At 42.5% G+C, this 70,952-nt stretch overlaps 3 protein-coding genes across 3 annotated transcripts; 2 read left to right on the top strand and 1 right to left on the bottom strand.

Moving 5' to 3' along the window:
* Window positions 1–13,957: 13,957 nt before the first annotated feature.
* KIF18B (kinesin family member 18B) lies at window positions 13,958–32,601 on the top strand. Its single transcript, XM_044674321.1, has 15 exons — window positions 13,958–14,279; window positions 18,865–19,022; window positions 19,803–19,907; window positions 20,179–20,289; window positions 20,380–20,577; window positions 21,044–21,220; window positions 21,526–21,600; window positions 21,764–21,876; window positions 22,334–22,523; window positions 23,899–23,987; window positions 26,655–26,869; window positions 27,975–28,503; window positions 31,477–31,566; window positions 32,037–32,191; window positions 32,352–32,601. The coding sequence occupies exons 1-15, from the start codon at window positions 13,958–13,960 to the stop codon at window positions 32,465–32,467; spliced, it is 2,643 nt and encodes an 880-aa protein (XP_044530256.1). The 3' UTR covers window positions 32,468–32,601.
* Window positions 32,602–53,521: 20,920 nt separating this feature from the next.
* LOC123244655 (glial fibrillary acidic protein) lies at window positions 53,522–65,016 on the top strand. The gene is made up of 9 exons (XM_044673179.1): window positions 53,522–53,973; window positions 56,154–56,214; window positions 56,568–56,663; window positions 57,340–57,501; window positions 58,168–58,293; window positions 58,499–58,719; window positions 60,101–60,144; window positions 63,662–63,747; window positions 64,978–65,016. Exons 1-9 carry the CDS (start codon window positions 53,522–53,524, stop codon window positions 65,014–65,016), a joined length of 1,287 nt encoding a protein of 428 aa, XP_044529114.1.
* Window positions 65,017–69,262: 4,246 nt separating this feature from the next.
* FAM187A (family with sequence similarity 187 member A) lies at window positions 69,263–70,504 on the bottom strand. The gene has a single exon (XM_044673435.1). It carries the CDS (start codon window positions 70,502–70,504, stop codon window positions 69,263–69,265), a length of 1,242 nt encoding a protein of 413 aa, XP_044529370.1.
* Between the last annotated feature and the right edge of the window lie 448 nt (window positions 70,505–70,952).

The raw sequence follows: 70,952 nt of genomic DNA, 5'->3' as shown, positions 1-70,952 counted from the left end.
TCATATTTCTCAGTACAAATGATTGCCTACATAGCTCTACATTTAAAATTTGTGCTTGTAGACCCTTTTGTTCTGACATTTTACAGTTCAGTACAATTCTCCTACATTATAAATTTTTCATTAAAATTCAATTCAATTGAAAATTCATATTGATAAGGCAGTAACATCAATAGGCTTGCAGAGTGATCAATCTCTGTTAGGATCAATTTCAACAATATAGCTCATATGTAGCCAAATGAGCACTTTTATTAACTAGAATCATTGCTTTATCTACTTCAACACAAAATAGGAAGATTTTAGTTTCTCAAATAATTGATTCAAATATATGACCAATTCTGCTTCCCACCATATTATCTGAAAGTGAAACAAACTCCTTTACATGTTTGTTTACACATGGCCTTGTTTAGACCATCTTGATAACTGTAAGTCATATCATTGTTTTTTCTATCAAATGAGACTTTAAGCTTAGCAATTCTTTAAGTAATATTATGCCATGCAAATGATTCTTTTGATGCCATAGACACAGTTTGGAAAAATAATGGTTTTACTTAGTATCTAATTTCCTTTAGAAAGTCTCTTGTGGGGCTATAAAAGACTATCTATCTGCCCTTTGATCCAGCTATATCACTGCTAGGTTTATACCCCAAAGAGATCACAGGGAAAAAGACTTGTACAAAAATATTTATACCTGCACTCTTTGTGGTGTCAAAAAATTGGAAAATGAGGGGATGCCCTTCTATTGGGGAATGGCTTAACAAACTGTGGTATCTGTTGGTGATGGAATACTATTGTGTTAAAAGGAATAACAAACTGGAGGAATTCTATTGAACTGGAATGACCTCCAGGAATTGATGCAGAGTGAAAGGAGCAGAACCAGAAGAACATTGTACACAGAGACTGATACATTATGGCACAATCAAATGTAATGGACTTCTGTACTAGCAGCAATGCAATAATCCAGGACAACTCTGAGGGACTTATGAGAAAGAGCACTATCCACATCCAGAGATAGAATAGTGGGAGGAGAAACACAGAAGAAAAACAACTGCTTGAACACATGGGTTGATGGGGATATGATTTGGAATGTAGACTCTAAAAGACCATCCCAGTGCAACTATCAATAATATGGAAATAGGTCTTGATCAATGATACATGTAAAACCCAATAGAATTGCATGTTGGCTATGTGGAGGGTTGGAAGAGGGAAAGAACATGAATCAGGTAATCATGGAAAAATATTTTAAAAAAAAGAAAGTCTCTTGTGCAATGTATCCCATATGTATACTTCATGACCTGTGTTTCTGCTATTTGAACTCTAATATCTCTAATATCTTTGTATATATTAGCTTCCAAGATCTATTGGAGATTTTTTCTTTAAAGTAGATATATTTTTATCTATTATGAAAAAATATTTTATTTTTTTAAAGATTAGAGACAATAAAAGGAAATCTAATTTGGGGTATGTGTTGCTCATGTAAGATTTGTATTTAGCCAAATGGGATGTCTTAACGTATAGAGAAGGGAGAGATATCTTTGGTATCTTGCCCACTTTTTTTTAAACCCTTACCTTCAGTCTTAGAATCAATACTTTATATTGGTTCCAAGGCAAAAGAGTGATAAGGGCTAAGCAATGGGGGTTAAGTGACTTGTCCAGGGTCACACTGTCTAAGGTCAAATTTGAACCTAGGACCTCCCATCTCTAGGCCTGGCTCTCAATCCACTGAGTTATCCAGTTGCCTCTTGACTACTTTTTTCCAAGAAAGAATGTGATTCCTGCCTTGACCTGAGAAGGAAAGAGGCTATGAGGCTGGTTGGCTTCTCTATTCTCTTCTGAGAAAGAGGTACCAAACTAGAATTATAACTTTTTACCTTTCTTAATATTTTTGGTCGGGGCATAATTTTTAGATTCAAAAAGCTACGTTCTTGATTGTTTAAGTGGGAGGATACCTCCCGCTTAAACACACTCTCCCACCAAATGCTCATAACATAAAAGACATTTACAACTAGTGAATTAGTCTGTTTCTTATGCTAGCATATAGCAAGTAGAAATCAGAGAAGTGATATAGAGTAGAACATATCAGAAAATACACACAAGTGAACGAGCTCTTTAGATGATAGTAAGATCTTGTTCAACCAAGAAAGAGAGACCTCACTCTCACCTAAGTGGAAATTCCTGTCTCCAGGGAGGAAAGCTAGAAATTGGAGATGTGTTGAGGAGCCAACTTTGCCTACATGTCTACCTTTCAAAGTCTTCTTCTTTTTTTTTTTTTTTAAGCTCATTCTTTTTCTTGGAGTTGTTCCTAAAGAGTGTGTGGAACTACAAATGCCCTCTCTTGAAGCAATACTGAAAAATGTCTCTCCTCTTCAAACCCACCCCTTCACCCGGGTGTACAGCATCAAGTTATCATTTTCTTCACCAGTTAAAAGAGTCATGCAAAATGCTACAAGACTTGATTGGAAACCAGAATAATATTCAGGCAATTAAATTCAAATTTAATTGTTGAAATTTTCAAATGTAGTAGAAGGAAAAGAGAGGATCATGATTTCTATTTTCCGCTTGCCCACTTGATGATGTTTGCAAAGCACTTTACAAATATTATCTCATTTGATCCTTACCACAGCCATTTTGGGGTAAGTGCTATTAGTATTCCCATTTTACAGATGAGGGAACTGAACTAAAAAGAGGTTGGTCAACTAGTCCAGGGTCACACAGCTAGTAAGCAGCTGGAGTCAAATTTGAATTCAGGTCTTCCTGCTCTGGGGATAATGCTAGGTTACCTAGATGACTTATAAAATCCTAATATGATTGTAAAGATATTTGTCCTTCTGACTTAATGGAACTAGAAGGAAGCCAGATATCAACTGGCCAAAGATCTGACACTCTTTTAAAAATAGGGATACCGCTCTCTATGGAGTTGGAAAGACTCCAGGTAGGAGACACCCTTGAATGTGATTCCTGGAAGCAGAAAAGAGAGCCACCTATGGATTCAAGAGAGAATTATTGGGGCAGCTGGGTAGCTCAGTGGATTGAGAGCCAGGCCTAGAGACAGGAGGTCCTAGGTTCAAATCTGGCCTCAGACACTTCCCAGCTGTGTGACCCTGGGCAAGTCACTTGACCCCCATTGCCTACCCTTACCACTCTTCCACCTATAAGTCAATACACAGAAGTTAAGGGTTTAAAAATTAAAAAAAAAAAAAAAAAAAAAAAAAAAGAGAGAGAGAATTATCCTGGCAGTCTGGAGTTGAGCTAAGGGAGAAGGGCATCCCCTGAAAGCCCAGTAGACCAGAGAGTCCAGCAGAAATGCTTTATCTAGTCAGTAGAAAATTGAGTAACCTTCAAGCAGAGAAAGGACATAAGGGCCCTACCAGTGTGTCCCTCAGTATTTTCTTATGAGTTCCAGGTTTATTGAGGGGGGGACAGGATATTTTGAAGCTATTATTCATAGTGTGTCATCTCAGTAAATACCTTTTGACTAACTGTCTACCGGCTATTTAAAAAGAACCACTCTAGTGAATGGGAGGCTCCTAAACTGTGGTTTTAGAAGTTTGGATCCATTGAGTACCCTGAATCCAAGGTAGGCAACCACCTGAGCACCTAACTGGCATTATCAGACAAGTAGGAAAAGGGATGTTGGGGAGCCACACAAACAATATCTTTTAAGTGTCGATGTGGAATCTAGAGACCCTAAACTTGTGGCTTAGTGAGATCTGATGAACCCCAAGTTTCAGGAATAGCTTGTAGGCTGGAGACCCCCAAAGCTTGTGTTTCCTTGTTCCCATGAGAATCCACCCTGAAGGGAATCTCAGGCTAGCCATTGCAGACTGAATTATGGACCCTGGGTAAATGCTAAATACCCTTTTGTCTTAGGTAGTCTTCCCCCTGTATCAGAGACCCTTCCCAGGAAGACACACCTGGGCAGGGACCATCCTTTAGGATCCATTGTGTAAGCAGCCCCTTCCCCTACACCCTAGCTTCTAGCTATGATTCCTTTCCCAAGCTTGATTGTAAATCCCATCCTTACCAGTAAAATGTCAATCATCTTTCCCAGCCCCTGGATCTTCCCAAATGGTATATAAGTTCCCCAATTTCCTTTGTTCCTTGGAGTCGTCATCTAGCACGGTGTCACTCCCAGGGGGTCAGGGAGCAGAGCGAAGCAGTGTTCAATTCTTGGACTCTGCACAAGGCGCAGCTCTGCCTAAGAGGCCAAGTAGCCCTGTTCCCCCTTTCCCTTGATTAAAGAGTCGTTTTATGACTAATAGTTCTGTGTTTTTTATAAGTTAAGAAATGGAGGTTCCCCAGTGAGATCTGAAGTTCCTGCAGCCTGAGCCGCCCTGCTAACAAGGACTCCAAGACGTGAGGTACCCACACAGCCCGTTTGGGGTTGAGTCAGGAGTCCGCTTAGCAGAGGGGCCAGGCAAGTGGCTCTAGGAGCGAAGTGACTCGGTCACGTGTATTTGGGGGCGACTCACTCTTTAATTAAGGGGGCGACGGTCCGTGGACCCACGGAGAGTCGCAGAACCAGAACCAGCCCGGGGGTGAAAAATGGGGGACAGTAAATCTGTGGACCCAGGAGGTGGAAAATTCCTAAGAAATTTCTAGGAATGCCCTACATTTTACCACCCCAGTTCTGGAGTGTGGGTGAAGTGATTAAAACTTATTAAGGTCAAGTTTGTTATATGGCTTGTTAAAGGGATTTTATTCACAACCCCTGGAGCACTTTTATCTCAAGACTAGGAACCAACTAGGTACTTGGGAGCCAAAAGTATGGACAAGACTCAGAATCCGAACCTGAAAGATTCTCTGAAGAAGACACCTATGAGAAATCCCAAGGAGCCCCAAGATGTCACTGGAACCGATAAGTATCATCTTTCTTAATTGCTCTCTTTTGGCCTTTCAAATTTCTGTAGCAGTCAAAAACTTTGCCATTTTATTTACCCTAAGAATAATACTTACCCTGAGCAAAGACTCTTTAAGTAGAGAACCTAGAGAGAAGAGTTATGCCCCAAATTTAACTAAAGCAGGTAAAGTTTAAAATAGTAGCATTTTTGCTTTGTTAAGAGGCTTGAAAGTAATATCTGTTAGATTTGAGAATTCATAGCAGAGATTCCATAGTGCTAGTTCAGTATTACAGAACATGTTGGTTTCAAAGTATTATCAGAAGAATTTAGGAAAGAAATGATGGAGCCTAGAAATAATTGTCAATAAGCAAAGAAAGTTTATTTTAAACCCTGAGCATGGTTAGAGAGAATCGCCATCCAAGGGCGAATTGTATGGGAATTGGGAAAAGAAATGCTATGGAGGAAAATTGGTTATGGATGCAGTCACAAGGCGAATGGAAGGGCTGAGAAATGGCTAAGCTAAGTTTCTCTCAAGTTCTACAGGTGACTGCCAATCATTACCAACTTATGCATGGCATTAATATTCCAAATTATGGGAGCCTCTCCCTCATTTTAAGTTACTTCCCACCTTTCTCCTGTTTTAGCAAATTTCTGTAATCATATGATGAAGGAAGCCTTAGAAAGGCCAGTCCTAGAATATGGAAATTGTGAAGGCAAATACACAGTCCTAGCCATTGTGAATGAGGTTAGCAGATTAGAAGTCCCTTTTCCTAAAAGGAGGAAGAATTTAGGTCATAAGGAAAACCTGGCAAAATATTAGTGTCAAAAAGGAGGGAAGCAATACACATAAATAGTAGATTCTAAGCAGTATTTTTAATAACCAGGGTTCAGATAGAACACTGACTTTCTCCCCAGTACCTGTAAAGTTTATACATCTTAAAGTCTAAAGGCAGGAAAAAAATGAGATAAGGAAACTTTTGTGACTAGGGAATGCTACTGAAGTCACCTACTGACTAGGTCTAAGTTCAGTGGTAAAGGAGCCCTTATTGCCAATGAATAGATACTCAGGAAATTTAAAAGTGTACCCAAAACTAATTTGGTTAAGGAGGATCAGCAAGTTAACTGCCTAAGCAAGAGAATCATTTTTTATCTACAGACTTTACATTAGCTGATGTAGTTGTAACATTTTTTCCTACAAAGTAATAGGCATGATAGTTAAGTAGTTAAAAAGGTGAATGAAACATATAACTGTATTTAATAAACCAAAATAGGTAAATTAATATAGGTAGAATTGTCATCTATAGTGCAGAGTGTCTATACTGCACTAAAGCAAATGTTTCATCCTCGGCATGCGGCCCCATACTTCTCTGTATGCAGCTGCATCGGGCTGCATGTCATCAAAAATGGCCATGTGTGTCAGGTTTGCCATCACTGTTCTACACAAAGATTTAATTTCAAGTTTATACACTCCTTATTCCAATGCAGCAAGCAAGTGGACACCATTCCTCTGTGCCCTGAAGTGCCAGGGACAGTGGCCCATCTCCTCTGCTTTGAGATTCTACCCAGGCTCCAATCTGAACTCAGACGGGTCCTCTGTTGTGCGTGATGTACTAAATAATTGCCATGTGGTATTCACTGTCATTCCAGCCCTGTTTTACTTTTGTTGAGTTTGATTTGAACTTCGTTTTCTTTTTCCTTTTTTTCTTTTTTAAGTGGCTGCATTTATGCAGGAGCTACACTGGAGAACATTCAGCATTTCTGGTTTTTGCTTCATGCATCCAGAGACTTTCCTCACAGTTTAAAAAATTCTGCATCATTCTCCTCTACACTTTACACTTGTCTTTATCATCTTTCAGAAACTACATCTCCCAACAAATATTTTTTTAAAAAAAAGGCAAGTTTTGCGCATGTGCACAGGAAGAGCGGAACGGATAGGGAAGGGGAAAAGTGACTGTGGCTTTAAGGACTCTTCTCCCATTGGTCTGAAACTACCCAATCAGAGTCCTGAGAGGCAGCCAATGAGAAGGGCGAAAGCTCTGAACCGGGTTGGTTTGAAAGCGCTGGCTGGGAGAGGAAGTGACTGTTGGCGCCAGGGGCGGGGTGGGGGACAGGAAGTTAGGGCTTGGGCACTAGTTGTAGGGTTGGTGGGGGGCAGGGAGGGCAAAGGAGAAGTTTCGCTGTCCAAGGACGAGAGGGCCTGGGGCGACGGAGTTAACCACGGCGTGGGACAGACCAAGGGTAAGCAAATCCTGACCTGCCTCGTAGGCCCCGAGCCCACCCGTGAGTCTCTCGGATTCGGCCTTGGAGATCTGACGGATCCGGCCATTCCCCACCCCTGCCCTGCAACCTAGTGGGAGGAGGAGGTGGGGGTGGGGACTGGTACTCTGGGCACTTCTGGATAAGGGAGCATCCCCACCTCCCGCCATGGTTCTGGAATTAGAACATGTGGGTTCAGATCCTGCTGTGTGTCCTTGGGAAAGTCACCATAACCTCCCTGAACCTCAGTTTCATCTGTAAAATGATGGCTTATTGGCCTCCCAGTCCCTTGTTTAATCAGTCACGATTTAGATGAAGGTGATTGGAACTACATCTTACTACTAGAACTCTTGATGTGAAGGTGAAACTGGCCTTCCCAAGAGGAAAAAAATGTATATGGTCACATTTGGTTTGGGAGAGGGATATGATCCCAAAATCAGTCAGCATTTATTAAACATCTAATGTGTTTCAGGGCTTGGGAGTACAGAGACAAAAAGGAAACAATCCCTGCTCCAAGGAAGCTTTGCATTCCTGTGTGACAATAGGAACTTATAAAAGAGTATACAAAATAAAAATCGACAGGAAGCCTTTCTCAGTCCCCTTAATGCTAGTGTCATCACTGCATCCATTTTTTCCAATTTATTGTATAAATAAACTTCTTGATACAAAGTTGTTTACTTGTTGTCTCCTCTATTAGACTGAGTTCCCTAAGGGCTAGGAACTGTCTTTTGCTTGTCTTTGAATAGTAGCCTCTTAGTAAATCTTTGTTTCTTTTAAATACTTATTTTCTGTCTTTGTATCAATCCTAAGACAGAAGAGTAATAAGGGCTAGGCCAGTGATGAACCTTTTAGAGACCCAGTGCCCAAACTGCAACCCTCCCTTGTATATGAGCTGCCCTGTAACCAGACAGGGGAGGGAGGAATCACTCCCATTGGGCTGCTGGGCAGATGTGGTGGGTGATGGGAAAAATTCCCTCAGACATGGTGGAGAGGGGAGGAGAGCAGTCCTCTCCAACATAAGTGCCATAGGTTCGACAACATGAGACTAGGTAATTGAGATAAAGTGACTTGCCCAGGGTCACATAGCCAGGATGTGTCAGAGGTTGGATTTGAACCCAAGTCCTCCCTACTCCAGGTCTGGTGCTCTGTCCACTGTTCACTAGCTGCCTCAGTAAATGTTTATTGCCTGATTAATGGAGAGAGAAGGAATCAATTAACAAGCATTTATCAACTCCTATGTATAACCATTGTGCTAAACACTGAGAATGAAAGAATCTACAAAGAATGAAAACTACTCCCAAGTAGCTTATATCCTGATAAGAGAAATAGTAAGTGTGAATATAAATATGTCCAGAATATATGAAGTAATTAAAGAAAAGGTAGGAGGGAAGGCATTATTAGTTGAGGGGAATCAAGAAAGACTTCATATAGAAGATGGAGCTTGAGCTGAACTTTGAAGGAATTTTAAGAAGAGACAGGGAGGGAGTATGTCTTAACTTTAAGGGACAGCTAGTACAAAAACATGGAGAAGAGAGTATAATATGTGAAGGACAATGATAAGGACAGTTTAACTGGTCTGTAGAGTGCATTAAGTGGAGTAATATTTAATAAAGGCTCAAAGGTAGAAACCAGGTTGTAAAAGACCTTAAATGCCAAACAGGAATTTGTACTTGATCCTAGAAACAACTGGGAGCCATTAGAGTTGCTTGAATAGGGGTGTGACATAGACTGCTCATTTAGGAATAACAATTTAGCCACTGTGTGGAAGATGAATTAGGGAGGGAAGAAATCGAGGGGAGAGGGCAGGACAGAAAAGCAACAATTTGGAGGCTATACAATAGCCAGATGAAAGGCGATGAAAGCTTGATGGCTAGGATGGTTCTAAGATATCAATTAGTGGGATATTTGGAGTGATGAGTTAAAGATAATTCAATGGACTCTTACCTGGCTGACTAGAAGTTAGATAAGACCAGACTAAGGAAGATATGAGATAATGTACATAAAGTGATTGGCAAACTTTAAAGCAGCATTGGCCAACCTTTTAGAGATCATGTGTCCAAAGAACGGAGGGAAGAAGTGCTCACATTGGTCTGCTGAGCAGAGGGGCAGGGCATGCAAAAAAATGTCCTCAGGCATGGTGGAGAGGGGGAACAGAGCAATCCCCTCCAGTACACTGGGGTGTGTGTGCCAAACCTTTGCCAACATGGCTTTAAAGTGTTTGTATAAAGTAGGCCCTGAGGAAAGTTTGTACATTTTTTTCTACCTAACTTTAAAGGTACTGAGGAGCAAGGTGCCCGATCCTTCTTTGTGACAGTTTTCTTCCCTTGACCCCTTTGTTTTCCTTTTCTTTTCATAGTATCTCTGTTAACAGAAGTGCATCAAGTTGAGGGAGATGATTGTCATATTCCCTTAGAATGCTAAAGTTCATAGAATCGAAAGATTTGTGAGTGGTGGAAACCATCTCAGAAGTCTTCTAGTCCAAACCCCTCATTTTTCAGAAGAAACTTGGGCCCAGAGGAGGGAAAGTGACTTGTCCAAGGTCACACAAATAGCAAGTATTATCTGGTACTTTTCCCACTGCTATATGGCTGTTCAATTCTAACTCCTTAAGAAAAGGAATAAACTTTTTTTTAACCTTTATCTTCTATCTTAGAATCAATACTGTGTATTGATGGTAAGGGCTAAGCAATGGGGATAAACTGACTTGCCTAGGGTCACACAGCTAGGAAGTGTCTGAGACCAGTTTTGAACCTAGGACCTCCCCTCTCTAGGCCTGGCTCTCAATCCATTGAGCCACCCAGATGCCCCCAAAGAATAAACTTTTGTATTAATTGGAGGCTTGGCAGAGATTATAATCCTGAAAATGACCTGAATCTCTGGCTTTCCTTCCCTTTCCCTGCAGCTCACTGGCTACCAGATTTTAATGAGTATTCTAGGTTAGAAATGAGAAAGAAATATCTGTAGCATCTTCCTAGTATTTTGGGCTCAGATATTCTTTCCAGCTTTAGATCAAAGCAGTCTTGGCAAATATGCTCTCATTAATCTTTACAGTTCCCTTGGGGAAAGAGGGAACAGCAGCTGTTCTCCCTGACTTGGGAAGAGGAAAACTGATGTCCCCAAGTGAGGTAGCTTGTCAGGACACCCCCTCTTACACCCCCTCAGTTAGATATAGATTAGGGATGAAGACCTAGGCTTCTTGGCTACAGCAATACAAATTGTCACACCCACAGCTCTGTCCCAGGGAGAACAAAAATATCTCATTAGGCAAGCAGACAATTTCCTAACCCCTCAGGAGGCAGTAAGGGGAGGCCAGGGATTATAAAGGTTACCAACACTCAGTAACTATGCCTATTTTAATTCCTTGAACATGAGATTTGGTGGCAGTGCAGCACCTTTTTAGCTGTGATATGACATGTGGGTAGCTGAGATCTAAGTTAGCATATCCTCAGTTGTTCTTAGGATATTTGAGCCAGACACATCTTTCCCAGTATATCAGGAACTATATGGATGAAAGAACATTGTTAATTAGGATATGTAGAGGGAATGTGGTATTTCAAGGGTGAAAGGCTTAGCATATTATAACCTATCTGCTAGGTAGGAAATTGAACTATACAAAAGGGTTGCTGTTGCTAGGTATTGCCACCTTTATTTAGGGGAGGAGATATTTAAAATCAGGACCTGATTCTCTCACAACCACATTTAAGACAAGGGAAAAAAAACATGGCATTGGTCAGGATGTATACTGTGTTCATTTCTGGGCAGTGACTTTTAGGAAAGACATAGATGGGAGGAACATGTCCAGAAGAAGGCAATCCAGATGAAAAGAAGACTGGAAAACATTCAAAGGAACTGGGAATGTTTAGCTTGGAAAAGAGAAGGCTTATTAGAAGTGGGTTATAGCTATGTTCAAATCTGTGAAGGACTGACAAGTGGACTAGGGATTAGATTTTTTCTGTCTAACCCCAGTGGGTACAACCAGAAACAATGGGTAAAAAGATGCAGAGATGCATACTTATGCTGAAACCATTTGAGCTCCACATTTAATGCTAGACTGATGTCTCAGGAGATAATGAGGTTCTCCTAACTGGAAGTATAAAAGTAGATACTGACCCACCTTCATGGGGATTATTGCGGAAGAGATTCTTGGCAGCCTCAGGGGTCTCTTCCAACTTTATGAGCCATAGTCTCTAGACTTTAACAGATGAGCTCAAGGAAGTAGAATGTCATGGTGGAAGGGGCAGCTAGGTGGCTTAGTGGATAGCAAGCTAGGCCTGGAGACAGGAAGTCTTAGGTTCAAATCTGACCTCAGATACTTCTTAGCTGTGAGACCTTGGGCAAATCATTTAACCCCAGTTGCCTAGCCCTTACCACTCCTCTGCCTTGGAACCAATGTTTAGTATCAATTTTAAGACAAGCTAAGAATTTTTTTTTAATGCCAATATGTCTAAATCTGAGCGATCTTGGATGACTATGCTCTTCCCATAATCCACTCTAACTATTTCTCTTGTTGTTCAGTTGTTTCAATTATGTCTAACTCTTCCTGCCACCATTTGGGATTTTCTTGGCAGAGATACTAGAATGGTTTATCATTTTCTTCTCTAGCTCATTTGACAGATGAGGAAACAGTGGTATACAGTGTTAAGTGACTTGCCCAAAGTCACATAGCTAGGAAGTATCTGATGCCAGATTTGAACTCAGGAAGATAAGTCTTCCTGACTCCAAGCCTGATACTCTCTATCTACTTCACCACCTAGCTGTCCTTTCTATCTCTCTACACAATAAAAAGAAGTCATCATAACTTAAAGCTAAAATATCTTAGAATCTATCATCCTCAATTTAAAGATAAAGAATCTGAAGCCCTGAGAAGTTAAGCAACTTGGCCAAAGTCACACAGCTAATTAGCAGAGCTGAGACTAGAATCTTGACCATCCCCACCTCCACTCCCAAAGTCCTATATATTTTCTACTCTACAATACTACTTTATTTATTGCCTTACAATGATTTCACTGAGACTTTGAACCTTGGAACATCCACTCATTCTGTCTATCTGTCTGACCCCCCTCTCTATCTCCCTCTCCCTCCTTCCTTCCCTTTCTCCTTCCCTCCTTACTTTCTTTCTTAGTATTCTAGGACCAAAGAGTGTCAAGGGCTAAACAATTGGGGTTGTCACACAACTAGGAAGTGACTGAGGTCAGATTTGAACCCAGGTCCTCTTGACTCCAGGCCTGGTGCTCTAACCACTGTGTTAGTAATTGGAGCTGGGACCCCTGAGTCAGGCACCAAATGATGTTAGACTAGGCCCCAGTCTAGGCACCTGCACATATTAAAGGCCAAGAATGCTTATGTGGTCTGGAACCCCTACGCACCAAATGATATCAGACTGAACCCTGGTCCAAGGACAACCATCAAGGGAAATTCCACTTGTGCCTGCCTGTTTAGAGTTACCCAAGGGCGCCTTTCCATATCCCCAAGGTCAGCCTCAGGGAGGGCACAGAGGAACCTTGACTTTTTCTCTATAAAATTCTACCCCCCACAACTCTGGGGGAAGGTGACTCTACCACCAAAAAGAAAAGCAATGACTCCATTTCCACCAGCCCATGCCATTTCTCCCTGCTAACCCCAATAAAAGCTTTGTTTAAGATGAACAGAGCTTGAGTGACAAATTCTTTTGAAGTGAGACCAAACCCTGAACACAACATTACCTAGCTATCCCCTCTTTTCTTTTCTGCCCATTCTTTCTTCCACCCGTCCCAGGCAGAACTATATTCTTTGAGTTAAGTCCTACCTTCTCCCTGAAGCTCGTATATTGCCATCCATGCTCTCCAGGAGAGATTGAAAGGCAAGGAGAGAAGAACTTGAGGAAACAGAAAGATATAGGGAATTGAATATAAATATATGTTCTTGAAGGATTTCTTGTCACACTAAGTTGTATGTTCCCTTAAAAAGGGGAGGACCATTTTCCATTTTGTTTTTCTATCTAAATCTAGCACAGTGCTTTTCTTGTAGCAGGAATTTAAATGCTGGTTGAAGTGAATTAGATATTTAAAGCAATGTTTTCTTTAGTAGTCTCTGCATAGAGATGTTTAATGGATATTGTGGATGTGAGAAATACAGAGAAAAAGAAGGCATATTTCTTATACCTCAAGGAGCTAACAGTCTATCTGTGCCCTACTTAAGGAATTTGGGGGTGAGGAAGAAGACAGGAATTCTTCCAGGGATCTGTTCCTTAGTAACAAAAATGGATAATGAAGACAAAGTGGCTGGATAATGTGCAAAAACCAAGAAGACTGACAATTGGGGTTCTCATCTCAGTTCTGTAGGCAATTACTGTGTGACCCAGACAGTACATACACAAAATTATTTAAGAATAGCCCAAACTAATACACCAACAAGTGTAAAATCATATAGTACAAAGTGAATATTGAGTGCTAAACAGCTGCAGGGTAAATGATTGATCTGAGCAGGATTGAATTAATCAAAAGAATTTTTCCTTGAGGAGGCAAGTTTGCAGCCAGATTCTGAAGAGAGAAAGGTTCACCATGAGGAAGGGAAAAGGCAATCACTCTTGAGGAATGACATATAGAAGCATAATGGGGGAAATAAACAATCTGTGTATGATAAATTGCAAACACGTTGGCTTGACCAGGGCCAAAAGGCCAGGTTAAAGTATCACAGAGCCAAAACTAAAAAAGTCTACAATTGGGAGAAAGATGGGGGTCCCTGAAGGGTAAGCTCTTCAGAAGAGGGGAGGGAGAAGAGCATTTTCCTGGTTCATGCCTGGATATTTAATTTAGTCATAGGATTATAGATTTGGAATTGGAAGGGATCTAATCTTTATCTCTATCCTATTTTTAGGCATTGTCATGGTGATGACAGAAGAGGAGAGCACAGTGAGGGTAGTGGTTCGAGTGAGGCCCCCTACCCCAAAAGAATTGGAGAGCCATCGAAGGCCTGTGGTTCAGGTGGTAGATGAGAGAATGCTGGTATTTGACCCAGAGGAGCCAGATGGAGGTTTCCCTGGTCTAAAATGGGGAGGCAGTGTCCATGATGGTCCGAAGAAAAAGGGCAAAGATTTGAAATTTGTCTTTGATCGCGTTTTTGCTGAGACAGCCACACAGCAGGAGGTGTTCAGGCATACCACCCACAGCATCCTGGATGGGGTTCTTCAGGGGTATAACTGCTCAGGTGAGTAGTTAGCCAAATAACATATTTGAATAGAACTTGATAGTAAGTTGGGGAGGTGAGGGAGATACAGTAGAAGTAAACATAAAATGTGCTATATTAACTATAACCATTTCTTGAGGAGAAAGGATTGTTTCTGAACCTTAGAGCAATAGTCTTTAAAATAGGGGCTATGACATGAACCCAAGATGGAGTGTAGATTCATTAGGCTGGGCCCAGAGGATGCTCAAAAGTCTTCTCTAAGGGAGTACTTCTAGTTGCCAACATGGCAGAATAAGAAGCCCACTGACCACAGAAGAAAAAAAGCTCAAAGTGAATTCTAGAGTGGCAAAACCAATTGATGAAGGGGTGAATTAGTGCTCCAGCCCAGAATAACATGGAAAGACATCAATGAAGATTCATCTCACTGGTGTTTGAGGAGAGAATGCTTAAATAAGCCTCACTGGAACTCACACTTGATATGGCATAGGAAAGAGTGCAGCTGGCTTGATCTAGCCTCAGCAGTCTAAGAGCAGAAACCAATGCAATACAGAACAAGTGGTAGTGGGAAGAAAGCATGGCCCTGCTGTAATAGAGACTGGGTGGAACCCTGCATAGGCAGCAGAGGGAGGAATTCACCTAGGTCTAACCTCAGCAGGATTAGGCAGAACTCAACTTGACCTGGCACAAAAGGTATCTGAACTGAAAAGCTGCATACCTCCATACAGCAGGCCAACCAGGATGGCTCTGTGGACTGCTCAATCTGGGCCCAAGAAAACCGAGCCCATCCCAGGCACAGTACAAGCCCAGGACAGTACTCCCTCTACCCCAGGAACAGAGCTAAGCTGCAGCATATAGACAATCAAGAGGAAAAAAATAAGCTCAAAATGAGCAAAAGACAGAAAAAGTCCAACGTTAGAAAAATATTTCAGCAACAGTGCCAACCAAAATCAAAGCTTAGAAGAGGACAATAATACAAAAACAAAAATGTGTGAAGCCTCAAGGGAAAATGTGAAAGGATGTAAGGCCCAAAATGAACTAAAACTACAAAAGGGTCAAAAAACAAATAAGAAACTTAGAAGCAAAATTAGAAAAGAAAATTATAGAAAAATATCAACAGCTTAAAACAAAAACAGAATAAAACAATTCCTTAAGGAAGGAAATACAATACCTCAAATAGGAAAATAAGAAATGAAGTATAAAGAAAACAACTTCCTAAAAATTCAAATTGGGAAGCTAATGACTTCATAAGACAGTAAAAAAACCAAATTTAAAAAAGGAAATCTGAAATATCTCACTAGAAAAATAATTGACCTGGAAAATAGATCCAAGATAGATATTCTTAAAAAATCACTGGATTGCCTGAAAGCCATGGTCGAAAAAATAACCTGGTGACACCATATTGCAAAAATTATCAAGGAAAACCGCCGTGGTGTTCTTGAAAAAGAAGGTGAAACATAAATTGAAAGAATCAAAAAAAATAAAAGGAAGAAAGAAAGAAATGGAAAGAATCTACCAATCACCTCCTGAAAGAAATCCCAAATTTAAAAATCTCAGGACTATTACAGTTAAATTCCAGCACTCCCAAGTCAAGGAGAAAATACTACAAGCAGCCAAAAAAAAAAAAATACAAATATTGTGGAACCACAGTCCAGATTCATAGGATCTGGCAGCTGCTACATTAAAGGATCAGAAGGAATGGAATATGTTCTGCAAGGCAAAGGATCTAGGCCTACAACCAAAAATCACCTACCCAGTGAAACTGAGCATAATACTCCAGGGGGAGAAATGTATTTAATGAAATGGAGAATTTCTAGGCATTCTGGACAAAACAATCAGAGCTAAAAAAAAAAAATTCAATGAGCAAATTTAACACTCAAGAGAAGCAAAAATAGAAAAAATTCTAGAGAATCTTTGGACTTAAATTAATCTCATCCCTGCATGGGAAAGTGATAACTCCAGATTACTTAAGATTTCTATAGTAGACGTACCTGAAGGTATCAAGTTAAGGTAGTCAAGGAAAATAATTAGGTTTAACTGATTACAATCCTTGCTTGGCAAAGTGATAACTAAAATACTTATGGTACAAGAGGTGTTTAAGATAATTAAAGTAATCAAGGGAAACATTGGGGTTAAGCTAATTATATTACTAGTAAGGAGGTAATAACTAAGATGCTTAAGAGTCTTTGATATTTGAAGTACCTAAAATACCTAAAGTATTTAGGATAATTAAGTTACTGAAGATGCATAAGAACTTTATCACTATTAGGTCAGTGAATAGTAGCATATGTAGACAGAGAGTAGGAAGTAAGTTGAGTGTAATGGGATGAAATTTTAAAACTTAAGGGTTGAGAAAGAGGAATACACTGAGAAAAGGAGAGAAAGTTGGTGATAAATGATCTCACATGAAGAGGCATGTAAGAATCAAAATGCAACAAAATATCTTTGAATTTTAAAAGATGGAGGATTAATAACAGCAAAAAAAAAATAACAATATCTCTCATATCTGTCCCCTTCTCTCTACTCCTAAAACCACCACCCTTATTCAGGACCTCATCATCTCTTACCTGGTCTATTGAAATAATCTAATTGGTTTCCCTTTCTCAAGTCCCACTCCTCTGATCTATATTCTATAGCTGCCAAAAGTGCAGATCTGACCATATCATTCTGCTATTCACATTTGCATGGTTCCCTGTTGACTCTAGGATCAAATATTATTTCAACTTTTTCTCATCCTTTTAAAATGTCTATTTGTTGCAGAAGACATGATTTATCATTTGTTTATTTGGCTATATGATTTGGGGTTTTGGATTAACAAGATTATTCACTTATAAAAATAAATAATATGGAAATATGTTTTATGTGATAATACATGTATAACCCAGATTGAATTGCTTGTCAACTCTGGGAGGGGTGGAGAATAGTAGAGAGGGAGACAACATGAATCATATAACTTTGAAAAACTTATGTGAAAACTTGTTATTAAAATAAAATAAAGACAAAACATTAAAAAATTTCTATTTTTATAAGGTTTGTATTGTATATAATTATTTGTGCAGAAATACATGCTTATCAAAAGATATGAACAGATAGTTATCAGATAAAAAATTAAAACTGACATGAAAAAATGCTCCAAGTCACTTTTGATAAGAGAAATGCAAATTAAAACAACTCTGAGGTACCACCTTACACCTATCAGATTGGTTAATATGACTTCAAAAGGAAAATGGTAAATATTGGAAGGGATGTAGGAAAACTGGGACACTAATACACTTTTGGTGAAACTATGAGCTGATTTAGCCATTCTGGAGAGCAATTAGAAACTATGCCCAAGTGACCATAAAACTGTGCATACCCTTTAACCCAGCAATACCAATACAAGGTGTATATCCCAAAAAGAACAAAAAAAGAGGAAAAAGACCTATTTGTGCAAAAATATTTGTAGCAGCTCTTTTTGTGGTGGCAAAAAATTGGAAACTCAAGAGGTGTCCATCAATTGGGAAATGGCTGAACAAGTTGTGGTAAATGTAATGGATTATAATGGAATACTGTTGTGCAATAAGAAATGATGAACAGGTCGATTTCAGAAAAACCTGGAAAGATGTATATGAATTGATGAAATGGAGTGAGCAGAACCAGAAGAACACTGTATACAGTAACAGCAATACTAGCAATACTGCACTGTGATCAACTGTGAAAGACTTAACTATTATCAGCAATGCAAAATCCAAGAAAATTCCAAGAAACCCCTGATAAAAAATGCCAGAGAAGGAACTGATGACATCTGAATGCAGATCAAGGCATACTATTTTTCACTTTATTTCCTTCCTGAGTTTTTTCTTATATGTGTGATGTGTATGTTTTTTTATAACATGATTATTATGGAAAAGAAAAAAGAAAAACATGCATATAAAGTATAAATAAGTGCATACAAGGCATTTAGGTGTCTCAATGGCTTAGAGATGGGAGGTCCTAGGTCCAAATCTGGCCTCAGCCACTTTCTAGCTGTGTGACTGAGCTAGTCACCTAACCCCAATTGCCTCACCTTACCGCTCTTCTGCTTTAGAACTTGATAGAATTGATTTCAAGACAGAAAGAAAAGGTTTTAAAAAATAATAAATACACACATATTGGGGATACATGCTCAAAATTTGGAAACCATTACCTCAAAATTCATTCTTATCTGTTTGACAGGGATCCTGAAAGCAAAGCCTTTTATCTGTTGTTTTTTTTCCTAGTGCTCAAAACAGCTTTACCCACATGGGTACTTTGTTTATGGTTCTATCCAATTTTACCTTCAGGAAACTTATAATAATCTAAAGAAAAGGAGATAGAGGAAAGAGCAGATAGGCAAGTTCAATAATAATTATAGTCATAGAGTGATAAACATCAGTGTTAGAGAATGGGATTTTAACCAAATCAAGTATAACCAGGAGAGTGGTAATGAGGGTGAGAATTAGAAAATAAAAGGTTAGAGAGCAGTGGGAGGAAGAGATCTGAACAAGTGGATTGGTTTATGGAAAGTTTCAGAACACCATACTCCTTTCTGTGAAGAGTCTGGAGGTAGACAGGCTCTTACCCTGCTGGCATCTCCCTCTATCTCCTGCAGTGTTTGCCTATGGGGCCACAGGAGCAGGGAAGACACACACCATGCTGGGAGGAGAGGGAGACCCTGGCATCATGTACCTGACCATGATGGAGCTTTATCAGCGTCTAGAGGCCCACCGACAGGAGAAACACTATGAGATTCTTATCAGCTACCAGGAGGTAACCATAGCTCTACTCTGTTACTCCACAACCTTTTTTTTTTTTTAACTGGAATCCTTACCAGTCCTCTTTCTAAACTTCTGAAATCAAGCCTTCCATATCCCTATCTGCAAGCCTTCCTGACTCACAACCAACTCTCAAGTCTATAGTATCTGAGAATAGATTTGAACCTAGGTCCTCCCAACTCCAGACCTGGCTCTCTATCCACTGAGCTACCTAGCTTCTTCTCCATATTACACCCTTTAACCCAGCATTGTAGACATTTAACCAATTCCACTTCTCTTAAGCAGTCTCACTGCTCTTTCTTCTTTCTTGGATACCAAGATAAATCCTGGTATCTCTAGACAAGGAAATGGATATTTCTCCTCTCCTTTAATCACAAGGAGGCCAACTAAGGTAGGCAGAAAACCAGAATTTAGTTTCTATCTCTGTCACTGATTTTCTAGAAGACCTAAGCCAAGTCCCTTTTCTTTCTCTGGACCTCAACCTCAGTTTTCCCCACTGCCTAGTGGTAACATTAGCTTATCTATTGCCCTCCGTCTTCCCCTAGCCTATCTACATAAGACCCAAAACCACACAAAGATTAACTTAATATCTGTAAAGTACTCTACCTAGAGCTGGTTAAAATGATCCTTTTTATATCGTTCTTAATCCTCACCCTTTCTAACAACTTGGGCAGAGACCCCTCTGATTCTACCTACTTGGTTTTACTCATGCATCCTATACCCCTGATTTCTCAGCTATTTTCACTGACAGCTCTTGATCCTCTTCTCTTTTCAGGTCTACAACGAGCAGATCCATGATCTCTTAGATCCCAAGGGTGCCCTAGCTATCCGAGAAGACCCAGACAAGGGGGTTGTGGTTCAGGGACTCTCCTTCCATAAGGTTTGTATTCCTGGGCAGATGGGAGAAATAGATTTCGTTTCTCTTGGGAAATCCGAACTCTTACTGCTGTTCCTTTTTAACTCTTTCCTGCTAAAGCCTACTATCTTGGGGGTACCCTAAATCTCACAAAGGGAAATGGGCCCAAGGGATGTCCCCATGCTGGTCAGGAAGGATCCTAGGGTCTAGTGAACTTGTCAGATATTTAGATGGAGACCAGGAACCTGGTTGTGTCAATACTGCAAGCCCTTTCTGAGTACCTTTGTTTCCATAGCCAGCCTCAGCTGAACAGCTTCTGGATATGCTGACTAGAGGGAACCGGAACCGTACACAGCATCCCACTGATGCTAATGCCACATCCTCTCGTTCTCATGCAGTCTTTCAGGTGAGGGGCATGGGACTTTGAGCAAGTCTCTGGCATCCTTCTTTGCCTCCCTGGTCATTCACCTATATCTTGCCTTATTGATTCCTCCAGATCTATGTGAAGCAGCAGGACAGTGTGCCAGGACTAACCCAGACCCTGCAGGTTGCCAAGATGAGCCTGATTGATCTGGCAGGCTCAGAGAGGGCATCAAGCACCCATGCCAAGGGAGAGCGGCTTCGGGAGGGTGCCAACATCAACCGCTCACTGCTGGCACTCATCAATGTCCTTAATGCCTTGGCAGATGCAAAGGTAATACCTTGCATACCATGTTCTCCTGAGTTAAATATGTTCTCACATTTCTGCTTCTGGGCTTATGTTAAATGCTTTATCTACCAACGCTAGAAAGCTAATTACTGGTATGTAGTCTTGACAAAATTATTATTACTCTTGGTTTACCTCAAAACTTCCAATACAAATGTTATTGTTAATAGTAATGTTTTTTAAAAACTATGTTGTCCATAACCAAAAAAGAGAGAGCAAGCTAAATGTGGGAGGGCTAGAGCAGTTTGGATAGAGATAGGGGAAAAAACTGATATCTGACCATTATAAGCAAATTTACCTTTCTTGGCTGGTGTTTGAGGTTTAGATGGGTAAGGGAGAAGCTTCAAGTTTCTTATAGTCTAAGCCTGAACACTGGTATTTCCTGGATTCTGCTTCTTGCCCAGAGTGAGGAAGTTTGGTTTGTACACATATGTCCTCTCCTCCTTCCTCAAAGGGCCGGAAGACCCACATACCATACCGAGACAGCAAGCTGACCCGTTTGCTTAAGGACTCTATAGGAGGAAACTGCCGGACAGTGATGATTGCTGCTGTCAGCCCTTCAGCCCTGGCCTACGAGGACACCTACAATACCCTCAAGTATGCTGACCGTGCCAAGGAGATCAAGCTCTCGGTAGGTACCTGCCTGGTAGATGATGCAGGCTGTGGTCATTGTAGAGAGATCGTGTGAGTGAAGGTCCCTACTTAAGAGTGTCAGTGTGAGATAAGGGCAAAAAAGGAAGAGCTTAAAGCCTCACTAAGAAAACAGTGTTTGCTCTCATGGAGATACTGGTGTAATGGGAAGTAAAGTACACACCCAAGTCATGATGATGGAGACACAAAGGCAAAATAACCAAACTGTGAGGTGGCTTGGAACAGGGGGAGGGACAAGACAAGTGGCTGCTCTCTGGTTTGTAACTGCAGCTTCCCTCTTCCCAGCTCAAGAGCAACGTGATCAGCTTGAACTGTCACATCAGCCAGTATGCTACCGTCTGCCAACAGCTTCAGGCTGAGGTAAAGATCTGGGGGCTTCAGGGCTCTTAGATCTGGTGGGAAAGAGAGGAAATCCTTATGAAACTGAAGACCTGCTTTCCTTGGCCCCTCCCTCATTCCTCTTCCCTGCTACGCTTCCCAGCTGGATCCAGGGTTTTGATGGGTGAGGGTACTTGTGTTCTAGGTGGCTGCCCTTCGGGAAAAGCTCCAGGTCTATGAAACAGGAGCAAGGACTACCCCATCGGAGTTCCCAGAGCTGCCCAAGCCATCTCTCTGCATTAGCCCTCTGCAATCAGGGTAAGCATCCTCCCTCTCCAGTCCCTATCCAAGGTGGAAAGAGAAGTTCAGCTGTATTTCAAGTCCTCCCCCTTTTCCTGCTATTAGTGTAAGAGGATGTGCTGGGCAAAGGTAGTCAGAGAACTAGGATTCAGTTCTTAGCTAAGGTTGCAGCCCAGTTCTCAGCCCACTTAAACAGGTTTCTGGCACATACTAAACTTCAGAGAGTTTGAGATTTCAATGTTCCTTGAATAAGAAAATTGTATTCTTCCTTATACAGAACCATGGCTAATACCCATTGGCGGATCAAGCTTTGTCACTGGTCATTGTATGCTATCCTGGTGCTGCCAGGGTAGCTAAATATTCTTCTTATCAGCTAAATTAACCAAATATCCTTCTTTAAAATCTGTTGTTGTTCATTCCCTATTCTCTCTACTTTCCTCCCTTCTCATTTTAGCCTTTGTTTCCCCCACTTCAGCCCCAGACTTCCCAACTCGCCCTCACTGTCCCATCATCCTAGCCAGTCCTGCTCTCTAGAGCTCTACTCAAGCCCTGAAACTCCCCAAGAGGAGAAAGTAGAGACCCAAGTGGAGGCTAAAGAGGTGAAGAAGCATAGTTCTCAAGCCCAGGAACCAATGAAGGAGAGGAATGAAAACGCCATAAAGGAGGTATAAGAAGCTGAGCTGGGAAAATTGAGTGGCAGGTCAATTGACAAGTTTCTTTGACAATGGGAGAGATTCTTCCATTCCCTTCTGTTTTCCAGGTGTTAAGAGGATCCCTTAGGTCTAAAGCCCTTTTAACAAGGTTGCCTTAGGACCATCTTAGATTATTTTTTATTTTTTAAAATAAACTCTGTCTTGGATTTGATATGGAGTATTGATACTTAAATACCAATTCCAAGGCAAAAGAAGGGCTAGGCTTAAGTAATTAAATGGAATTAAGTGACTTGCCCAGAAAGACAGCTAGGAAGTGTCTGAGGGCACATTTGAACCCAGGACCTCCCATCTCTAGGTCTGGTTCTCTATCCACTGAACCACCTAGGTGCCCCAATCTGAGGTTATTTAAGGGCATCTGGGCCCCTCTATAGGATATAGAAACAAGGCAAGGCTTCAGGTGCCATTTTCCTGTTTTGAGGCAGATAGCTTTCAGCATGTTCACAAAAGCTTCCCTGAAGGGCCTAAACCCTGGGTACATATTGAAATCAAAACTTTTTAGACATGGCCAATGTAGGAATTATTTTGCTTGACTAAACAAATTTCTTACAAAAGTTGTTTTTTTTTTTTTTTAGGGGATTAATTTTTTTAATGTTGGAAGGGAGAAAAAATAGATTTTTTTCTAATTTGAAATTTTTAATTAAAAAAAAAGAAAGAAAGAAAAGAGGTTTTAGACACCCAAGTCCCTGCCCTGTAGGGTTTCTCAGTCAAAGGAGACAGTAATACAGTCCTGTGCAAAGGGCTGACATAAATCAAAGCCAGGCTGCTATATTTACATTGTCTATAGATCAAGAGTAAATATATACTGGGGTAGAGAGTTGAATAAGGAACTGAGACAGATTAAAAAATAATCTATAGTTGTGTGACCCTGGGCAAGTCACTTAACTTGCCCAGCCCTTACTGCCCTTCTGCCTTGGAACCAAAACACAGTATTGATTCTAAGATGGAAGATAAGGGTTTAAAAAATAATAATAATACTGTTGGGGCAGCCAGATGACTTGGTGGATTGAGAGCCAGGCCTAGAGATGGGAGGTCCTGGGTTCAAATCTGGTCTCAGACACTTCCCAGCTGTATGACCCTGGGCAAATCACTTAACCCCAATTGCCTCCTCCTTACTGCTTTTCTACTTTGGAACCAATTTTTTCAAAAAATCTACCTCAAAATTGAGATTGAGCTTTGATCAATGTAGGGAAGCTTCTTAGGGGTAAAGGGGGTTTGAGAGTGGTGGTAGTTTCATCAGTTGTTTGGTTATTGGGTAAGAGACAGCTTGAAAGGGAAAAAGTGTTACCATAGGCTCTCTGTGTCTTTATAACTCTTTCCTTTATATCAGGTGCCACAGTTTCCTGTTTCAGCCATAGAGCCCAAGCCAGGATTGGGCAGCCTCACACCAACAGAAATGGACAGAGACAGGACCAAGAGGTAGGTATCTTTTTTTCCCCCCCCCAACCTTCTGTCTTAGAATCAATATTTTATATTGGGGTTAAGTGGCTTGCCCAGGGTCACACAGCTAGGAAGTGTCTGAGGTCAGATTTGAATCCAGACCTCTCCAGGCCTGGCTCTCTATTACTGAGCCTCCTAGCTACCACCAAGTAAGTATCTTTTTTTCATCTACCCTAGAATTTTAAATGGAAAGTATAAATGGGAGGAAAAGGGAAGACTTTTTACAGTTAACTTTTCCTGCTACATTCAACTCTGGGTTATCCACATTGTTCCTTCTCTTTTTGTTGACATTATCACCTACTCTGTTTACGTCTCACCATCTTTGTTTATTTCACTCCTTCATGGAGCCTGCAGCCCAGCCGGAGATGTCTCATGTGCTAGAAGGAGAAGGCTTCTGGAACCTAAACATTGCATTTTTCCTCTATCCTCTGGGGAGGTGGGAATCAGAAAGACAGCAATTTGAGTGAAAGGACAGTTCTGCTTAGGCCAGACTTAGCTTTTCAGGCTGGAGAGTGGTGCTGTATATCTTCAACATGAAGTTGGGAACAGAGATGGGGAAGCTGAGTAACTTTTTTAATTCCTCCTGTTTGATTTGGGCCTTTACCCTGTGGCTTCATTATTGGATTCAAACGAACTTTGAAGTCCCCAAATATGGACAATCCCAAATCAAAGAAGAATTTGAGTTTTTTCGTGCCATGATTCTCTTTTGTGAGGATCATGGATTTGTGACTGTACTATTATTACTATTAATATTTCTCTTCTGGCCTCTAGTGCATCAGTTCTGTGCTACTTCGCTTCCTTGCTGCCAACCCCTCCCAACATGCTTCACGCTTGACAGTGTATTTAAAGCTTCCAGACAGAAGGGCCTGTTTAATTTTATTTCTTGTTGGGGAGTGTCTGTTCCCAAGTCAGCAAAAAACACTGCAGTCTGAATAATCAGTGGCTCATTATCTGTCTCCTGCTGTCAGCTCTGCAGGGTCTCAGGAGAGGGAGGGACAAATTGGCAGAATACCTCCCTTGGCATTCTCTCTCTGAGCTTCCTACCTCTCCACAATACCCAGAGAGGTCTAAGTACTCTCCAACAGGAGAATTGACCTGATTGGTGTATCCTGGTAGAAAGAACTTGGGTTCTAATTCTGACTCTGCAACTAAGTTGCTGAGTAAACTTCAGACAAGTCACTTCCTGTCTTTGGGTCTTTCCCAGAATGCATCAATTTTCTCATCTATTGTACAGAGAGAATAATCCTTGTCATAGTTATCTCCCAAAGCTATTAAGATGATGAAATGAAATGACAGATATAAAAGCCCTTAGAAAGTAAAATTCTAGATGAAGGGAAGAGATTATTATTATAGTTTTTCAATCAGGCAGTCAACTAGCACTTGTTAAGCACTTCCTTTATCCCAGGCAGCCTCTGTCTTCAAGGGGCTTACATTCTAATGGGGAAGCTGACATACATAAATCAGAAGAGAGGGAACACCTGAAGAAGTTTAACTTTTAAAAATTAAGTCATTTTGTTTTTAGAATCTAAAATTATAGCATTTTAGAGGTAGAGAAGACCTTAAAAGGTCATCTAGTTTAATCCCCTTCCCTTAAAAGGACATCTAGGTTAATCCTCTTCTCTTATAATGTAGAAACCAAGATTCAGAAACAGAACATGGCTTGCTCAATGTCACACAGCTGCTAAGTAACAATGCCCAGACTACCATCCCTTCCCCATAATCTTCCCACAATACCACACTGCCAAACTCATGATTTATTTTAAATGTTCTATAGCTAGTTCTATAGATAGTCACAAAGAGTTTCTGTGGCCCCAAAGACTCATCTCCCAGTGGCCATCCTAAGGATAAGCATCTCTAGACTCTGCTACCCTGGTCCTTAGACACCAAACATAAAGAATTTATCCCAAGCTCACACTTGTGTGTGTGTTTGTTTTAAAGCAATTTTACCTTCACAGTGATGTTTTGCTCAGGCTGACCCTGAGCCATTTAATGTCAAAGGTAGTGTTTCAGAGGAGTAAAATTTGGGAGGTGGAATCAGCTTTAGAAAAAATATTTGCCATGGATAAAACCCTACACAGAAAATTGAAAAGTCATAGTACAATTATGACTATGCATCACTTTAAGGAAACTTGGCAGCTAATAGTATAATTTTTATAAAAGCAATAATTCACCAAATTTAAAATTTTCGATCAAAGTAATTAATTATTTAAATTTAATTTATTTATTTAAATTAAATTTCTTCACATTTTAATTTTCTTTAAACAATTAAATCCTTTAATGCATTTATAGGATTTGCCACAAGCCTGCTTTTATAGGACCATACCTGTTAGCTGTTTCATAAAGTGAGGTACACCTGAATCTTTATCATGTAAAATCCTTTCCATGGGCAGAGCTTAAGAAGGAGCAGTAGAAGTTAGTGTTCTCATTGAGTTCATAGACATTCTTGGGTTTGACAAAAGGAAAAAGTGAGGCATTGTAAGGAAAAAACCAAGATCATTTAGCAAAGCAGTGATCAAGAGTGGTCAAACTAGTAGACCAACACATGCAGTCTTCTTGGCCTCACTTACAGATTAATGGCTAGCAGGTAGAAAACAGTTGAATGGGGCAGGTCTCTGGGCATAATGTAACCCGTTCTTTCACCCCCAGGCTAGCCCTGGTAGTGCTACACCTAGCCCAGCGGCAGTACTCTCTTCTCAAAGAAGCCAACCTCCTGACACCAGACATGGTTTTGGAGTTTGAAGCAGTGCAACAGCTGGTTCAGGGAGAGAAGACAGTGCCATGTGGAAAGGTTGGAAAGGTTGCTGATACTCCTAGTCCAGTCAGAGGGGTACCTCTGTCCCAGGATCTGTCCCCAGAGTCAAGTAAGTATCACTGGAAAAGCCCCGCCTCTGTCTCACCTGGTTTAATGGGGGCAGTGCTGATTGGGCCTCATCCAAAGAATTGATTGATGGCTCAAACTGACTCCATTTTAAGGAAACAAACTTTATTATAAGAGACTATAGTTAAAGAGTAGCTAGTATAGTAAATTAGTAATTAAGGTAAGTTAAGGAGGTGTGGTAAGTAAAGGGAGAGAGTGAGAAAGTGGGTAGAGATGATCAGGAATGCTTTTTATCTTGCTTAGTCACTAAGGAAGGGGTCTTTTGTTTGGGCAGTTGTCATCCTGCCATTTCTAGGCAACCAATGTCATTTTACCCATCATCTACTTTGGGCTCCGTGGCTTTACCCATGGTTCATTCTGTTTGCCCACTGTGGGACTGGAGCAAATTGCAATGTAAATGGATGCTAATGATATATTAAATACCCTGGGGCAATTTTAGGTCAAGTTTTGGTCTTTTTTGAGTAGACTCTAAGGAAGGTAGTGAGTATAGAAATTGATAATTGTTTGAACTTCATCCTGTGTGACTGGGAAACTGAACCACCTGTGTATGCTGTTCAGAGAACCCCAACCAATGATCTAGGCTATGTCTAAAGATTGATGTGAGGCATTTTCTCATAATTGTGAATCTAAGCAACTCATATGTCTAAATGTGCGAGGTAGCCCCATTCTAATCAACTAGTTATTGTTTCCGTGTTCTTTTGATTGTGTATAACTACTTGGCAGGGTTTGTGGGACTTTTTAGCCCACATCAGGTTGTGTCTCTAAAGAAGGACTGTGTGCCTTTGTGTGTGACCAAAGTAGCCAAACCACCATGCAAAATTCTAGGGGTGGAAGACTGAGCCCTGAGTTGAGGGAAATTAAAAATGTGGTCATGGGTTTATCTGTAGTTAGATGAAAGGATTTTGAAAACATCCCCTGCCCAGGCCTAGAAGATTCTAAGGGCTGTTCTTGGAGAGGTGAAACATTTGCATTTATGCATTACTCTTTGGTCTCTGTTGTGTTCCTCTCCTTGTCCTCCAGACCCTTTCTTCCCCTCCTGGAGCTCAGGTTCTGCTCTGACTCTGAATGTCTCTCTTCTCTATGTCTAGTACCTCCAGCATATTCTGGCCCCACAACACGAACCATGGCAAGACGTCTGAGTGGACTTTTGCCCATCCTGGGTCTTCCACCACCTTTTTCAACCCTCTCTCCCCAAAGTTCTCAGGCTCCAAGGAAGAAGAAGAGGAGGAGGTCAGAGGAATCAAGCTCACCCAAACTGAACAGCCACTCTTCCTTTAAATTGAGGGTCAAACGGCAAAGGAAGTCCTTGCCTAACACAGAGAAAAGTTCTGTGCCCCAGGCCTGGCCTTCCACAGGACTCAACACCCCTAAGATGGAGGTTGCATCCACTGATCCCTTTCCCCACATATGCTCAGCCACTGTTGTCAAAAGCCGGGTGCCTCTGGGCCCATCTTCTATGCAGAACTGCTCTACTCCTCTCAGCCTACCTACCCACAACCTTAATGCTACCTTTGACCTGTCCGAGGGCCCCCTCTTGAAACCTACTGCCTCTGAATTCCTCACCTGGGAGAATGTCCCTGCTGCCTTGAACAAGATGGATAAACCCTTCATTCCTAGGTAGGCCTCTCTTCTTCCTCTCCTTTCTGACCACATATGCCAAAAGCACAAGGGTTAGGTTCCTTTAATGGAAAAAAGAAAGGTTTGAACTCAAGGTAATAGAAGAACTTCATCCTAGGGCACTGAAAGACCCAGGTTTGTTGAGCAATAATCAGTGAATTTTGAGAGAATATGGAGGACAGGAAGGAGTTCTAGAAACCTGGAGATAATAAATGTAATTTTTGAAAGAAAAGAAAAGTCTACAAATTGGATATAGGCCAGCAAACTTTTTTTTTAAACCCTTGCCTTCTGTCTTAGAATCAATACTAAGTATCAGTTCCAAGGCAGAAGAACAATAAAGTCTAGGCAATTGGGGTTAAGTGACATCTAGGAAGTGTCTGAAGTCACATTTGAAACCAGGACCTCCTCTCTCTAGGTCTGACTCTCCATCCACTGAGTCACCTAGCTGCCCTAAAGCTAGCAAACTTGATGCCACTTCCTAGCAAAATTCTAGAATGTATAAACATTTAGGAAACGATTCAACGATCATAAGGAGCTTTCATCAAGAACAGAATAATCTTACTTCTGTTTTCGACAGTATTTCTAGGTAGTAGAAGAGGGAAATTCTTTTGGTATAGTTTAAGGTTAGAGAATAGTCCAGTTGGGAGTACTTAAGAGTTGATCGAATGGCTGCCACCAAAGAGAAGGTATTAATGATCTGATGTTAACTTGGACGGAGGTATCTAGTAGAGTGTTCCAAGGATCTCCAGTTGGCCATGAGCCATTTAACATATTTCTCCACTCTTTGGATAAAGACATAGATGGCACGCTTATTATATTTGCAGATACCACCAACCTTTGAGGGATAGCTCGCCCTCTGAATGACAGTCAGGATCCCAAAAGATCTCCACAGGGCCAAAGCCACTAGGAGGAAATTTAACATAAGACTAAGTATAAAATATTGAACACTTGGTTTCAAGAAATCAACTTCACAAGATGTAGCAAGATCAGAATTCACTGGGAACAGAACTGAGGGTTTAAAAGTTCAGTAGGAATCAACATTGTGCTAAGAAAAGCTACTATGATTCTAGTGTGCATTCATCCTAGGGCACTAAAAGCCCAGGCAGATGGGTTTGTGAGCCATGTTCAGTGATCTTTGAGAGATCATGGAGGATAGGAAGGAGCTCCAGAGGACTAGTGTCAGGACTAATCAAGTGACAGTGAGTTCTTAGGCCCAAGAAGGCCACAGCCAGAGTGTTCTATTCCATTCTGGGTGTTCTATCATAGGAAAACGTGAAGAAACTGGAGAGTGTCTGGAAGAGAAAGGAGGCAAGATAGGCAGTAGCCTTGAGATCATGTCTTCTGATAGAGCAGTTGATGACAGAACAGTTTAGCCTGAAAAATAGAACACTTAGAGCAGACATGATAATTATGTTCAAGTATATAAAGGGTTGTCATATGAAAGGCGGAATTCTACTTGTTCTGTCACTTCTGGCCTTAAAGTACAAATCTAGGAATAGTAAGTGGGAATTAGAGAGGCAGATTTCGATTTGATGTAAGGAGGAATTCCTCTAATAATCAAAAAAATGAAATATCCAATAATATCCAAATCCAGTAATAACCAAAAAATGAAATGGGCCATCTTGGGTAGATCCCATTTAAGGTACTCCTGAAAAGGAGAGGTGATGATGTTGGCAGACATGAGATAGAATTAGTCAGTTACACACTGGTCAAGATACCATCTAGGATTACATCCAACTTTGAGATCCTGTGATTCTACAACCGGAAGTAAAGAGGAAGCTTATTTTGGAAGCTTGCTGCCTAATTTTCCTTTCATCCTGGTCTGTTCTGCTTCCCAGTGTCAGGACATCAGGGTATACTAGAAGGGTTGGTCTCCTTGGGGGCCTCTTTTCTTTCAAATAGCGAGGCCATCGCTGCCAGTATCTCAGAGCCCTCAGCCAAGGACTAGCTTCTGATTGTCCCCTTGGGTGACTTATGGAGTCTCATCTTCAGAGGTGGGGTGGAGGAGGAGAAAAAAAAAATCTGGAAGAAGAGCCAAGGAAACCAACCTGGCCTTTTTAGCAGACTTCCCTTGGAACCAAGCTGGCACCTTCCAGCAAGCCTTCCTGTTTTTACTCTTGCCAGGGATAGTTCATATTCTTGTGTCACCTCAAGGTTTCTAAGGTGCTTTTCTTACAGCTCTTTGAGATAAATGGTGCAACCATAATTACCCACCTTTTATAGATAAAGGAACTGAAGTCTGCATAAGCATATTCTCTGGGGTCACAAAACTAGAAAGTATTGGCACTAGGTCTTGAATTCAGACCTTCAGGCACTCTTCCCTATATACCACACTCTTTCTCTCAGCACTGCCACAATGGCTGTTTCTGTTTTCCACTTTTTTCCCTACATATACAAGCAGGGTGAGGGGAATTTCACACTCCAGCAAAGGTTATTCAGCTGATTTTCTTTCAATGGGACTGAAAGGGACTCCCTCCCCCACTAACACTCAAACAAATGTTAACCAAAGTCTGGCTAACCACTGAACAGCACCTAGATCAGACTGGTTCCTGAGGCATCCTCAGATTGTGAAGTCTAGTGGAAAGTGACAGGATAATTTGGGGCCCTCAAACAGTGACAAGATTTTATCCTGCCTCAGCACCCCAACCCCCAACTCTAGCACTAACTCTATCAGAAACTAACCTTGGAAATGGGCAACTGGAAAGGTTTTTTGAACTCCAGTTCCCAGGACATGTCAGAAACTGACATCTGGATGTTCTCCCAGAATGGGCCTGTCACTCAGCTGTCAGTACTAGGAGTGAAGAAGAAGAAAAGAATCACAGCATCTTAGTTGAAAGGGACCTTAGAGGTCATCTCATCCCATCTCCCACCCAATGAGAGATAGGGCCAGGGTATGGACAGGAAGGAAGAAACTGCTTAGTCCTTTATTTCCCTTTCTGATCTGGGGACCTTCATCTTCCTTCGTTCCTTCAGGGGGCCCATGCCACTATTCACCATGAAGGGTCCCAAGCCAACATCTTCCCTGCATGGTGGCTCTGCCCGAAAGAAGAAACGCCCTTTGAGGTAAGGAGCAGTTGGAATCCAGATTCCAGAAACATTATGCCCCTCTGGCTCTGATATCTGAACTAAATTATCATTGAACTCTACCCCCTGGAGCACCTAGTTTGGCAGACAGCCAAGTTCCCATATGCAGATGAGATCTCAGAGCAAGTTATCTATGTCCATTACTTGTTCAGGCTTTCCCCTGCTATTTGATGTTCAAACAAGAGCAGATTGCTAAGCATTAATATTCTTCTGACTGATTAGTTACTCTCTTTATGGGTAAGACATTCCATTCGAATCATAACTAACTGAATCCAGTGACTAACCAGTGGCACTTCTCTCTTCACCGATTCTGGGAAGCTTCTGGTAATACCCAGTTACACCCTCCCTAGGGCTCATTGTTAAGATAATGTCTTCTGGGGATTTTCTATCCTCCCTTTGGTGGGGAGAGAATGTTGGCTCTGACCTCTGCATTTCCTTTTTTCCATCAGGTCCTCAGCTTCCTGTTCATTGGCTGCTCCCCAGGGTCGGAGTCGAATTGCCAGACTCCACAGCAGCACTATGAAAAAATCAGGAGGTCCCCTTGCCATCCCAGGTAACTGGCAGGAGACAGGGAGGAGAGGTTTAACCAAGGCCAAGAAAGTACTAGATGAAGGGTGGAAAAAGTCAGTGAAGGGCCTGCCCTTCATCTCTCAAGTACTTAAAAGGATCCTAGAAAGAGAAGCTGACAGATAAAAATGGGAAGGGAGGAGCAAGATGGAGCTTTGGATCCGAGGCTTTCTAGATATTCTCTCTTCCTTCCTTTTCAGAACCTTCCTCCAGCCCCCGATGGACAGGCCGGAAGGACTCTGCAGGACTTGGAGGAGCCCCAAAGGCTGGTATCCGGCCCAGCAGAGGCAAATCCATGATCAAGGGGTCCTGAGAATGGGATATGTCTCCTCTGCTTATCACCTTGGCTCATTCTACTGTCCCATGCTTTTCCTGGCATTCTGCTAACAATAAACTCATCCTCTAGTACACTGTCCATTATAAACTACCCAATTTCCCTGACACTGCCCTCCCTTCCTCTCCCATGCTCTTACTGAAATCAGTATACTTATATTCACATACATGAATTAAAGTACCCTTCATTCTTATGTGTGTGTTCTCCTAAAGTAGACAGTAAACTTTTTTCTAATATATTTTATTTATTTTGTTAAATATTTCCAATTACATACAAAAATATTTTTAACATTCATTTAAACAAATTTGTGAGTTCCAAATTCTCTTCCCTCCTTGAGAAGATGAGCAATTTGATATCAATTATATATGTGAAGGGGCAGCTGGGTAGCTCAGTGGATTGAGAGCCAGGCCTAGAGACGGGAGGTCCTAGGTTCAAATCTGGCCTCAGACGCTTCCCGGCTGTGTGACCCTGGGCAAGTCACTTGACCCCCATTGCCCACCCTTACCACTCTTCTAACTAGGAGACAATACACAGAAGTTAAGGGTTTAAAATAAAAAAAAAAATTATACATGTGAAGTCATGTGAAACAGATTTCCATATTAGCCATCTTGCATAGACAAAAAAAAAATGTCAAGTTTTTAAAAGTATGCTTAAGTCTACATTGAGAGTTCCTCAGTTCTCTCTCTGGAGATGGATAGCGTTTTTTCATCATGAGTTCTTTGGAATTGTCTTGGGCCATTGTCTTTATCAGAGCAGCTAAGTCTTTTACAGTTGATCATCCTGACAATATTGCTGTTACTGGGTACAATATTCTCCTGGTTCTGTTCACTTATAAGACTTCCCAGGTTTTTCTAAAACCATCTACTCATCATTTCTTATAGCACAATAATATTCCATCACAGTCATGTACACCAATTCGTTTAGCCATTCCCCAATCAATGTATGTCCCCTCCGTTTCCAATTCTTTGCCACCAGAAAAGGAGGAGCTGCTATAAATATTTGGTGGACTTTTAAACAGTTCCCCCCAGTGTGTCTACCCAGTATGGCACTACAACCAGTCCATGTGTGTTCATTAAGTAATAAAGGATTAGAGTCAACTTAAAAGAGAGACAGTCTTTCAAGCCCCAACTAGATTATGAGCTTGTTGAGAGGAAGAACAGGTTCTCTTATTTCCAGCAGTTTGTGTATAGTAGATATTCGATCAATGTTTTAACAACTTTTTAAAAAGCTGGAATCATGGTTAGAAGCCTAGTACCTTAAAATCCAAAAAATAAGGGCCCCAATTCTGCCTCTGCCACACAATAATTGTGTGACTATAGGAAAAAGTCACAACCTCAATGCTCAGGGAAACTAAGCTTGTGATTCAGAAAGAACAATGGTAGATATGCATAGGGTAGGGTAATATGGGGAAATTTGGTAACAAAAACAACTTTTTAAAATTATTTTTTAAAAACTTTTTAATCATCTATTTGCTACTTAATGTTCCTTTCCCTGGACCTATTTCCTCATCTAAAAAAAAGTGGATTAGTAAATTTTGTGGGTCGGAGGTAGCTGGGTGGCTCAGTGGACAGAGAACCGAACTTAGAAATAAGAGGTCCTGGATTCAAAAATGGCCTCAGACACTTCCTATCTGGGTGACCCTGGGCAAATCACTTAACACCCATTGTCTCATCTTTACCACTCTTCTGCCTTAGAACCAATACATAGTATTGATTCTAAGATGGAAGGTAAGGATTTAAAAAAAAAAAAATTTAAGCAATGATTGAGTCCCTGTCTATTATAGGCTGCAATGACCCTCAAGGCTGTGTTTGCTAAGAATTTTAGACTTAATGGTAGGATGTCCCAGCAATAAACAGGACCTGCAAGCTAGAAACAAAGTCAGCTGTGGCTAATTCAGCTTAGTTAAATCTCATTCATTTGGACTGAACTGATTGAAAATTTGTGGTCATTCAGTCAGGCCTGGGACAAAACTCACCTTTATTTTTTCATGGACAAAGGACTCATTTAGCAAATTCATAGTACAAGCAAAATTCCAGAAGGTATATTTAACCTATTTAATGAAACTAAAAGGATTTTCCAGAACACTGTTAGTATGCAAATAATGCTGTTTCAAATGAGTTATTTATTTGGACTCCTCCACTTTGGCAGCTTTTTGTTAGCCATTAGTTCCAGTTATTGTTTGTACTCAAAAACAATAAAATTCTGGGCAGCTAGGTGACTCAGTAGATTGAGAGCCAAGTCTAGAGACAGGAAGTTCTGGGTTAAAATCTGACCTCAGATACTCCCTACCTGTGTGACTCTGGGCAAGTCACTTAACCCCAATTGCCTACCCCTTACTGCTCTTCTGCCTTGGAACCAGTACTTGGTATTTTATTTTTTTATTTGTAAAACAAATATAATTATAATCGCTAAACCAGGAAAAGATATGACACAAAAAGGGAACTATAGAATAACATCAATTAATATGAATGCAAAAATATTAAATACTGGCAAGTTCAATGATAAACAGCATATTTTAAAAATCAATAAAACTATTTTAAAAAAGAATAATAAAATTCCATTTCTTTTTTAAAAAGAAAGTGCTTTAATTCTTCCCTTAGCCCACTAATCTTTTTTTTTTTAAACCTTTACATTTCATCTTAAAATCAATACTGCTCATTGGTTCCAAGACAGAACAACAATAAGGGCTAGATAATAGAGTTTTAGTGACTTGCCCAGGATCACACAGCTAAGAATTATCTGAAGTCAAATTTGAACACAGGACCTCCTGCCTCTAAGCCCAGCTCTCAGTCCACTGAGCTCCCTACTCACTAGTCTTAATGAGGCTTTATGTATAGGATTGTTCACCAGTGGTGTAATAATAGAACATCTGGCCAGAAATCAGAATGGAACTGGCAGTGGGTGGGAGGAGGTGGGAGGGGGACACCGGTTGGCTGGGCCCAAGTGGAGGATGTTAGAATCCTGAAAGACTAGATAACTCCACAGTACAGGTTGGCTCTTGGTGATCAAAAACTGTTAAGACTCTACAAATGGACTTTTGTGTGTGTGTGTTCAATGCTAGGGCTTTTTCCACTGTTCCTTTGCCTCTCAATGTACTTGGTGAGGGGCACGAACTGGTGCCATGAAGTCTGGCTATTTGAAGAGCCTTACAGAAAGCTAGCTAGGGCCAAGGGGAACAGAGCAAAGCAGGCATTGTGTTGACAGCACGGTTCCAGCAGTGACATCTGTGGGTGGCTCTGGGGCTCCAACATTGGATTGTTCTCACATAAAACGAGTCATCTGTAAGATCTGTTGATCGATCCCTCACTCCATTCACCGGGTGCCCCAGTTGGGTAAACTTGCCTCGTTTCATCCCACATCTCTGTCTAATCTTGCTGTCTCCTACCTCGGAATTTTTGTAGAGATCATGCCCTACATCACAGCACAATTACCCCTTCTCTGACTAACTCTGTTCCTTTTCTTTCTTTTTCCTTCCTGCCATATATTCCTTTCAGGAGTCAGTTTTCCAACCCATCCTTCCTAACTTTCCTCTTTCTGTGGAGGGCACCACCATTCTTCTAGTCAGCTAAGCTGCCATCCTCAGGCTCTTTCCTCTTCTTTATTTCTCAAATCCAATCCGTTGCCAAGACTTGTCACACTAGCCCACAATGTATTTCCCATCTGTCCCCTCATAGAGCCCCAGCTCTAATCCAGACCTATATCACTTCTTGCCTGGGTTATCTTAGTGTCTTCCTAATTACTCTGTCTGACTCCAGTCTCTTCCCTTCTCTAGTTCAACCTCCACATAGTTGACAGATTGACATTCTCATTCCAAACGTCTTCCCTACTCAGTACATTTCTGACTTCTTGCCTTTAGGAGAGCTAATATTTTATTTATTTATCCTCTCTTCCCCCAACCAGGGAGCCTCCTTCAAGGGAGGGGGAAAGGGTTGTATCGACTTTGTATCTACTTTTCTGTGTCCATATTGTATCCTTTCTTTTTTCATTTTTGTCCAATTCTTAGTTTTCTTGGCAAAGATACTGGAGTGGTTTGCCATTTCCTTCTCTGGCTCATTTGACAAATGAGGAAACTGAGGCAAACAGGGTTAGCTTGTTAGGACTTCACTGACTGGGGGCAACTAGGTGGCTCGGTGAATTGAGAGCCAGGCCTAGAGACAGGAGGTCCTGGGTTCAAATCTGACCTCAGACACTTCCTAGCTGTGTGACCATGGGCAAGTCACTTAATCCCCTATTGCCTACCCTTACCACTCTTCTGCCTTGGAACACAGTATTGACTCCAAGACGGAAGATGAGGGTTTAAAAAAAAAAAATAGAACTTCACTGACTTCTCCACTCATCCTTTGCTATTTCCTGCCACCACTGGTGAAAAGGAGGCACTGTGGAGCCACTATGGGATGTTTTTCAAGAGAGAAATTCACCAGATCTCCTCCAATTCTCTTGGACAACCTTTCCTTGATCCAGACAGCTCAAAGGAGTGATCGTTGGCTCAGCTGACTTTCCCAACTGGGAAAAGTCCTCTTCCCATCATTCCTCTTTGAGATTCCACTCTCACTTAAAGAAATCTGACTCACTCAACTCCTCTCTCTTATCCACCTATTCCCTATCTATCAAGACATTTTGTTATTGCTCACCTAATTACCAAACAACCTATTACAAGGGTCACACAGCCAGTTAAGTGTCTGAGGCTACATTTGAACTCGGGAAGATGAGCCTCTCAGATCCCAAGCCCAATGCTCTACCCACTGTACCACTTAGCTGGCCCAGTAATCCCCACTTGCAGTGGAAACTCCTCAAGGGCAGCAACTGCTTTTTTTTGGCTTTTGTAGCTCCAAGTCCCAGCACAAAGCCTAAAACATAGTAGGCACTTAAGCTTGTCAAATGAATGATCTCTTATTATGATTCCTCCCGGGAGGCACCCATTGGGGAGGATGTCTTCTTTCCCTGTTCTGCCCATCCCTTTCTCTGGGTCTCAGCTTTCTTTTCTGTAACATGAGAGGCCTGGACTAGGTGATCCCTTAAAAGTCCTTTCTCGGTTTAAAATCCTATTAACCTACCCAGCACGGGGCTCTGCTCTCCCTGAAGGGGTATAGAGGAGATTGTGGGAGGTCTGCTTGATTGACGAGATCAAGAGTCCAGATTGCAGTCTTCGCTCACCTCCACCCCTTCATCCAGCGCATCCCGTTCCTCAGGGAATCCCCATAGGATACCTCTCCCCTTTCCGTGGTGCTCTGAAGCTGCTAGTTGGGAGATGCTAAAGAATCTTTGCATCTGCCCCTCCGTTGACTGGAAAAGAGGCAAGACTGAGAGCCTGGGCAAGGGGAAGGAACCGGGCAGAAGAATCAGGCTGGAGTGCCAGGGCTTCGGAGAGCGGCCTCCCGGGAAGCCAAGTTTACCCCTAGGGCGGGAGGAGTGCGGGAGTGTCGCTGGGAAGACGTACAGTAGCTCTTTTCCATTTCTCCCCGGAGCTCTCCCTCCCTTGCTCAGCCCCTGGCACTAACTTCCCCGCTCGCTCCTTCCTGTTAATTTGGAGAGCCGCTGGATTGGAAATAACACGGAGGCTGCTGCGGCTGTTCTCCTCCCGCCAGTCGCACATCTGGCCCAAGCACCACTCCCGCTCTCTGGTGGAGGGAGGGGGACGTTGGGCTGGAAAGGGCAGGGGAGGGGGAGAAGCAATTTAAAAACTGAGAACAGGGTCAGAGGCTTTGCTGGAGAGGGTGGGCGATGATGGAGAAAAGTCGCCGAGCTTATTAACCCCTCGATGGCTTCTGTGCCCCCCAGCCCGGCTCCCCGCAGCCAAGTGCTGCCCCTGCGGGACTGCAAAGTGAGGGAGCTGAGTTCTCTACCCGGCTCCGGAAGAGCGGGAGAGAGGGGATGAGAAAGAAGACTTGTTTAGTTCCCCTTCGACCCTGGCAGTTGCGCCCGACCACTGGGGCCAGTCTTTGATAACCAACAAACAAAAGAACCCTGCGGGGGGGGGGGGGATCCTGGGGGGAAGGGGATGGCGATGCAGAGAAAGGAGAAGACCCGGCCCCATCACCAGTAAGCCCTGTACTTTGAGAACCCGGGGCTGAGCTCTGAGGGAGCTTCCAGGGTGGGGTGGCATAGAGTCTCTCTACTCTGGGAGAGCTCCCTGTAGCAGACGCAGCGCTTGCTCTCAGGGAGCCTCCCTCAAGGATCTGCGAAAGCCGCCCCTTCTACCCTCCCAAGTTAAGCGAATCCCTGACCTCTGGGAGCTCCCTGTCTATTAGAAGAGACAGGACACGCACTTGAGAACAGCAGCCCAAAGTGCCCTAGCCTCGTGAGGCTCTGGATTTCGGGCCTTGGGTGGGCAAGATGAGGGGAATGGGAAAAGGCTTGCAGGAGGAGGGATATGTGGAGATGGGAGGAGGGAAAGGATAAAGTGAGACCAGAAGAACGCCACCCACCAAGTATACGTAGATTTCAGCAAGGCATTTGGCAGAATCTTTCCACGTCTCTGCATGGACAAGGCAGAGAAATGTGGGACAGACGAAAATGCAATTAAGGGATTTCAGAACTGCTTTAACGATAGGAGTGAGTGAGGAGTGAATCACTGAGGACAGCCAGGAAAGAGAAGTGAATGAGCTGCTCTTCAGCCTTTTTCCTGGGGACTTTTATGAAGGGAGCAAAGGCATGTGCATCCAATTATTAAATGCCGCCATGTATTAAGAGTCTATGGAGGCAGCTGGGTAGCTCAGTGGATTGAGAACCAGGCCTAGAGACAGGAGGTCCTAGGTTCAAATCCGGCCTCAGACACTTCCCAGCTGTGTGACCCTGGGCAAGTCACTTGACCCCCCATTGCCCACCCTTACCACTCTTCCACCTAGGAGCCAATACACAGAAGTTAAGGGTTTAAAAAAAAGAGTCTATGATGTTCAAGGCATTGGAGATACAAAGACAAAAGAATCCTTTCCCTCAAGAACTTATGGTCCTTAAAAAGGAAAAATAAAAGGATATGTATCTATGTAATATGTATTCCTGTATATACTTATCAATATATAAACACGTATGTGTAGATATACATGCACAAACACATGTATTTACCTATGTGTGTATATATGCATGTATACAATGCTTAAACACATGTTTAGGGACATTTGGAGAACAGCTAGTAGACCAGGTTGGCTTGAACAAAGAAAGCGTAAAAGGGAATAGTATAAAGTAAGGTTGGAAAGGTGGGGGTGGGAGGAGTCAGACTGAAGAGAACCTTCAACCCCCGGCTTATGGCATTTCTCTCTTATCCTATAGGCAGAGGCAATTCACTGAGCTGTTTGAACAAGAGAATATATCAATCAGTCAACTAGCATTGATTGGTCAGACCTGGGCTTTAAGGATCAATCATTTTGACAGTTGTGGAGAGGATGAATTGGAGACAAGAGAAATTCGAACAAAGAAAACCAATTAGGATGCTATTGTAATAGTCCAGGGAAAGGGAGTGTCAAGGCTGAATCTGGGGTGGTGCTTGTTTGAGTGAAGAAAAGGTAATGGGGGTATCTAGGTAGCAGACAGAGTAACTAGAGCACCAGGCCTGGAGTATAGAGGAACCGAGTTCAAATCTGGCCCCAGATACTTCCTAGTTGTGTGACCCTGAGCAAGTCACTTTAATCTTGCTTGCCTAGCCCTTGTAGCTTTTCTATCAGACAGAAAGCAAGGGAGTGGGGGGAGAGAGAGAGAGAGACAGATACAGAGATAGAGACAGACATAGAGAGACATAGAGACTCAGAGACAGAGTCGGAGAGACAGAAAGAAGATAATGGATTTGAAGATGCTATCGGGAAAGGATTGACAAGATTTGGCAACTGAAATAAATTAGAGAAGGCATCAATCAATCAGGAGGCATTTCTTAAGTGTATACTATGTGTAAGTCATTGTACAAAGACAAGCAAAATAGTTCCTATCTTCCAAGAGCTCATAATCTAATAGGAAGAGCTCAGGATGGGGTAGGGGTTGGGGAGAAGTTCGGGAAGCTAGGTAGCTCAGTGGATAAAGAGCCAAGTCTGAAGACTGGAGGTCCTGGGTTCCGATCTAATCTCAGACATTTCCCTTAGTTGTGTGATCTTGGGTAAATCACTTAACCGTATCGTCTAGCCCTTACCATTCTTCTGCTTTAGGAACACTACATAGTGTTGAATCCAAGATGGAAGATAAGAGTTTAGAAAAAAAATAGAGTTCAGGATGATTCTGAAAGTTACAAATTTGGATGACTGGAAAGTTGAGAGAAAGTTTAAAATAATGAACTATCTTGTGTGTAGGAATTAAAGCCTTCCTTGTAGAAGGTGGTGGTGGTAGGGAAGATGGGTCAGAGGGGGATGAGAGATATTAGAGATGCAGGAAGGCTGTAATTCCTACCAGGAGAAGCCACAGGGAAAAAGCAGAGGTTAGCCATTTTGCTCTCCTCCGAGAGGGGAGTACTGGTCTAAAATTATATCTATCTGCTTCCTTTAATATTATTAGTCTGTGGCATTTAATTTTCAGGTTCAAGCTAAACTCCTGATTGTTATTTCTTAATGAGAAAGGAGGACTCTAAGCTTCATATGGAAGACTTGACTCTTTTCCCATCAAATGCCAATTCCACAATGAACACACATAAGAAATAACAAAGAAACTCATTTATCCAATTCAATAGTAAACCAGAAATAAGAGATAATATACATATGAAAACACATGCCAAACAATACAGATCATAGGAGCTCTCCCACTGAGAGTGAGGTAACTCAACTCAATCAAAAGAGAAGGTCTCAAATTCATACTGAAGGGAAAAATTCCTCCAAGTCTCTAGTGTAAGAATAAGGATTCAAATTCCACATGTTAGCTTCTTTCCAGAGTCTTCAACCCTTCATAGTTTTGAAGAGAGGATGAAATTCCATGAGGTTTTTCCTCTGGAGAATCCTGAGAGCTTGAAGAAACTTCTTCCCAATTCTGCTCTCACCAACTCCATCCACTCCTCCCCACCCCATTAGGGCTCTGATCTCCACCAAAGAGGAGAGCATCTCATATCAATGGGCCTTGGGGCTTAAGTCATAAAAGGAACAGGTTTAAGTGGGAAGGTAAGTTCCATTTTGGACATGTCAAATTTGAAATCTCTTGGACATCTAGGAGGTGACATATGGCAGGTCGGCCAATGATGATGACTAGAATTGAGAAAGATTAAGGTTGAATCTGTAGCGTTGGGAGTCATCTGCATGATCCTCAAACCCATGGAAATTGATTAGATCTTCAAAGGGGTCTATAGAGAGAGACTAAGAAGGTTCAGGAAAGAGCCCCTGCACTAAGAGGGAATGATATGAATGATGATCTAGGAAATGAGGTGGACAAGAAAGGGTCAGACAGTCAGGAAGAGAACCGGGAGAATGTTATAGTAGCCAAAGGAGGAAAGAGTATCCAGGAGGAGCAGGTGATAAACAGTAATCAAAAACTGCAGAAAGATCAAGGAGGATAAAATCTAGGAAAAGACTTTTGACTCATAAATCTGACCTCAGACACTTCCTGGCTGTGTGACCCTGGGCAAGTCACTTAACCCCCATTGCCTAGCCCTTACCACTCTTCTACCTTGGTACCAATACACAGTATTGATTCTAAGATGAAGGCAAGGGTTTAAAAAAAGAGATCATTGGTGACCTCAGAAGAACAATTTTAGTTGAATCATGGGTGTGGAAAGCAATGCAAAGAGCTAAGAAATGAGTGGTTGATGAAGAGAAATGGAGGTAGAAAATGTAGACATTTTTTCCTTAGGATTTTGGCAATTAATGGGAGGAAAGCCAAAGGAGAAAGCAGAGTTGAATGATTCTTTTCTTTTTTTTAAAGCATAGCCTAGACCTAAACATATTTGTAGGTAGTGAAGAAAGCTAGGGAAATAGAAGATGAAAGAAATATAGAACAGGGTTCTGGAGAGGATAGGAAGGGATAGACTCAAAAGCACAAAGTTGTCCTTGGCAAAAAGAAAATCCAATTCTTCCTCACAAATTGGATTTAAGAGGAAAGGATTGGTAAAGAATTTTGAGGATGGAGTAGGGGTGGAGATGGAATTCAGGGCAAATGGCCTCAAATTTCTTGGTAAAGAAGGCCATCTGCTGGGGCTGGAGGTGAGATTATATTGGATCTTGTGATCTAAGATATGTCTGTCCCTAGGGCCTATTGAGGTAAAGGGAAACTAAAGGTTGTTGGAATTGATGAGGTTGGTGAAATGGGAAGCCAGGATTTTTAAAGAACAGGGTTTTGGACAGAGATTGAGTGTGAGAGAAAAACTGTGAGCCAAGTACTGAATTCTTTGTACAAGGAGTAAGAAGAAGGCCCTGGAGGGCAGTAGATCATAGCAACAAGAATCTGGAACAGATTATATAGCCATATGGAGTGAACCTTAAGGGAGAAGTGATAGTGGCAGAAGAAAAGTCTAGAGTTGGTATTGAGAAGCTTTTTCTTTCTCAGGAACAAGTATATATTGTGTTTATAGAGACCCAAATGGGGGAACAAAAGGAGTAACCAGAATTGGGTAGGATGGCCAGTAATTGGGAGATATAAAGAATATGAAAAGAAGAAACAGAGCTAGAAGGAGTAGCAAAGCCATTTGGTGACAGAATTGAGATCTGACAGACTAAAATGATGGCTCAATTCTAATAAGATGAAATAGAATATGGATATGGATAAATACAAAGCCACATTTGGGTTCACTCAGCTGCATAAGTATAGGATGAAGGGAGCCATGCCAAAATAACAGTTCTCATTCATGAGTTAGTCAAGTGGTTATGTGTCTAGAGCACTGACCCTGGAGTCAGGAAGAACCGAGTTCAAAAATAGCCTTGGACACTTACCATTTCTGTCACATGGGCAAATTACTTAACCTCTGTTTACCTCTGTTTCCTCATCTATAAGATGGGAACAATAATAACATCTACTTCCCAAGGCTGTGGTGAAAATCAAATGAGATAACAATAAATCACTTTATAAACTTTAAAGAACAATATAAATGCTACCTATTATTATTTTTAAAATTTTCCCATGTTGAATGTAAATATAAAAAATGGGTATTTGAATATACAATGGTTCTCAAACTTTTTTATCTCAGGACCTCTTTATATGTTAAAAAATTGTCAAGGACCCTGCTTATATTTATCATATGAGAAATTAAAATGCTTTAGTATTATAAAAATAGTTTTGACCTCACAGACCTCCTAAAAGGACCTCAGGGCAAAGCCAGGATAGAGGAATAGGAGCAGCCACCCAGCTGAACCCTCCCTCACTCCTCAAATCAAAACTTGGGGTTCTAGAGCCAACAAAAGGTCAGAGTGAGACATTTTTCCAGACTAAGAAAACTTAGGAAATCAGCATGAGGAGTTTTCAACAATGAAGTGGAGGCCTATCTAGAATCCACACATGCAGCTGTAGCTATAGCAGCAGCAGCTTCAGGAGTTATCAGCACAGACATATTCTGAGTCACAGTTGGTGGGACACTCTTGGGTGTGAGACTCTCTTTGTTAGCTCAGTCTTTGCCACTCACACCCTCTTTTGGCTGGTGACACACTTGGCTGGAGACACTCTCATGGGCTGGTGAGATTCCCATTCAGATTTGCACTCACGCTCTGGAGACACTCAGATCCAGACTCTGGTGCTGACTGAAGGAGCTCTCTCTTGGGTTGGTGAGATTCTTCTTGAAAAGACTACATTGGACTCCTGACTGGATATTAGGACCTGAGGGAGCCTTTGTTGGTGGTGAGCTGGATCCCATCAGATCAACACTTAGGGTATTTAGCTAGGCAATATTTTCTACCTCCTTCCTACATTCCCCTCTTTTTACTATATTTCTATTAAAACAAATTGTTAAAAGCTACTAACAGTCTCATAACTTAATATTTAATTATTATAATCGGGACCATGACCTTTTTAACTATTATACTTAGGATCACACCACATTAGAGGCACCAAAAAAAACAGAGCTAGCTCTGAAAACAGCAACACAAAAAAACCTGGAGCTTGACATAGTCTTTCCATCTCCAGTTGAGCTAAGCTCACCTTTAACATAAAGTTAAAAGTCAAGAAATGAGCTGGAAAAAAATGAGCTAAGAACAAAAAAGAAATTGACCCAAAAAAACTACTATGGTGACAGGGAAGACCAACATATAAACTCGGGAAAAGATGATAATGTAAAAAAAGAAAAATGCTAATACAACCCAAACCCAACAAGAATTTCAAGAAGAAAAAAAAGCAATGAATGGTAGAAGAAAAATTGGTAAAGGAAAAGTGATTGATGAAAATTATGGAAAGAGAATTAGCAGCTTGCTAAAAGAAGCCTAAAAATACTGAAGAAAATTACACCTTGGAAAACAGAATTGGCCAAATGGTAAAAAAAAAAAAGGCACTAAAATACACTTTAGTGAAGAATTTCTTAAGTGGAAAAGGATGTACAAAAAAGAAAATGACTCCTTAAAAAACAAAACTGGCCAAATGGGAAAAAATCTCACTAACAAAAATTATTCCTTAAAAATTAGAATTGGGCAAATGAAAGTTAATGACTCCATAAAGACATCAAGAAACAATAAAACAAAGTCAAAAGAAAGGAAAAAATAGAAGAAAATGTGAAATATCTCATGAGGAAAAACTACTGACCCAGAAAATCAATTAAGGAGAAATAAGTTAAGAATTATTGGACTGAAAATCATGGTCAAAGGTAAATAGTCTAGATATCATATTTCAAGAAATTATCAAGGAAAATTGCCCTGATGTCATAGATCCCCTGAGTAAAATATAAACTGAAAGAATCCATTGATATCCTCCTGAAAGATCCAAAAATGAAAACTCCCAGAATAATATAGCCAAATTTCAGAGCTTCTTGCTGAAGGAGAAAATACTGCAAGTAGCCAGAAAGAACCAGTTTAGATATCATAGAGTCACAGTTAAAATACACAGGATTTAGCAGCATCTACACTAAAGGATCTTGGGACTAGGAATATAATATTCCAGAGGGCAAAGGAGCTAGAATTACAGTCAAGAATCACCTAGCCAGCAAATCTAAGTATAATTCCTGAAGGAAAAAATGGATATTTAATGAAATAAAGGTCTTTCAAGCATTCCTGATTTAAAAAAACAGAGATAAATAGAAAATTTGACATCCAAACACAAAATTCAAGAGAAGCATAAAAAAGATAAACAGGAAAGAGAAATCATAAGAGATACAAAAAAGTCCAGCTTTTTACATTCCTTTATGGGAAGATGCTACATTGTAATTCCAAGAAATTCATCATGTTTAGGGCAGTTAGAAGGAGTCTGTGTAGATAGAAGACATGAGTATGGTCATTTATGTTGGGATGATCTCCAAAATAAAAATGAAAGGGTGAAAATGGGGGATGCATTGGGAGAAGAAGGACAGGAAAGACAAGAGGGAGAATTTTTTCTTACATAAAAGAGATACATAAGGGAGAATTTTTACAGTGGAGAGGGAAACAGGGCAGGGGGGAATGGCAGGAAAAGCTTGAATCTTACTCTTGTCAGAATTGGTTCAAAGAGGCAAGAATACACATACACCCTCAACTGTGTATAAAAATATATCTTACCCAATAGAAAAGAAGGAGAGAAAAGGAATAAGAGAAAGAAGGAACAGGGAAGCTAGGTAGCTCAGTTGATTGAGAACCAGGTCTAGAGATAGAAGGTCCTGGATTCAAATCTGGCCTCAGATACACCCCAAATGTGTGACCCTGGGCAAGCCACTTAACTCCCATTGCCTAGACCTTACCTTTCTTCTGCCTTGGAACCAATATGCAGTATTGATTTTAAGACAAAGGTAAGGATTTTTAAAAATAAAGAGAAGGGGAGAATGTGGGCATCTAGATAGTAAATGAATAGAATGCTAGGCCTAGAGTCAGAAGGACCTGGGTTCAAATCTAACCTTCGACACTTCCTAGTTATGTGACACTGAACAAGTCACCTAACCCAATCACCTAGTCTATGGCACTTTTCTGTCTTAAAATCCATACTAAGACCAAAGGTAAAAGTTTAAAGAGAGAGGGAAAAAAGGGGAAAGGGATGGTAAATAGGGAGGGTGGGTTAAAGGAGGCAGTGGTCAAACAAAATAGAAAGGAGGGACAGAATAAAAAGAGAGAAGAAATAGAAGAAAATGGGATGGAGGAACATACACAGTCACTAAGCAAAACTGTAAACGTGAATGAGATGAGCTCACCCATAAAATAGGAGCAGATAGAAAAATAAATTAGAAATTAAAATCCAATAATGTTATTTACAAAAGACACACTTCAAACAGAAAGACACAACAGAGTTAAAATAAAAGAATGGAGCAGAATCTAATTGCTTTGGGTGAAAAAACAACAACACAGGGATAGCAATCATGATTACAGACAAAACAAAAGCAAAAAAGAGACAATCAGGGGAAACTACATTTTGCTAAAAGATCTTTAAATTTTTTATTTCACAGCAAGTTTCTCTAATATAGATCTCATTTCTCAAAAATATAGAGAACTGAGTCAAAGTTATAAAAATAAAAGCCATTCCCCAATTGGTAAATGGTCAAAGGATATGAATAGGCAATTTTCAGAAGAAGAAGTCAAAACTATTTATAGGCATAAGAAAAAATGCTCTAAATCATTGTTGATGAGAGAAATGCACATAAAAAAACTCTGAGGTACTACTTCACACCTATTAGAAATGATATATGCTACAGGGAATGAGAGGAAATAAGCATGCTAGTGCACCATTATTAGTTGAGTTGTGAATTGGTTCAACCATTCTGGAGAATAATTTGGAACTATGCCCAAAGGGCAATAAAATTGTCCATGCCCTTTGAGCAATGCCACAACTATTGATCAAAGACAAAGGGGAAAAAAAGGACTTATAGGTACAAAAATATTTATAGCTGCTCTTTTTGAGGTTACAAAGAATTAGAAATTGAGAGAATGCTCACTATTTGGGGAATGGCTGAACAAATTGTGGTACATGATTGCCATGAAGTCCTATTGTGCTATAAGAAATAACCAAGAAAATGGTTTTAGAAAAACTCTGCAAGACTTATATAAACAGATACATAGGGAAGTGAGAAGAAGCAGGAGATTATTGTGAACAGTAACAACAATGTTGTAATGATCATCAACTATGAAAGACTTGGCTATTCTTATCAATCCAATGATCCAAGACAATTCCAAAGGACTAATGATGAAAAAATGCTACCCACCTCCAGAGAGAGAACTGATGAATTCTGAGGGACAACTGAACTATAATTTTCTAACTTTTTAAATTGTTCTTGCTTTTTTTTATAATATGGCTAATGTGGAAATATTTTGCATGACTTCACATGTATAATTGATATCTTGCTTGCTTCCTCAGTGGGTGAGGTAAGGGATGAGAGAGAGGGAGAGGTTTTGGAACTCAAAATTTAAAAAAAAATTGCTAAAAATAAATTATAACTTAAAAATAAATAAATAAAATCTGGATCGCTGATTTCATAAGTATAGGGGGATTCCTGGCAAAACCTCTTCTACCAATCAATATTTGCAACCTCATATCATTGCCTGGGTCCCTGGAAAGTCTTATTGCCTAGGGTCAGAGTCATAGTCAGAGGAAAGACTTAAACCAAGGTTTTCCTGACTCCAAGTACATTATTTTCATTTTTTTTTAACTTTTACTTTCTGTCTTAGTAACAATTCTAAGACAGAAGGGGAAGGGCTAGGCAAATGAGGTTAAATGATTTGTCCAGGGTCACAACTAGGAAGTGTCTGAGATCACGTTTGAACCCAAGTCCTTCTGATTTCAGTCATGGTGCTCTATCCACTGAGCCACCTAGCTTCCCCAAAGTGTATATTCTTTTCAATACTCTCAGTGGTGGCAAATCTCCATCCTCTGAGAGTAGATTGGATTTTTGAAAACAAAGAGATATTAATTCAGTGACGAAGCTGAAGAATAATCCTCTTCAGAGTCAGAAACAAAGGAATTACTATAAAGGATAAAATAGTATGTCTTTAAAAAAGAACCTTATTTTCTGTCTTAGTAACAACTCTAAGACAGAAGAGTGAGTGCTAGGTAAACAGAATTTAGTGGCCTGCCCAGGGTCACCCAGCTAGGAAGTATCTGAAGCCAGATTAAAATGGGCTTTATTTAAGGATACTATTCTCTAAGCTAGAGTTCTGGCCTGGGCAGCTGGGCACTGCCATCTAGCTGCCAACCAGATACTTCACTCTCATTCAGTATCCAACCAGGAGATTCTCCCTAGGGCCAGCCTCCAAAGGATCCAGGTCAATAGCTTCTATACTTCCCTACTTATTCTGCTACTAACCAGCATCTCTGGACTCTTTGTAGTCCAAGAGCCAGCTGAACTTTGTAGAGTTCCCTGCCTCTCCAGGGGGACAATTTACTTGGATCCTAGAGCTGGAAGGACCCTCAGAGGTCATCTGGTCCAATTCCTGCATTTTACAGAAGAGGAAACTTTGGCCTAGGGAGATTACCTTTATTTGTTTATTTGTTTTTGCTTTGAAAAAATTCATTTAATTAATTGATTTAGAATATTTTTCCATGGTTACATGATTCATGTTCTTTCCCTCCCCTCCTTTCCCCACCTTGTAGCCAACAAGTAATTCCACTGGGTTTTACATGTGTCATTGATCAAGACCTCTTTCCATATTATTAATATTTGCACTAGGGTGATCATTTAGAGTCTACATCCCCAATCATGTCTCCATTGACCCATGTGATCAAGCAATTGCTTTTCTTCTGTGTTTCTACTTCCACAGTTCTTTCTCTGGATGTGGATAGTGTTCTTTCTCATAAGTCCCTCAGAATTGTCCCAGATCGGGGACAGCTGGGTAGCTCAGTGGATTGAGAGTCAGGCCTAGAGACAGGAGGTCCTGGTTTCAAATCCAGCCTCAGACACTTCCCAGCTGTGTGACCCTGGACAAGTCACTTGACCCCCCCATTGCCCACCCTTACCACTCTTCCACCTAGGAGCCAATACACAGAAGTTAAGGGTATAAAAAAAATTGTCCTGGATCATTGCATTGCTGCTAGTAGAGAAGTCCATTACATTCAATTGTATCACAGTGTATCAGTCTCTGTGTACAATGTTCTCCTGGTTCTGCTCCTTTCACTCTGCATCAATTCCAGGAGGTCTTTCCAGTTCACATGGAATTCCTGCAGTTCATTATTCCTTTGAGCACAGTAGTATTCCATCACCAACAGATACCACAATTTCTTCAGTCATTCCCTAATTGAAGGGCATCCCCTCATTTTCCAATTTTTTTGCTTTCACAAAGAGTACAGCTATGAATATTTGTGTACAAGTCTTTTTCCCTATTATCTCTTTGGGGTATAAACCCAGCAGTGGTATTGGCCTAGAGAAATTGTGACTCATCCATGATCATAAAAGTAATATGTTTCATAGACAGGATTTGAATCTAGGTCCCTTGACTCCAGGGCTAGGGATCTTTCCAATATACTATGACAGTATCCCTAAGCCTTAGTTCTTTTTTTAAATGAGACTGTTGAACAGTCAGTAACTAAAGAAGCATTTATTAAATGCCATGCTTGAGTTAGATGATCTCCAAGGTGCCTTCCAGTCCTAACATTCTATAAAAAATAATATAACCAAGGGTCCTGGGTCTGAGAGCCAACTCTTTGCTGCTTGACTGACTCCTCAGCTAACCTCTGCCTTTCTCCATGTTCCTAACTTCTACTGGCCTGATGTTCATAAGGCTGGTGTTCTCAGAGTGGGCAGAGTAAAGGGACAATATCGTCAGGAAAAGACCTGAGTTGGAAGGCAGAGGATAGTGAAAGGGAGGCCTAGGCAGAGAGATAAAATGGTCCAATGAAGGTGAGGGCCCCTAGAGGTAATTTGGGTACATCTGTTCTGCTGGATGTATCTCAGAGTCAAGTCTGTCTGGTTTTGTGACTGTCTGCATGGAGGGCAGTAACAGGGTATAGGAATGGAGGCAGCAACAAGAACAGGGCTTCAGGGAGGATTAGAGAGGAGGATGGGGCAGAGAGTTAAGAGCTGGACTGCTCTCAGAGCTGTCCTCTGGGTATGATGATGGGGCAGGTCAATGGCAGATGGGCAGTGATGCAGAAAGACAGCAAGTAGCAAAGAAGGAGATTTCTCAAGGCTCATATATGTCACTAGTCCATCATGATCATTACCAAGGCAAAGGACTATGTAGCTTGTTTTTGAGATTTCTTATTCCCCTCCACTGGCCTCCTTGCTGTTTCTCAAATATGACACTCCATCTCCCAACTCTGAATTTTCACTGGATTTCGTTATGTCCTGATGTTCACCTCTTGGCCTCCCTGGATTCCTTCAAGTCAGCTAGAATTCCACTTTTGCAAGAAGTCTTTCCTATAGTGCCTTCCTTCTGAGATTATCTCCATTTTATCTCTCTGTCTGTCTACCTATTTATCTCTGTCTCTCTCTTTGTGTGTGTCTCTGTCTATCTATCTATCTATCTATCTATCTATCTATCTATCTATCTATCTATCTATCTATCCATCTACCCATCCATCTCTCTATCTGTCTATCTATCTATTTATCTGTCTGTCTATCCATTTACCTATCTATTTACATGTGTATAGATATAAATATATACTTTGTACATGTTTGTATGTTGTGTGCCCTCCTTAAGGGCAGGGACTATCTTTTGCCATTCTTTGTAGTCCTAGTACTTAGCATAGTGCATGACACTATAGTGGGGTTTAAATGCTTCTTGACTTAACCTGATAGCATTTTTTCTTTTTTACCTTTGCCTTCTGCTTTAGAATCAATACCAAGTATCGGTTCCGAGGCAGAAGAATGGAAAGGTCTAAGCAATGGGGGTTAAGTGGCTTGCCCAGGCTCACACAGCTAGAAAGGTTCTGAAATCAGATTTGAACCCAAGACCTCCTATCTCTGGGTCTGGTTCTCTATCCCCTGAGCCACCTTGCTGCCACCATTGATGGCATCTTTAAAGTTCACTGAAACTTTATTTTCTCTTGGATATAAATAGTAGGGTGTTGGTAGGAGAAGTACACATAGTATATAATCTGCTGTGGGCCCTGAACCCCAATGAAAATGTCCTTAGTTTCTCTCTAAAAAATGAAGATGAAAAATTTCAGACAAACACACCCAGTCTTGCCTACCCCCTAATAGCTTGTAGTTAGTCTTTGTCCTACCTGGGGGGAGCCCAAGCCTCTCCTGGGCCCTGTCTCTAGGGCTCTCAACATGCTCCAGACCTAAATTGTGAACATCATCTTACTCTTCCTCCCTACAGGGTAATGCCCTGATCTAGCCCCACATTCAGCCCCAGCCTAGGCTGGTGCCACTGATATAACTAACTATAGAATAAACTTTAATTGGAAACAATGCCCTGTAATAGGGATTCAAGGGTTTCCCAGAGAAACTGGAGTGGGGAAACTCAAGTTGGCTTCATGAAAAAGTTGGGGAGTGGGCAGCATGCTGGGGCCTTTCTCTGAAGATGAATTCTCTTTTAGCTTTTGGGCTACTCCTCCCACCCCCACTTTTTCTCCCCTTCCCCAGCCCACTGCATGACTCACCTTGGCACAGACACAATGGCTCCAGAGTGGGCACAGAGCCTACTGCCTACTGTTCATCAGCCTGACTCTGCTTCTTTCCGAGAAACCCATTGAGCTGAGAGCTTGGGCAGCACCCTGGTTTGGCAGTCTTGCATCCCTGGGATAAAAGCAGCATCGTCTCCTGGGGGAGGACCTTTTTCTCCTCCCAAACCCCTCAGAACAAGACTCTTTTCAGTAAGTGCCCAAGCAAGTGGAAATCAGCAGCCTGAGAATAATTGAGGGTGCAAGGGGGGGGTAGGAGAGGATGCCCAGGGACTGGAGTTTGAACCCTGTGTTATCAAGGCAAGAACACTAAGATCTGGAGACAGGACAGGAACAAGGGCTCCCAGGGGGAATAGAACCCAGGCAACAGAACTCCCAGCCTGAAGTTTACCTTGAAGGATAACTTCTTGTTCCCAGAGATCTCCCCCTCTTCATCTCCTTATTTCCCAGAGTACCAGTCCCTAGTTTCCCTTCCTGAGAACCTAGAGTATCTGATGTGTGGGAACTCAAGGGATATAAATCTTCAGTGAGATATTAGTGGAGGAAAGGAGGAGATGGAGAGCTGGGGAAGGGACCCTGGGAACTCTCCCTGGGAGACAGCTCCGCACAGCCCAGCTGCCCCAGCCATCTGTAATGGCTTTGTGGAGCTGTCCAGTCCTGGACTCTGGCGAGGGGATTTAGTCAGAGGAGGCTTATGGGCCAAGGCAGGGTGGCACGGTTAGGCAGGCCATGGGAATCCTATGTCTTCCCCTGTCTCGTCCTAAAGCTCCTCCACCTCCACTGCCCCCAAAGTCATCATTCCTCTCCATTTTTTTCAAGAAGGAAGAGCAGGTCTCAAGAGCATGAGATCACGGAAAGAGCACCAGAATATGAGAAGAAGCCTGAGTTCTAAGCTTACTTTTGCTACTAACTACCTAAGTGAACTTGGACATAATTGAGGACTAAACCTCAGTTTCTTCTTTTGTAAAATAAGGCGGTTGGGTTAAAAGGTCATGAAGGTCTCTTCCTGCTTTGAGATTCTAGGAGCCAGATTGCTCCTGGCCAAACTCCATGTCCAAAAAGCTCTTGGATAGAGTGGGAAACGGGGAGAAAGTTTTGGGGAATAGCAGAGTCCTGGCCCCTGTTCAGAGAAGAGAATGCCCTCAAGAAGCATTGGAGTGGAATCCATGGAGTGGAAAGAACTATGAGGTGGGTCACAGTAGAACAATTTATTCCAATTCCCTGGAGAATACAAAGGCCAGAAAAAATACAGGGAGGCCTTCTTTCTCTCCCTCCTCCCTTCAGCAGAATGATGAGATGAGGAGGGGGAGCGGGAGAAGAGGGCTCCTCTCCAGGGGGCTTTCTTTGGACAGTGCCAAATCCCTTTCCAAGGGACAGTGCCAAAATAAACACGGGCAGTGCCAAGCACCAGCAGCTCAGGGCAGTGGAGCTGGGTGTGCCTTTCTATAAAGCCCCTCTGGAGCCCCTGCTCCAGCCAGAGCCAAGATGGACAGGCGCCGTATCACCTCCTCTGCCCGCCGCTCCTATGCCTCTGAGGTTGTGGTGCGCTTCCCAGGTGCTCGCCGCCTAGCTCCGGTCCCCCGGCTCTCCCCGAGCAGGATGCCCCCTCCGCTTCCTACCCGGGTTGACTTCTCACTGGCCGAGGCACTGAATGCCAACTTCAAAGAAACACGGTCCAGTGAACGGGCCGAGATGATGGAGCTCAATGACCGCTTTGCCAGCTACATCGAGAAGGTCCGTTTTCTGGAGCAACAAAACAAGGTCCTGGCAGGGGAGCTCAACCAGCTTCGGGGCAAAGAGCCGACCAAATTGGCTGATGTCTACCAGGCTGAGCTGCATCGACTCCGGCTTGAGCTGGATCAGCTGAATGCAAGCAGTGCCCGGCTAGAGATCGAGAGGGATAACCTGGCTGAAGATCTGACCGCTCTGAGGCAAAAGTGAGTAGATGGTTGTCTGAAGGAAAAATGGCAGAGGAGAGGGTACAGTGTGGCTCTGAATAGGTTGCTTTCCTTCTCTGGGGCATGGTACAGTAGTAAAATGCTGGATTTGGAATTCAAGGGCGTGGAATCAAATCCTGGCTTTGCTGCATAACTTTGGTTAAGCCACCACCTGTCTGGACTGCCATTTCCTCATTGGCAAAGTGAAGAAGTTGGTGGGAGTAGCTGGGTAGCTTAGTAGACAGAGAACCAGGCCTAGAGATGGGAGGTTCTGAGTTCAAATCTGGCCTCAGACACTTCCTAGCTGTGTGACCCTGGACAAGTCACTTAACTGCCATTGCCTAGCTCTTACTATTCTTCTGCCTTAGAACCAATACACAGATTTTGTTGTTGTTGTTTTTAATGCAGAGGTTAGATTAGATAATCTCTGAGGTGCCTTCTCTCTCTATGATGTAATGATCTGTTTTCCTTAATTTAATAAAAGTGATCCCTGCCATGAGTCTGCCATGAGGGTAGGGGAGACAAGAGATAAGACTAAAACATATTCACAGAGTTGGGAGATGGAGGGCCAGTTTGAGAAAGCTAAAAGGTGTAGGTGGAGCAGATCTCAGGGCCAAATCTAGAAACTATGGAGGCTTTTCCTCCTATTCTCTCCCCTGGGGAAAATGTGTCTGATTCTTGGAGCAGCAGCTCACTCTGGTGTAGAATTCTGGGACAAGCCTCAGAGTGCCTGGCCTCTGGCGACTTTTGTCTGACTGGATTACTCCGGGCATCTTGCTTGCTCTCTCCAGGACTCAGGACTGTGTCGTAAGTCAGGGGAATATGTGAGTGTTGGGGCGTGAGGAAGAGGTTAGATCCTGGATGCAGATGAAACTGCTGTTAAAATTGTTCTTCAGGGGGCAACTGGGTGGCTCAGTAGATTGAGAGCCAGGCCTAGAGACAGGAGGTCCTGGGATCAAATCTGGCCTCAGATGCTTCCCAGCTGTGTGACCCTGGGCAAGTCACTTAACCCCCCTTGCCTACCCCTTATTGCTCTTCTGCCTGAGAACCAATACACAGTATTGATTCTAAGATGGAAGGTAAGGGTTTAAAGTCTGTGGTACCCACGGTGGAAGAGGCAATAGAGAGAAACCCCACAGAGAAACCTCTGGGTTATTGGAGGGGTCAGGAAGGAAAAGGGAGGGGAAGGGAGTGTTTTTATATGTGTGCATAGCATTGTATATAGAGTTGTAGTTAGGTCAGTGTAAAAACATGCGTTTATCTTCCTAGCTGTGTGTCCCTGAGCTAGTCAGTTAACCCTGACTGCCTAGCCCTTGACACTCTTCTTAGAAATGATACTAAGTGAGCAGTCGGGCCTAGAGACGGGGGAGGTGGATGTCCTGGGTTCGAATCTGACCTCTGATACTTCCTAGCTCTATGACCCTGGGCAAGTCACTTACCACCCCACACCCCCTGCCTAGCCCTTACCACTCTTCTGCCTTGGAACCAATACACTGTATTGATTCTAAGATGGAAGGTAAAGGTTTAAAAATTAAAAATAAAAAAGAAGAAGTCTAAGACTGTCTAAGACAGAAAGGACTTTTAAAAAGTAAAATAACATGTGTAGCCACACGACTTTGGGAAAGTCACTCACTGGGCCTCCATTTTCTGTCAAATGAGGAAAAGGGACAAGATGATGGCTGAGGTCCCTTCCAGCCCTAAGAATCTATGATGAGGATTCTATCTGGTGTGTGTTTGTAGAAGCCTGTGCACAGCATCAGGGCCAAAGGTTTTGCCCTTCCCTAATTTCTCCTTTACCTCAGAGGACTCTTGTGGCTCTTCTCTCTGTAGACTTCAAATGTCTAATGGTCATTTTGAGGTAACTGTGTGGCATAGTTGGCAGAGTGCTGGGCCTGGAGTCAGGAAGATGAGTTCAAATCCAACCTCAGACATTTCCTAATTGTGTCACCCTGGACAAGTCACTACTTCCCTCAGTTTCCTCATTTTAAAAATGAGATGGAGAAGGAAGTGGCAAACCACTCCAGGATATTTTTTCCTCAGTTTCCTCTTCTGGTAAAATAAGGATGATAGTAATGGCACCTACTTCACAGGGTTATTTTAAGGATCAAAGGAGATCATATTTGAAAAAAGTGCCTAGTGCATACTAAGTATTATAAAAATGCTTATTCCCTTTCCTTCAGGCTCCAGGATGAAACCAACCTTCGGCTGGAGGCAGAGAATAACCTAACAGCTTATAGACAGGTCAGGGGATTTGGAGGGTCTTGAGGGAACCAGGACAAAAGGCGGCATCCCCTAAGCTCAGCTCTCCTTGTCTGTTGTCTCTGCCCCATCTTCTATTTCTTTCCCAAATCTATCACTCTTGAGCTTTGCCTTCCTCCCCAACCCTGTCCTTGGCTTGACTCCAGCCCTCTCTTTTGTCCCTGTTGGACTCATCCCTTGTCCTATTCCTTTGTCCCAGTGGAGAGTCCTGTTCCTGGAGAACAGGAGCTGGGCTAGAGCTAAGGGATAAGGAGAGTGTATGTATGTGTAGGTAGGGGGGTGAGGAAGGAGCTATTCTGGGGTCAGAGCTAGTCCTTTTCCTCTCCCTGCCACAGGAGGCTGATGAAGCTGCTCTGTCCCGCCTGGATCTGGAACGGAAGGTCGAGTCCCTACAGGAAGAGATCCGCTTTCTCAGGAAGATTCATGAAGAAGTGAGAGCACTAGGATGTACCAGGATGTTCCCTTGTTAACCCCCCAAACACACATGCACACACCAGACAGTTACATGTATGCAAATACCCAATGCTTATAGCCATGGCTATAAGCAATCTCCTTTCTCCTCTCTTCTTTTTTTCCATCTCTATTTGTCCCTTTCTTCTTCTTCTTCTTCTTCTTCTTCTTCTTCTTCTTCTTCTTCTTCTTCTTCTTCTTCTTCTTCTTCTTCTTCTTCTTCTTCTTCTTCTTCTTCTTCTTCTTCTTCTTCTTCTTCTTCTTCTTCTCCCTTCTTCTCCTCCTCCCTCCTTTTCCCTTTCTTCTCTCTTTCTTTCCTCTCTCTCTTCCTCCCTTCTTACCTCTCTCTCCTCCCTCCTTTCATTCTTCTTTCTTTCCTCTCTCTCCTTCTCTCCCCACCCCTCTCTCCTAGCAGCTAGCTTTCCATTTTAGTGCCAGCCTTATCCTATGTCCCAGAGGCCCTGCCCCAAGAGAGGAGAAGAGAAAGGAGAAGCATTTCACAGATCTCTATGCCTCATTGCTTCTCATCTTCAACTTTTCAGTCTTTGGGAAATGAGGAGGAGGAATCAATGAGGTGGGAGGCAAAGGAAGGTTGGTTAGATCCAGTCAGTTCCTGGGAGATACCCAGACCTCCATTTTCTCCCCTTCCCCATCCAGGAGCTTCGAGAGCTACAGGAACAGTTGACCCAGCATCAAGTACATGTAGAACTGGACATGGCCAAACCAGACCTCACTGCTGCCTTGCGTGAGATCCGAACCCAGTATGAGGCTATGGCCTCTAGTAACATGCAAGAGACTGAGGAGTGGTACCGGTCCAAGGTAGGTCTGTCCTCCAGATCTCAAATCCTTCTTTCTGAGCCCCAGGTGTTACTCTTCCTTCTCAAAAGAAATGCCATTTTGCTCTGGTTCTACATTTGTATGATACCTTGTTCTGTGTGTGTGTGTGTGTGTGTGTGTGTGTGTGTGTGTGTGTGTGTATTTAAACCCTTATATTCTTAGGGGACAAGGGCTAGGCAATTGCAATTAAGTGACTTGCTCAGGGTCACACAACTAGGAAGTATCTGAGACCAGATTTGAACCCAGGATCTCCTGACTCCAGGCCTGACTCTATCTACTAAGCCACTCAGCTGTCCTTCTATCCTGTTCTTTTCACGCTTATCATCTATCACTTCCCCTCATAGTATCTGTTTGCTTCTCTGAGAAATGAAGAGCATGGCTGATGATAGAGTAAGAGAACCAATAGGCTTGGGTGAGAGTGGCAGGGCAGATAAACTGGGTGTCTATAATTAATGGAATTTGGGGAGGGCTCTGAGGAAGGCATCAAAATCTACCTCCTACCCCCGCTAGACCCATTCCTCTTTTGTCTATACTCCAAACTAGGCCTGTATTTCCCCTCCCCGAGTCTTCCCAATGCTAACCCCAAGTTTATCTACTTCCCCATCTTCACCTGAGCCCACTGATTCACTTTCCTCCATCCCCTGCCAGTTTGCAGACTTGACAGATGCTGCAGCCCGGAATGTGGAGCTGTTGCGCCAGGCCAAGCATGAGGCCAATGAGTACCGGCGACAGCTGCAGTCACTGACCTGTGACCTGGAGTCCCTTCGAGGCACTGTGAGCAAGGGAGAGGGGCAAAGACCCCACGGTTGGGCAAGCGGACCAAGATAATGTATCCCTTGTGCTCTGCTCCAAGTCCTCTCACCTCCAAGGCCTGGGCTAGCTGAGAGTGCTTAGAGATTGGTGCCCAGGGGTGGTCCCTGAGGGTGGTATCCCAGGATGGAGCCCATAAAGACATGAGCCATTTGGTTTGTTTGGGAAGAATGAGTCCCTGGAAAGGCAGATGCGAGAGCTGGAGGAGCGGCATGCCAGGGAGGCAGCTGGCTACCAGGAAGCATTGGTGAGGCTGGAGGAAGATGGGCAGAGCCTCAAGGATGAGATGGCCCGGCACCTGCAAGAGTACCAGGAGCTGCTCAATGTCAAGCTGGCCCTAGATATTGAAATTGCCACCTACAGGAAACTGTTGGAAGGGGAGGAAAGCCGGTAAGATTTAGTGGCCTTCCATATTCTGGTCCCTGACTAGGAGGTCCCAACCTCAGAACCCTAAACAGCAATTTCTGTACCCAGGGCAAGCAACACAAAAATTCCCCATGGCAAGTGGCACAAAATGAACCCTCAGAGATAGCTAGGCAAGTTACCATCAGGAATGGGCATGGGAAGAGTTCATCTGCTGTATGCTACAAGTATACTATCTCATAGCTTTCTATTTTAACTCATTATTATTGCTAAACTCAGTAGTTTCTATCCTGCAAAGGAATGCAAGTACTGTTGTCACCATTTAAATTTTGGTACCCTAGGGCAAAGGCCAATTATCCTGCCCCAGTTCTGACCTACTCACTCTATTCTCATCCAAATTTATGAATCCCTTGACTTAGTTCCTGTGATCCTTTGGCCCATTGGCTCCTGATGCCTCCTTCCTTGCTCATCAATGCCATGGGATGTAGCTAGAACCTTTGGGATCAGCAGTACCCACCTTCTTTCTGTTGCCCTTGGTGTCCTTTCCAAAGACCTCCCTATCCTTCCCTTCCCCAGTCTTTCAAGGTCCACCTCTGTTCTTATCATTCCTCCCCTTCCTTGTTGTCATTCCCCATTCTGCTTCCCATCATACCTCCTCTCCCATTACTCTCCACTTCTCTCCACCCATAACTGCTTTAAAATTCAACTGCTGAGAATTCTTCAACCTCCTACACCAGGATTTTTCCACCCCCTCCTCTCAAACTTCTAACCCAAATCTATATCATCCAAATCATCTGTCTGCAATTTTTTTTTTCTGAATCTATCTTTTTTCTGAGGGGAGTGTTCTCAGAGAAAGAAAGTTTGTTTATAGCACTCCTTTGATCCTAAAGAAACTTTAATTCTGGGGGCAATTAGGTGGCTTGATGGATAGAGAGCCAGGCCTAGAGATGGGTTCAAATCTGGCCTGGGACACTTCCTAGCTGTGTGACCCTGGGCAAGTCACTTAACCCCATTGCCTAGCCCTTACCGCTCTTCTCTCTTAGAACCACACAGTATTGGTTCTAAGACAGAAGGTAAGGATTAAAAAAAAAAGAAATTTCAATTCCCCACCAAGACCTGTCTGAAATTATCTGTCTGGGAAGCCAGAAGGCTGAGCAGGAGCCCATGGAAAGCCCAGCACACATATTTCCCTGACTTTGGAGAGAGATTGCACAGATCTCAGATCTCTGTCATTGCTGTAATAAGCCTGGTCAGGGATGTTTGTGAATGGAACAAAAAGAGGTATTGAATTGTTTTGACCTTCATTTTAGGCCTTGACTTTCCCAGAGAGCATAGAAAATTTGGGGTCTCCCCTACCCCCAGACCCTTCCAAATCTGCTCATCCTGCTCATTCTCTGCTCCCTTTTAGCATCACCATTCCAGTACAGACATTCTCCAATCTGCAAATCCGAGGTCAGTGGGGATGGCTGGAGTGAGGGAGTGGGGTGGAGTGTGAAGACTTGGGGAGGCAAAAGACCCACTGAGGACTCTGAGGGGAAAGGTCCCATTGTTTTGTCCATGTGCCGGTTGAGGTATTTATTCCAGTGTTTATGAGGCAAAGAGGGTGTCCAGCTGAAGGCTATTGGGAGTACCTGCTACTATACATCCTCTGGGAATCTTCTGGGGGTCTCAAGGCAGCTCCCAGACAACCCTCTAAGTCTTTCTTCAAAAGACCTTATGGAATGATCTTCTGATACCCTTCTTGGCTCTTACCACGTGTTCTCCCACTTGAGGCTCATTCCTTAGGAGTCTGAGGGGAGAACAGGAAGTGATCTCTCAGCTTCCCCTACCCCCCCCCCCAACTCACATAATCCTATGAGGATTTTCTAGGAAGGAGGATTCCTCCAATTACTCTAGGGAAGAAGAGGCAACATGACATAGTGGATAAAGTTTGGGTCTTGGAGTCTGGGAACATTCCACAAATATTTTTTTTTTAATTACGCACTATGTGCCAGGCACTGTGCTAGGTGCTGGGGATACAGATAAAAGAGCAAGACAATGCTTGTCTTCAAGGAATTTATAGTCTACTGGGGATATACATGCCCAAATATAAGAAATATATGTATATTTAAAACTCTTGCCTTCCACCTTAGAATCAATACTGTATATTGGTTCCAAGGCAGAAGAGAGGTAAGGGCTAGGCAATGGGGTGAAGTGACTTGTCCAGGGTCACACAGCTAGGAAGTGTCTGAGGTCAAATTTGAACCCAGAACCTCCCATCTCTAGACCTGGTTCTCAATCCACTGAGCTACCTAGCTGCTCCCCAAAGATAAGAAATATTAAGATATATACACATCCATTTCAACACGGGGCTGGAAGAGGGATAATATGAGAACTGGAGCTGGGCCTTGAAGGGAGCTAGAGATTCCCAGAGGCAGTGATAAAGGGGGAGATAGGTTCAAATCCCACCTCAGGCACTTACTGTGTGACCCATGGCCTAGGCACCCAACCACTATCTGCTTCCAGCAATTTCTCTTGGATTTATCTACTAAATCAAAGACATGGAGAGAGCTCTCCATTCAAACAACAGAGATTTCTCCTTTCTGAAGAAATCTCATTAATTACAAGAGAAAAGACGAGAGGTAAAAATAACAAGTGAGGTGGGATGAGGGAGTTACTAATTTCCATCAAGCCTCAAAATAATAATTATCCTTCATAGTCAATGTAATGTCAGAGATCAAGTCTGATTTCTTTTGGCTCCCTGACTTGACTCAAGTCAAAATGAAGGGTTTGGATTCCATCACTCGCTCAATTACTCAACCAGTCAGTATTTATAAAGTACCTACTGTGTGTCAGGCATTGTGGAAACAAATATGAAGAATGAAACAATCTCTATTCTTAAGAAGCTTATATTCAAATGAGGTAACAAGTACATATTTAAGTAATAACAAATCTATACTTAATACATCTATACAAATATATATGTACATACATATAAAGGTATTTCTTCTACATCACAATTTTCCCAATCTTGGTTTTGATATACTGCTATTTTGGCATAAGAATTTATGGGGGAGAGGGCAGCTAAGTGACTGAGTGGGTTAAGAGCCAGTCCTAGGGATGGGTAGTCCAGGGTTCAAATCTGACCTCAAACACTTTCTGATTGTGTGACCCTGGGCAAGTCATTTAATCCTCATTGCCTAGCCCTCATCATCTTCTCTTAAAAAAAAAAGAACTTATGTGGGAATTTCAAAGGTTATTTTTAAAATGTCTTTTGTTATACATGCAGTATGTTTAGTATTATTCTCCTCAAATTTGTTTAAATTTTAAACTTTTTCATATTTAGTTTATATTTTTAATAAATATTTTTACTTAACATTGACCTACATAGAGCCTATGATTAAATACTTAACTCAAATATTACAATAAGGAACTGTAAACACCTCATAAAAGAAAAAGAAACAATTCAGACCTATTTTCTGATATGAAGAGAGGGCCAAAAAATTTTACGCCAGATTTTCCAGGTTGAGGGGCTGCCTTTGGGCCAGTGGGATATCTGTATATACTATATACACAGAAGAAATATAAGAAGAAATATGAATAAGTACAAGGTAGCTAGGGGTGCCAGCAACTGGGGGATCAGGAAAGGCTTCATGTGAAAGGTAGTACTTGAAATAAGAGAGGGATGGGGGCAGCTGGGTAGCTCAGTGAATTGAGAGTCAGGCCTAGAGATGGGAGGTTCTAGGTTCAAATCTGACCTCAGACACTTCCCAGCTGTGTGACCCTGGGCAAGTCACTTCACCCCCATTGCCTACCCTTACCACTCTTCCACCTAGGAGCCAATACATAGAAGTTAAGGGTTAAAAAAAAAAAAAAGAAATGAGAGGGATTCTACAAGGCAGAAGTGGGGAGAGCATACATACCAGGCCTGGGAGATGGCTAATACAAAGATGGGAAGATCAGGATATAAAGTGTGTGAGGAATGGGGTGGGGGGGAGTCAGTCTAACTATATTATAAAGAAAGAGAAATAATGTATAATGGAGTTTGAAAGACAGCTTAGAGCCAGGCCAAATTGTGAAAGTCTATAAAAGCTACAGCAGATTTTAAATTTTATTCCAGAGATAGTGGTGAGCCACAGTTTATTAAGTAAGGTCAGATTTGTGCTTGGGAAAAATCACTTGGAAAAAAGAGGGAAAGGGGACAGTTAAGTGACTCAGGGGATAGACACAATACCTGGAAACAAGAGGTCCTAGGTTCAAATCTGACCTCATGATACTTCCTAGCTGTGTGACCCTGGGTAAGTCTCTTAATCCCAATTGCCTTACCCTTTCTGTTCTTCTGCCTTGGAACCAATACTCATTATTGATTCTAATACAGAAAAAAAGAGTTTTAAAAAATCCCTCAGTTTACAACTAGGATGCAACTGAGGTCAAGAGGGTCACACAAAGAGTTAACTTAGTCCAACCAAAGTCTTTTATTGCCCAGTCCAGGGTTTTTTGTTTTTGTTTTCCCTCCACTACACAATTTTTCTCTGTTTTGTACCCTTGACCCCTATTGTGTTTGTTTTGAGAACCTCCCCCTTGGATTCAGTCCTTGGCTTGGTTTCCTCATCCCTCTAGTTATATTGTCCTGTGGCCAGCACAGTTAATGTCTCCAAGAGCTTCTCTTGTGTTGGGTGAAGTTTTATATTCCCTGTTCTTAATTTTAAAAATAAGCAAGTCAAGCATTTAATCTCTCTCCCCCAAGAAGGGGAGAAACTAATGAAGTTGCTTTTAACTTCTTCAGTGACTCATTTCTTCTTTCTGTGAATCAGCAACCTCTATCCTCCACTTCTGTGCTAGGAGATCCTTTTTGGGGGATGGCGAGGGAATGCTATCTTGTCTTAGTGTTCGACTTATGTGATCGAAGGTAGGTTGTAGAGTAAGGTAGATGGGGGCCCTGGTGCCTAGGATGCCCGCTCCCAACAAAGTGGTCTTTCCTTGCCTGCAGAGACCAGCCTGGACACCAAGTCTGTGTCAGAAGGACATCTCAAGAGAAGCATTGTGGTAAAGACTGTCGAGATGCGTGATGGAGAGGTAATTGACTGGAAGTCTGGAAGGAACCTTTTCTCCCAGCCCAGTATTATGAGAATTCGGTGTCTAGGGGGTTTTCCAGGGAACTCGACAAGGAGAAATGATCAGTGGCCTGGGTCTCATAGGAAAGGACTATGTAAGAAAGCAATCAGAAGATAAAAGCCCAAGCTCGATCTTACCCTTCTCACTTGGCTCTGAATAAGATTATATCTGTAGGTACCTACCTGTAGGCAGAAATATTATCTCTATTTTAAAGGAGAATTAACTGAGGCCTGGAGGGCCTGGATCATTTGTCCAGTGTTGAGCAGCTAGTGTTAGAACCAAAATCTGAATGAACCCAGAGGTGTACAGGCCATGAGATGAATGATCTCAGTGAAGAATAAAGGAATTAGGGGGCAGCTGGGTGGCTCAGGGGATTGGGAGCCAGACCTGGAGACCAGAAGTCCTGGATTCAAATCTGACCTCAGACATGTCCTCGCTGTGTGATTCTGGGTAAGTCACTTAACCTACATTGCCTAACCCTTACCGCTCTTCTACCTTAGAATCAAAACATAATATTGTTTCTAAGATGAAAGATAAGAGTTTAAAAAAAAGAGAGTAAAAGAGTTATAAGCATGTCCTCTCCCCCCCTCCCCCCCATATGGCTCTGATTTGAATAAGAAAGGGGAGTATGGGTTTTTGACTGCTGGGTAGCTCAGTGGATTGAGAGCCAAGCCTAGAAATAGGAGGTCCTAGGTTCAAATCTGGCCTCAGACACTTCCTGGGCAATCACTTAACCCTCTTTGCTTAGCCCTTACTGCTCTTCTGCCTTGGAATCAATACATGGTATTGATTCTAAGATGGAAGGTAAAGGTTTAAAAAAAAAAAAAAAAAAGAAAGGGGAGTATGGGGAAATGGGCTCCAGTTTTCTGAGTCAAGGAAAAGGTCCTGCTGGTGGAATATAATTTGGGCTAATTGTGCCCTTCCATGGAATATAACCTCTCTCTCTCTCTCTCTCTCTCTCTCTCTCTCTCTCTCTCTCTCTCTCTCTCTCTTCTCTTCTCTTCTCTTCTCTTCTCTTCTCTTCTCTTCTCTTCTCTTCTCTTCTCTCTCTCTCTCTCTCTCTTCCTCTCTCTCTCTCCCCTCCCTCTCCACTGCTCTCTCTCCCTCTGTCTGTCTCTGTCTCTGTCTCTGTCTCTGTCTCTGTCTCTGTCTCTGTCTCTGTCTCTCCCTCTCTCTCCATCCTCCATCTAGGTCATTAAGGAGTCTACGAAGGAGCACAAAGACGTGTGAAGCGGGAGCCATGCAGAGAGCCCCTTGGATAGGGGGCACAGAAGTTGCCTTGGTCTCAGTGCCAGAAGCTGTAGATCTATTCCCAGCCAGGGCTAGCTCTCGTCTTCCTCCCCTCCCTCACCAGCAGCCTCTCCCTGGCTTTGTCTCGGCTCCCATCAGCATCAGGACTTGCCACACTTGTCACAATTTCTCCCATTTTCCAGTCCCCCTTTCCACTAACTGGCCAGGACGAGCCTCTAGCTTCTGTATTTCCGGCACTAATCATTAGGGGATGTTGTTAGAGGCGCTTAGAACTCAGTTTGGTAGGGAGGAGATGGGATCAGAAAGGAGAACATTGCTGGAGGTGGCTCCCCCTTGACCCTTCCCATATCTTTGTTTCTATGGCAACTATTGCCAGGGCACCAGGAAGCCCAGAGCTGTCATTCCTGGACTGGGGGAGGCGCTGGAGCTTGGGAGGGGGTGGGTGTTGTTTGGACCTCTTATTATCAGGCTGCAGAAGAAAAAAAAATAAGGCCTAGCAAGGGGAAGGCAGGGGTCCTCACAACGGAGGTCGATTTCCCATTCTCTGGCCCTGATCTGGAAGAGGCCACCAGAAATGTTCTTGGAAGTAATTATTACTCAGTTATAAGCATTATGACTCAAATTTCTACAACTCACATTATGACTCACATGTATATTTATATTTAAGGTTGACAATTCACCTCTGCCTGCAATAAGTTGGTGAGGTAGACAAAAATATCCCAATTTTTAAAAAGAGTAAACTGAGGCTCCAGGAGACAAAGGTCACACAGCTGGCACTGGAAACCAGGATCTGAACCCAGGTCTCCTGACTCCAAATTCAATGTTCTTTTCCCTTGTCTTCTGAATTCCAGAAGAATCAAATACCCCAGCTGACTTCAGGAGTCATTGTTAACATAGTACATTATCGTGTGTTACTTATAGATCTTAAGGTTATAGATCTAGAGCTGGAAGGGACTTTGGAGACCACCGTAGCCCAAGCCTTTCATTTTACAGAGGAGAATATTAAAGCTCAAAAGCCACTTACTACCTGGTTGACCTTGGACAAGTCACTGTACTTAGTGGCTTGTTTCATAATCCTCTTTAGATCACCCCACCCCCACAGGTCCTTCACCTTTCTCCATCTTTTTCCATTTCTATCTATATGTATTACCTATATAATATAGCTTCTCTATATAAATCTAAGCCTGAACAAGTCACTCAGACTTGTCTAGAAAAGTGACTTATCCAAGGTCACCCAGACTTATTCAAAGGCACTAAGGGACTTGTCCAAAGTCACTAAATAAGGTGATTTGTCCAAGGTCACTCAGACTTGTCCAAAGTTACTAAGTAAAATGACTTGCCCAAATCACTCAGACTTGTCTAGTCACCAAGTTGTGTTTTGTTCGAAGTCACCCAGACTTGTCCAAAGTCACCGACTTAAGTGGCTTGTCTAAGATCACCCAACTAGAATGGCAGAATTGGGATTTCAACTCAGCTGCTCTGATTTCACATCCAGCACACTTCCCGGTGTCCTGTCTTGGCCCCAGAGAACCAGCCTTGCAGTACCCCACCCCAGAGGTGGTTGCAGCAAGGACATTTAAGGGGATTAAGGCTTAGGAAATGCTTATATTTGAAGAAAGTCACTTGGAGTTCCATTTTTCAGATCATCAAATTGGAAAGGAGGAGGGAAACACTTTTGGGGTGGGGTAAGAAAGCCTCTGGTGTTTGTGGAGGGAGAAAGCAGATGAGAGACAGAGAGGGAACAGAGGAGGTAGCTGTTCAGCCGATTCCCAGATGTGGGTCAGGAGAGGCCTGAAGACGTTCAAATGGAGACTTGAGCGTCTGATCTGCAAGGAGCCTGGGGGTAGAAATCTAGTTCAATCGCATCTTCTCTCCCTCTCCCCCTTTCCTCATTCTCTCCAGGAGGAGAGAATGCAGCTAAGAACTCCCACCATGCTTCACTAGCTCCTTCATCTGGCCTCTGGATCATGGCTATTAAGAGGTTAACATACTCTTCATAATGCTAGATTCTACTGGGGAAACTAGAAGAATAGAAGAGAGGCAGAGACAGAAACAGAAAGACAGAGAGAGAGACTATTACCAAGCTTAGGGGAGCACGTAGTTTGTTTCTAAGGCCTCTTTTTTACCCAGTCACAGTCTCACAGCCCTTCTCTTTAGACCACCCCACCACCACAGCCCTTCACCTTTCCCCATCTTCTTCCATTTCCTCTCTATATAAACCATCTGCATAATATAGCCTCTCACTCTCAATCTGCCTGAATTTATTTCCCTCTACCTTTTCTCCCTCTTATAAATTCAGATAGGAGGGTCTGTAATTTCCCATTTCCTGGTATAAATTCAGTCCCTAGACCCCCAAGTCAAACAGTAGTGTTCCTTTCCCTTAGTAACTCCCCAAGCCCAGAAATACCCGTACTAGGAACCACAGCTGCTCCTTGGATGGTAGCTATCTCTCACACATGGCTAACTAGCTGTATTTCTAATGTACTAATGGCCTTCTGCAGCACCTCCCTCCCTCTCTCCCACCACACATACCAGCCTTGTTTCCCATTTTTAAAATGGGAAAACTAAGGAATATAGAATCAGGGGAAGAGATTAGGTTTGGGAGATAGATTTAAAATCAGGAGCTCTTGGGCAAATGCGTCTCCTTAGCATTCCATATAAGGCTTTGTGAAGTAGAGGCTTGGTAGCAGAGGAATACACAGGAAGCCTAAAAAGTGATCTGGGGGCATTCTTCCAGGACCCCTAGTTCACACCAACAGGCTGGACCTTGGAAGATGATGGGGAACCTTTCCTTTTTCTCAGGTTTCCTTCAACCATGACTTTTCCTTAGCTCTGTCTCATTGCTACTCCATTGCTGTTTAGTCAGTTGAAGAGCCTAAATAAACAAGTGTGATCTGCATTTCCTGGAGTGAGCGCCTGATTTGTATCTGAGGGGGGCACCATGGTCAGAAGTCAGGCAGCAGGCAAACTTTGCTGTCTCCCCTAGCCCTGAATTCCATTACAGCTGAAAGTCACCAGTGTTTCTCTTCTCTGGCACCAATCCCAAACCAATTCCATTCCCAAAATTAGGATTTAACTAGGACTCTGTCCTAATTCTGAGCTCGGAGACCTCACATAGGGGCAATAATGAACCTCCTCCTCAATCAATCTTATGTTCATCCTTCAGCCTGTCCACAACCTCCCTGGTTCATGACCCAGAAAAGACCATATCACTCATCTAAGACCCCTCCCTTGTTTTTTAATCTCTTCTCACTTCTCATTGTCCCAAATCCCCATTTCCACCTGCCAACCTAGCTAACTCTGGCTTCCTATGGCAGGACAGAGACTGGGAAAGAACCTGTAGCTGCACTCCCCTCCCTTGGCAGAGGTTAGATACCATGGGTGGGCACCATTTCATATACTGTCAGACACAGTTGATAGGTTGATTAGCTTTACTGAGCTGCTTTTCCCCTCCTTTTTAATGATGTGTTACAAGGAAAGGTCACTGGATAAGAGAAAAGGAAGGGAAAGATGTCAGACCCCATCCCTTGGCTCTAACACCTTACACATCTCCTGTAGGAGAGGGGAGAGCAGTTCGAAGGTTGGAACAGTGCCAGCCTCATCACAGTCACCCTGCCCCCAAACCCTTGTCTCCTCTCCCTCCATTTCCCTAGTTTCTGCTAATGATACTGTTCCTTCAATCGGAGGTTGGGGAGTTATAACAACAGTGTGTGTTGCTGCTTCCCTAATCTCCACTTCATATTCACAGTGAAGAATCATTGGGACACTCTCCATTTAATTAAGGGGACTTAAAAACAAGACATTTTTTAAACTTCTTTTTATCAGTAGCCAGTGAGGTCTCTTCCAAAAAGAATCAATTAGATCCCCAAATCCTCCCATCAATGCAGTCATATCTATTCCCTCCCCGCACCAAACCAAATGCCTACTTAACCGTCTTTTATGGGAAGATGAAAGACCCTATCTCTTGGCTCTGACTCCAGAGGAGTGAGGGGAAGGGAGAAGAGGTCAGTTCCTGGCCCCAAACCCTTCTCTCTTCTCTCTCCATTTCCCTAGTCTTGGCTAATGATACTATTCATTCAGTAGAAGTGAGGGAGTTGTAACCAGCAGTAGGTGTTCCTGCTTCCCTAGTCTCCATTTCTCACCCATGGTACAGCACCATTATAACTCTAACCATTTAACTAATATATTTAATAAATAATTGGTCTTCAAGGCCTGAGGGAGAAGCCTATAGATAAAAGCAGAAGAAAAAGAGGTCACAGCAGCAGCGGAATAAGTGAATAAGGATGAAGACAGCTGTAAGGAGCAGGTAGCCTATCAAGGCAGCCTTTAGGGCATATTGGGTATCAGGGTCAGAGAGAGAAGCATGGTGTGGACCCCAGGATGTCACAGCCAACCGGAAGCCAGCTACCATCTCCCCTTCTCGCCAACAGTAATAGATTCCCCTGTCATTCAATCGGGCAAATCGGATATGAAGTTGGTTGCCATGGTCAATGAATACACGCATGGACCAGTTGACTCCCTTCAGGAAACTGGTACGGTATAGTCGGAGGTTGTCCTTGTCCCAGGCCACAGCATGTTCTGGACGAGCCCCAGGACAGGAGATGATAAGCCCATGGCCAAGCCTCTGTTGGTGGAATTGAATGGGTACTTTGGGAATCCAGGGTTTCCTGTTCTTCTTTGAGATGAAAGTATAGATGGCCATCAGACCCACCTGGATCTTCTTCTTCTTGCAGGGTACCATGCAACTTCGGATCATTAGTTCAGGTGGATGGTGGCTCTCTGCCATATCTTGAAGATTCCTAGGCACTGCCTGGGAGCCACAAGACACCACATCAGGGAGAGTCTTCCGGACCCGGGGGGAGAGGCCTGGTTTATTCAGATAGCAGAGACCAATCCGCCATTGTTCTCCCCGGACACCACAGCGATCACAGTGGGTCCACTCCCAGAAGGTAGTAAATATGTGGAGGGTCCCATGTTCCTCATCTTTAGGAGGCTTTTGGCCTTGGTCAATGAATGTTGCCAACATGTTTTGACTGCTTTGTATGTCCACATCATAGCCATAGAAATAGTTACCTTGGCGTGTCCCACAGAGGTATAGCCCGGAGTCCTCAGGCTGTGCCCGGAACACTAGTAAGCTGAACATTTGGATGCTGAAGCGGGCCAGCATGCTGCTGCCCACCCTAATGTGCCCCGAATCAATCACCACTCGTCCATCAAAATCTGTTAGGACTCTGGTATGGCGGCTCCCTATGTACTCTTGGTAGTACCAGACTACAGTTGATACCTCCTCAGGCTTGCAGTGACAGGGGAGCTCAAAGCTCATGTCGGCCAGGTAGGCTGCATTATCAAACATCAAGAAGGCAGGGCAAGAAGTCTTCTGAAAAATGTTCTCCTTTTCTACAAATTCAAAAGCCCAGAAACTTCCCCAGGCCCAAAGCAGCAGCAGAGGGGCATGGACCAAACTCATACTGGCAAAACCAAAGAATTCAATGGAAAGGAAATAGTAAAATCCAGGGGCTTTAGAGCTTTATGCTCTAAAGAGGTCTCCCAACAAATGATGCTGTGTGTTGGGGTTAAGAAGGAATCACTCAGCTAAGTTCTTAAAGATTTTTCAGTAGAGGAAGAAGAGCTCAAATAGAAAAGTTTTTTCCTTCCCTTTTTTTTCCTATTGAAAATTTTAGAATGTTTCTAATCTTGATCCTGCCTCATGAAAAAATCATTCTAGAACCAGTCCTTTCTCCTTGTTCTAGAATGCCTTTGTGGAGATAAGGACAGTGAACAGAGCCAAAGGTCATTTCAGTCTCCATCCTTGACCTCTCTGCTGTTTAGGATGTTGGTCACCAGAATTTCTTCCTAGAGAGATACTTTGACTTCTCTAGGATTTAAGGACATTTTTCTCTCCTGGTTCTCCCTCA

The sequence above is a fragment of the Gracilinanus agilis genome, chromosome 4 (genome assembly GCF_016433145.1).
Source record: "Gracilinanus agilis isolate LMUSP501 chromosome 4, AgileGrace, whole genome shotgun sequence".
NCBI classification, from domain to species: Eukaryota; Metazoa; Chordata; class Mammalia; order Didelphimorphia; family Didelphidae; genus Gracilinanus; species Gracilinanus agilis.
This window is presented reverse-complemented; position numbering and strand designations above follow the sequence as displayed.

What these genes read in the sequence shown, in the direction of transcription:
- KIF18B (XM_044674321.1), top strand. Translation starts at nt 13,958, where the DNA reads ATGGTGATGACAGAAGAGGAGAGCACAGTGAGGGTAGTGGTTCGAGTG. An exon ending in TTCTTATCAGCTACCAGGAG is followed by an intron (nt 19,023 to 19,802) that starts GTAACCATAGCT and finishes TTCTCTTTTCAG; the next exon opens with GTCTACAACGAGCAGATCCA. An exon ending in AAGAAGAAACGCCCTTTGAG is followed by an intron (nt 31,567 to 32,036) that starts GTAAGGAGCAGT and finishes TTTTTCCATCAG; the next exon opens with GTCCTCAGCTTCCTGTTCAT.
- LOC123244655 (XM_044673179.1), top strand. Translation starts at nt 53,522, where the DNA reads ATGGACAGGCGCCGTATCACCTCCTCTGCCCGCCGCTCCTATGCCTCT. An exon ending in ACCTAACAGCTTATAGACAG is followed by an intron (nt 56,215 to 56,567) that starts GTCAGGGGATTT and finishes TCCCTGCCACAG; the next exon opens with GAGGCTGATGAAGCTGCTCT. An exon ending in TTGGAAGGGGAGGAAAGCCG is followed by an intron (nt 58,720 to 60,100) that starts GTAAGATTTAGT and finishes GCTCCCTTTTAG; the next exon opens with CATCACCATTCCAGTACAGA.
- FAM187A (XM_044673435.1), bottom strand. Translation starts at nt 70,504, where the DNA reads ATGAGTTTGGTCCATGCCCCTCTGCTGCTGCTTTGGGCCTGGGGAAGT.